General features: G+C 45.2%; 1 protein-coding gene across 1 annotated transcript; it reads right to left on the bottom strand.

Moving 5' to 3' along the window:
* Window positions 1–979: 979 nt before the first annotated feature.
* On the bottom strand, window positions 980–6,994 carry CRYBA1 (crystallin beta A1). Its single transcript, XM_077749795.1, has 6 exons — window positions 6,964–6,994; window positions 5,309–5,373; window positions 4,016–4,134; window positions 2,639–2,780; window positions 1,563–1,705; window positions 980–1,127 (listed from the first exon to the last, which is right to left on the bottom strand). Exons 1-6 carry the CDS (start codon window positions 6,992–6,994, stop codon window positions 980–982), a joined length of 648 nt encoding a protein of 215 aa, XP_077605921.1.
* Between the last annotated feature and the right edge of the window lie 53,237 nt (window positions 6,995–60,231).

The raw sequence follows: 60,231 nt of genomic DNA on the forward strand, positions 1-60,231 counted from the left end.
GTTTCTGATGTCATGGAATCTGAGGAAGTGTCAGTTACACTCTGATCTTCCTTTATTGATGTCTTACTCCATGTTCAGTGTTTTAAAAATATAAATTACAAACACTCTACATCCATACCCAGATTTACTTATTTTATCAGAAAAAAAAAAACTTGAGAAATTTGTAGATCAAATTAAGAGACAATAAGTGTACATTGTTGAATAAAAAATTTTAAAGTTTCAGAGGTGTTTGCGTTATCTTTTGTGTGCTTTAAGAATATTGCCTTGATGATGACATTTTTTCAAAGGGTCAGATGTACAAATTAAGTCTTAAGGGTACCATGGTCGTATATCATGGCCTTAAAACAAGTCCTACAGGTTATGAGAGTGCTTAGAATTGGCATATTTATTGAAAAAATCAGCTGTGAGAACAGCTATCCTGTCTTTTTACATGCCATTGAGCCATATGTTCTTCTAATTGAAATAAGCCAAAATTGAGCTAAGCAATTAAGCAACTAGAATAAGTTGCCAAGATTCTGGATTTATTTGTAACTTTATGTAGAAATATATGGCAATGCATACTTGAGAAACTTCCTAAGTTTGTTTAGCATTGATTTGTCACAAGTTGAAAAAGAATCAGTGCTAACACCAAAATATTAGAGTACGTAATGAGAAGAGATGTAAAAACATTTACCAGAAGTGTGTCTGTCACTATACAGACTGATAGATTTCATACACTTTTACGTTCTTTGAGTTAGGGAGTAATTGTATTGGCCTAGTGAGTGACTTGCAAGGATACAAAAGGGGATTTGGGTTTTATTGAAGCTTGTCTTTATAAATTCTCAGCCCCGTGAGTGTGATTTATATAGAAGTATGGTAGTTAATTCAGTCTACACAGTTGTTGTTTTTTTAATGACATTTATTATGGATTACAGCAGCTAACATAGACCTCATTCTAGATTGCTTAGCAAGGTTTCTCTTACTTGGGGCTTTTAATCCACTACTGTTGGATACGGCGAATCGATTGGATCTGGGAAGTCTGGGCGTGAGAACCCCATTCTCTCCAGTGTTTATAGTCTCCTCCATGATGGTCACATTCCAAAATATATTGATACCCACGGTATCCAGGATACTGGTAGCAGACCCAGCTAGAAAATCCAAAGCACATTAGGTTATTAAAATTAATTAGGAACTTGGTCAGGAGCCTCTTAACCCAATTGTTACGGAATGCTTTTAGGTTACAAAAACAATAACCATCCTAAATGTGCCAGGCACTGTTAATGAGCATAATATGGCTACAGTTAGTTGAAAATGAACCTGATGATGAAAAAACGTAAGCATAGTCAGCATAAACGCTTACACAGAGGAATATTTGAGAGGGGAAAAACCTTACGTTAAGTGGTAGTTTGGTACCAACAACATGGTATTTGAAAGTTAGTAACAATTACAATGTGCCAGCCATACCAATTATGATCTAATGTATGAAATCTGGTAAGATGTAACCATTGATGTATTAATATTCACAAGGCTTACACTTGCACGAGTTCCTTTGAAATGTGCCCCAACCCTGTTTTTGCACTTACGCCCCACATTGTATCTTCATGGAACCAACTTCGTTGTTGAGCCAACCCATGGCTTGCAAGGAGGGGTAGTCATCACAGATCTCCCATTGGCGTCCAATGAAGTTTTCCTTCTCAAAGATGGTAATCTTAGACTCCTTATGATTCTGTAACCCAGAAAATTTTAAAAACAATTTGGTATCAGTGCTAAGGCTGTAATCTTAATTCTTTAATCACCCTATTTTTCAAATTCAAAATACTTCTGGTTTACAGGAGGAAGTACATACATGATATTGACTGTAAAACTATTGCAGGCAATATGGTGGTAAGAATCCTGTCCCAATTTACTACCATAACATTTAAAAGGCACAAATAACGGGCACCTGGGTGGCTTAGTCGGTTGAGCTTCCAGCTTCGGCTTGGGTCATGATCTCAAGGTACCTGAGTTTGAGCCCGGTGTCAGGCTCTCTGCTGACAGCGTGGGGCCTGCTTCAGATTCTCTTGTCTCCCCCTCCCTCTGTCCCTCCCCTGCTCGCACTCTCTCAAAAGTAAACATTAAGAAAAAAGTGTACAAATAACTGATGCAATACTTTGGGACAATGAAAGAGGATGAAAATATAAAAGCAGGAAAAATACTTGCAACACACAGCCAACCAAGGGATTAATATTCACTAATGTGAGAAAAGATCACAGAAATTAATAGAACAAGTAAGCCCATGTGTGTATGGTATTGGAAATAACCTAAAGTCCAGTAGGGGATATGAATACTACAGAAACATTAAGGCCAAGACTAACCTGTATGAAGTACAAAAACAAGCAAAACTAACTCACTAGTTACCCTACTGCACTTTTGAAGATCTGGGCTTTTGAGTATCCACTTCCTGCCACTCTTAGCTTAATGAAAACCCCTCTTAGTGGGAAAAAACCAAAGGGCAAATTTAGAGGGACCAGTGTTTTTCTTTTCTCTTTTTTACTTTGCATTTCAGCATAACTGCATTCCAGCATAACTGATGGGAAGTAATGCTAAATGTCAGTCCATCTGCACCCTCTCTTACCATGTCCCCCCAGTATGCACAGAAGTGAACATTTCAGAGACTCACAGCTGAACAGATGGGGCGGAAGGACATGAGGCGCTCAATGTGGTAGGCATTACTCCCGCTCCAGGCATCCCAGCGAGGGTATTCTCCTCTCTCCAGGATAAACTGTTGCCCGCAGAAGCTGGTGTGCTCATAACCAACCCAGCTGCCAAAGACAAGCAGTGACATTTGTGGCGTTCAGAGCCTGCGTGGCCTCAGGGAGAAGGCATCTTTTTTTTTTTTTTTTTAAGATTTCAACGGTGGGGTAAACTATGAAGCCAATTTCAATAGAGCCATACAAAGCGATGACATTTTATCACAAGAGGCGGGGAAAGAGCTGGCAACTGCATTAAGCAGGTTTGCAGATGGAATATTTGTTTTGGGATTCTCCACTGAAAGGGTCTACTTCCCTGACCTGAGAAATGTGTATTAACAAAGTCAGTCTAAAGTTTTATTTCCTTTCTCTCCAAGTTACCTTATTCTCTACTTGGAGCTCCAGGTTCAGGATCTAGTGACTGACTATTGCTTTGGCTCCAGCCAAACCTATTGGCTTCTTCCTAAGGAAGCAAAGGGATGAACAGGTAGCTGATGGGTTACTAAGTCTCTTGTTTCCTTCTAACTTTGTGGGTTCTTTCTCCTAGCGCACACCTATACCTTATTTATTAAAACACCTCAGATCAATTTTTCACAACCAAGTCTCAGTTACCGATGATGCCTTAAAGTGTTTTAACTCTCTTTAAAGGGTTAACTCAGTTTGGTGGTGAGCAACTTGTGGAAGCCTATCCACTGCAAAGCCAGTTTTGCTTAGGCCAAAGGAGAGTCCTTTCCTTGTGTTTTCAGGCTTATGGTAAAGGCTTCAGCCTCCCTGCCAAGAGTCAGGAAATAAGAGTCTTACTTGCCAAAGAAATTAATCATCAATAAGAAACTCCTGAAAGGCTCACTGGGAACCGATATGGCTCTCAAGCCCTGGGGTTGAGTTCCTTTTTACATAGAGAAATTGGCTAGCAGTGTCTGCCCTGGGACATGCAGGAAGGGAGTTAGCTGTAAAGAGCTTGATAGTTTCCTCTCTATTTTCTGTAGACCAGAAAAACTAAAGGTGTTGTGGCTATTCTCAGAGAATCCTAGCTAGCAGCCTATGGGCTCTAGAAGCACAGATCTAATGACTGTCACTGCCCCACCACATGGTCTACATTTCTTTACCCCCCTCTCCAATCTAGTAGCAAGCCACCAGGAACCTCATGTTCCTTCTAGCTTTGAGTTACTAAATTACCTGTAGTGATTTCTTTTGAGACTACGTCCATATGGAGGCCTATCTCCCCGAAATGACTAGAGTCTGGGGGAACATCTTTCTACATCCCACCTACAGAGACAACAAATAAGGGCTCTGGGGTCCGTACTCACGCGCCACATTCCACCTTGAGAGACCGGACATTATCAAAACTGCGCTCAGAGACATTTGGGCAGGAGCTGGTGAACTCCATCCTCTTGCCCTGGAAATTCTCCTGGTCGTAGATGGTTATCTGAATGGAATTGAATGGAAAAACAGAGGTAGAACATGGTACCTCAGGAAGAACAGAGGCCCACGTCAAGAGCTTAACTTCCCATCACTAGTTGTAGCCCAGGATGCCTGATAAGGTCTCTTCTGGTATAGACAGGATAGGAAGGGGGTTGAGTTGTTATCACTGGTTGGTGGTGTTTACATGCTCAGGGATGTACTGTGGGGCTTGGTTTATGATAGGAATGGTTTTCCAGGAACAATAGCCAGTCCGGTGGACAGACCGAGGACACGCTTCCTGCAAAAGTGTGGCCCAGAGGCAAGGATTCTGGGTCCCAGGCCTTCATGTGGATTATTCATCTTCCCTGGACACAATCTCTACAGAAACGGAAAGTATAAAGGGAGAGTTGTGATAAACCCCTTTTGTACCTTGAACTAGAACTCTGCTCCTGAACCTTGACTAGAGGACAACTCCCAAAGCTGTGAGCTGTCCTCAGAGTTGACCCCGTTTAAGGGATGTTACAGAAAACACTGAAAAGCTGAGATTCAGCCACTTCAGGAAATGGTTACAATGAACCTCAGGTTGGGAGCCAGGAGAACTGGTTTGGGATCTGGTGGGATCTCTTCATTTCTGGATCCCTGGTTTCTCCATGGCAGCATACTCCACTCTGGGCTGCTCCGTTTTAAGATGGCTTTAGTAGCGTGGTGGAGAGGTGATCTAGAAAACTAGGAATCATTTGGACTTCCAGGATCTTCCTTCTGTCCGAATGGGGCATTCCGAAAGATCCTTCCTGAGAAGCATTTCGATGTTGGGTAGACCCTTCCTCTAAAACTGGCATTTTATTGGTTGGTCATTGGGGCGCCTGGGTGGCTTAGTCAGTTAAGCGTCCGACCTCGGCTCAGGTCATGATCTCACAGTTCGTGGGTTTGAGCCCCGTGTCAGGCTCTGTGCTGACAGCTAGCTCAGAGCCTGGAGCCTGCTTCGGATTCTGTATCTCCCTCTCTCTGTGACCCTCCCGTGCTCACACACACACACTCTCTCTCTCTGTCTCTCACAAATAAATAAAAAACATTTAAAAAATTTATTGGTCAGTCATAGTCGCATGGAAAAACACAGCCCTGGGGCCTGCTCAGTGGCAGGATCTCATGCCCTGTCCTGTGTAACTACTCAATATTCCATGTGATGGAGGTGAGCTTACCTTCCATGGCCCCACGGACCCCGGCATGGGGTTGGTTTGAGCCATCTTGGTGGTTGGAAGGGTTTCTGGAAGGCAAAACACACATCACATGGCCTCTTGGGGAGTGGATGAGATGGTAGCGCACAGGAGAAAGTAAAGAAGAGGTCAAGTCCAACAGATAGACTCTGGGTGGGATCTCGGCTCTGCTTCTCACTAGTTGTTTTCCATCAGTAAAGCTTCTGCACGCAGTTAGAGGATTAGAAGAATAACACAGGGGGAAGCACCGCACAGGCGACATGACCTCTTGATTAGCGTAGCTGTCGGCCTCTTGCCCGCCTCCAGGTACCCCCTAGGGGTGGCAGCATTGCCTCAGTCGCAAGTACCCCAGTATCAAGTCCTTGGCAAGCGTCTAGACCAGACCCTCATATTACCCACGTGTGGTCCCCTCCCACCTGGCTCCTCACAGCCTCAAGCCAACCAGCTGTGCGTGACCACGCCACCATTCGCTCCGCTGCCTCTGTCCCTTCCTCCCTGGCCTTGGCCTGGCCTCCTCAGAGAGATGTCGCTACTTTTCCAGACTGTGGTGACTTGCTTTCTTTCCTGATTTCTGGCACTCATAAGAGTACCGAGCTTTCTAGCCAATGTGTCCTGGGTGAACATCTCAGTGGCAGGGTCTGGGCCTCCTGACTGATGGATGTGGCACCGTGCTGAGCTCCGGTCTGGGCAGTAGGGGGTTGAGGGGGAGGATGGGTGGCATTGGATAAGACGTAATGAGGGGCGCCTGGGTGGCTCAGTCATTTGAGCGTCTGACTTCAGTTCAGGTCATGATCTCAGGGTTTGTGAGTTCGAGCCCCACGTCGGGCTGTCTGCTCTCAGTGCAGAGCCTGCTACGGATCCTCTGTCTCCCTCCTCACTGCCCCTCCCCCGCTCATGCTCTCTTTCTCTCTCTCACACTCAAAAATACATAAATACTTAAAACAAAGAAAAAAGAAAAAGACTTATTGAAGGCAAGTGAGCAAGAAACGGGGGTAATAATAGCTAACAGGGGGCTCACTCTCTTCCAGGCTCTGTTCTAAATGCTTGGTATGCACGAATACATTTAAGCTTTATACCAGGCCTATGAGGTAAGTACTATCATTATCCCCATTTTACAGATGAGGATACTGAAGCTCATAGAGGTTCGGTAGACAGAAAAGATGGTAGGAAGTGTAAAAGGAAGGAAAGATAGGAGCGGGGGGCGGGGGGTGCGGGGACAAGACAGGCAGTTTTCATGGCTCGGAACAGCCATTCGTGGCCCTTCTTTCGGGCCAGTATCAGGCCCAGGGACTGATGCCTGTAAACCGTATGGTCTGTCTTTCCGTTCCGAACCTCCGAATAAGCATTTCCCAGCTCCTGCCCCGCACAGCTTCTCCTGGTGCCTCAGGAGCCTGCTCATTTCTTGCAGCCCCGTGCCCCCTACTAGCCATAATTGCCAGGCCAGTGGTTATTGCCGTGGAAATGATGCCTCTTGGGGTGAGGGAAGAGGGCTGCCTCCCTGCTCCCCGAGTTCCCTACTTTTCTCTAGCCCTCCTCGGAGGCTCTGAGCACAGGGCAGAAAGGCAGGCCCCCTCCTGGGCACGTCTCTGCAGGGGAAGGACCGGAAGGAAGGGCCAGGGCACCTGCAGGGCCTTACTCACCCAGCTCCTGCTGCACAGTCTGGGTCTCCATCTGGTGCCACTTCCTCTGCGGCCCTGCCTTTTATAGCCCCGTGGCCGATGGCCTCCGGCCCTGTCAGCACTCTGCTTTCCCTCTGCTTTTGTTCGCCCTGATCCCCAGAGCTTTGGCGGTTCAGCCTGCTGGCCAGGCATCCCTCGGGCTTTTGTTTAAACCGGGGAAACAGAAATCCAGAGAGGCCCTGCTGCTGAGGGCAAGCCTGGGGGCTGCGGTGGTCTCGATCTCGGAACAGCTGCGAGGTGAGGACAGGCGCCTGGGCGAGTGCTTGTCCCCTCCCCTTCTCCAGGCTCCTCGCGCTACCCTGGGACCTTCCTAAGACCCCATGTCGACCCTACACATCAAAACGCACCTCCCTTCCCATACCGGCTACATACATTTTTGATGTTAAAAACGAGGAAAGGACTATAACGACTCTGAACTTTATTCAGACGAAGAAAAGAAGGTTCACTGCGTTCTCAGGAATCTTTCTTATACTATATATGTAACTACGTAAGAGTCGAATTCAGTTATGGTTGACCAGTAGACATGAATCTCTCCGTAACTATGTTATTAAATATTCATTTTAATTTTGCAGCTTTGTTTCAGAATTTGGTGATGCAGTACATCTTTCTGGGCTGTGATTATATTGTTTCGGGACCCTGGAAATCTCACAGGCCCAAGGTACTTTGCCTATAATACCCTAAAGATTAAAATGATTTCTCCCTGGAAGTTCAGGGCATTTGGTGAGATTGATGGAGGGGAATCATTGGCTTCCCCAGGAGCCCTGAGGGGAGGATGTGTTGCTCAGATATCGCAGCTGCTGTGAGGAGCAGAGGCTTGAGAAGGGCTTTGAGGCAGGCGGACACAGGTTCAAATCCCAGCATTGCTGACTAGGTGATCCTGGGCAAGTCACTCAGTCATTCTCAGTCCCCAAAAGGAGAGAGCACCTACCTGACTCATTATGGGTTTATTATTGCTTATTACCCTACCCTCTTTCTGGTGACAGACACTGTAGAAAATTCCATAGCAGCTTGGAGAGAGGAAGAACCTCTTCCCAGTAAAGTTCGCCCAATCCCTCTGCCAATCTCTCTAGTCTGGGACTCAAGGTTCGTTGGAGCCCTCTTTCCTTAGAACCAAAAGCCAAGGGGGCAGGTTCTGATATGTACACAAGCATGTGCAGATTTAGCAGAACATTCCAAATATACAGGTCTGATATGCTAAGCACCATGTGCTGCCCTGAACGTTTCTGCTGCTTGATTAATCGGTGATGTCTGGATCAATGGCTGGCAAGGGACAGCGTTGACTTGGGGATCATGGTGGGCTCTGGCCGGCCAGTGGCTACGCAAGGGCTTAGGGGACCCACTGTCCATGACTAGTGGTCTTTGTAACCTCTCCTTCCCTTCCTCCACAGACCTGGGGTCTTAAGGAAACACCTATCTGGTCGTTTGTTCATTCATTCATTCATTCCCTATCCCCTGGACTGGCTTAGGGACCCTGCAATGGTCCCTCACGGCACTCTGTACTTCTCCCAGGATTGCACTGATAAGACTATAGAAATTACTTCAGAAACTGGACACCTTGGGCTCCCAGGAGGGGACCTGAAGCACTTGGGGCTCAAGTAGAGGACAAACCTTGTCACAGTATATTTTTCTGTACTTCCTGGGTTTTGAACAACGTGAACACAATGTCCATCAACATAATTAAAGCTATTTTTGAAAATAAAAAAAGTTGGGGCGCCTGGGTGGCTTAGTCGGTTAAGCGTCCGACTTTCGCTTAGGTCATGATCTCGCGGTTCGTGGGTTCGAGCCCCGCGTCGGGCTCTGTGCTGACTGCCAGCTCAGAGCCTGGAGCCTGTTTCAGTCTGTGACTCCCTCTCTCTCTGACCCTCCCCTGCTCACGCTGTCTCTCTCTCCTAGAAATAAATAAAAATATTAAAAAAAAAAGAAAATAAAAAAAGCTGATTGTTTAATGATCTGCTTCTTCTTTGTGACTTCATCCTCTGTGAGGGCAGGGGCTTCGTCTGTCTTGTTAGTCATTATATCTCCAGTTCTGGGCATAACGCTGGCCCAATGAATACATTTTGAGTGAAAAGACAAATAAATGAATGCCATCCTCTGATGAGGTTTAGTGACTCTGGAGGCACAGAGGTAACTGTGATATAGTCCTTACTTGCTTATATTGTCTTTGTGCTTCAGATGCTCTCAGCATCTTAAGGTGGGAGCTTTACACCCTATTTAAGTGTTAGTATAATGAAGACCGATTGAGCCCATTTTAAATTTTTACAGAAAAGTGGGCTTTTATGTTTGATTGAGAAGCTCAAACACACATGCACAAAACTATTGTGTGTGTGTGTGTGTGTGTGTGTGTGTGTGTGTGTGTGTGTATGGAGGGGGGATCGGGGTTATTGTGCAAACAGTTTACAAATATCCATCTGAGGGGCACCTGGGTGGCTCAATCAGTTCAGCGTCCGACTTCGGCTCAGGCCATGATCTCACAGTTCGTGGGTTCGAGCCCCGCATCAGGCTCTGTGCTGACAGCTAGCTCGGAGCCTAGAGCGTTTCGGATTCTGTGCCTCCCCTCTCTCTCTGACCCTCCCCTGTTCACGCTGTCTCTCTCTCTCTCAAAAATAGATAAAAAACCTTTAAGAACCCCCCCCCAAATATCCATCTGATATTCCTGGAGTCATGAGCAGCCCTAGCCTGTCCTCTCAAAGTCCGAGAAAGCTGGAGAAGAATCACCATGTCTCCAGCTAACCATAATGCTTTCCAAATATCACCTCAGTATGATTTTCAACCATGTTCTAGAGAATTCTCCCTCTGGCATTATTTGGCACTGCTGCTTCGCATGCCTCATGATGGTTACAGCATGAGCACTTTGGATACCACCACCATCTCTTTGCAGGAAAGTCAGGACAGAGCCACTCCAGGAGTGGAAATCAAGAGAGCAATTCATTTGTAATTCCTTCTTTAAGCTGGGTTTGGGTCCCTCCAGTTCATCCTTTTTTTTTTTTAAGTCTATTTATTTATTTTGAGAGAGAGAGTGTGTGAGCAGGGGAGGAGCAGAGAGAGAGGGAGAGAGAGAATCCCAAGCAGGCTGCATGCTGTCAGCACAGAGCCCGACATGGGGTTTGATCCCATGAACTGTGAGATCATGACCTGAGCCGAGGTCAGAGTTGGACATTGGGCATCAAGAGTTGGACGTTGAACGGACAGAACCACCCAGGCGCCCTTCTCCTGCCCATCCTTAATAACAACTACAGCTTACCGAGCATCTACTGTGAACCAGATAGTACTTTCCTTATCCTCACAATAAATAACCCATTAAACAGATAATTATAATACCCATTTTACCGATGAGTTTACTGAGGTTCTGAGGGGCCATGTTCTGGCCCACGGAACCCAGCAGTGATTTGAATGCATGTCTGTCTGACTCCAAAGACCAGATTCCTTCCTCTGGGGGGCCCTGCATCTCTGCAGAGAGTAGGATGATACTACTTACCTGACTCACTGTTGTCAGATGGAGGGAGGTGAAAGTTTAAGGGCAGTGTTATGGACTCAGCTCCACAAATGGCATCTACGTCATTGATTGTCCCAATTCAGATGCCATCTTGTGCCAGATTCTCATACAGACAAGTGGGAGCAGAGCAGCAAAGATCTTAGAATAATTCATCAGAAAAAAAAAAAAAGGCTTTCTTTGAATGTGGAAAAGACAACATTCATTGGGTGTTTCTCCCCCCTCCCCATTTGTCTTTATTCGATTTTAGCAGTACATTCTGTCAAATTCCCCGAGGGCATTGATCTACTGGGGACGTGGATTGTGAACTATGTTCTCAACACACATACTCCTTGCATGAGCTGGTGGGGCAATGGAGGAACAGGCCGTCGACGGCGAGGTGATGACGGCCGTTGCGGGGAACGAGGCAGCCCCCGCTCCCCACCGCGTGTAACCTGGTCAGTTTTAACTTGGGGCTCCTCAAGACTAGGGCTGCAGGCCAAGCACTGTAGGTGCTCAGGAGAATCTTATGGGTGGCTTGGCCCCCTGGCCTTGCCTCTAGGGAAGCCTCACAGGATGAGGCCCAGTACAGGAGGGGTGAGGTCATGGGGCCAGGGCAGCCCCTGGACTCAGCACTTTGTGGCCAGAGCGTAATGGGGCTGACCATGCAGCTGAGCAGCAGTTCTGTTGTTTGGGAATAAGCAGGACGGGTACAAAGCAAAGGGCCCAGTCAGCGTTCAGCCACAAGGGGCTGCTTCTGGGGGACCTGTTTTACCCCAGCCCTAGCAGGGGAGCCGGGGCCTGGCTGGGCCCCGGGAAGGCCCAAGGGCTGGGAGAGAACTTGGGGCCATCCTGAGCCTCGGATTCTTCCCGAGCCCTAGCTTCGGGCATCCGTTCCTCCGTGGCCGGGAGTCGAGGACACCCAGCCCGCTCAGGANCAAGCTCTGAGCTGGCAGTCAGCACAGAGCCCGACGCGGGGCTCGAACCCACGAACCGCGAGATCATGACCTAAGCAAAAGTCGGACGCTTAACCGACTAAGCCACCCAGGCGCCCCTGGATGCTGTTGTCCTGATGGCCGGGGCACGGGGCTGGCTCAAGGCCATCTCAGTTCAGTTCAGTCTCAATGAAGTTCTAGAGGTGGCTGCGGCTTAAGTCATTTCCTCTCAACTGAAACCCGACAAAACTTAGAAAATACGTACGAGGATGGGCCTCATCCTGCTGGGTGACACCTAGCCACNAACAGTGTCTCACTGAGGGTGGCCAGGTTTAGCAAATCAAAGTGCAGGACACCCAGTTAAATATGAATGCCAGATAAACCATGAATATTTTGGAGTATAAATAGGTTCCGAATATTTATTTATTTATTTATCTATTTATTTATTTAATTTCCTAAGAGAGAGAGACAGTGTGAGCAGGGGAGGTCAGAGAGAGAGGGAGATACGGAATCTGAAGCAGGCTCCAGGCTCTGAGCTAGCTGTCAGCACAGAGCCCGACGCGGGGCTCGAACCCACGAACTGTGAGATGATGACCTGAGTGGAAGTTGAACGCTGAACTGACTGAGCCACCCAGGCGCCCCGGAATATTTTTTTAAATGTTTGTTTATTTCTGAGAGAGACAGAGAAACATGCGCACGCACACGCGTGCACACACACACACACACACACACACACACACCATGAGCAGGGATGGACAGAGAGAGGGAGACACAGAATCTGAAGCAGGCTCCAGGCTCTGAGCTGTCAGCACAGAGCCCAGTGCAGAGCTTGAACCCACAACTGTGAGATCATGACTTGAGCCCAAGGCACCAACTTGAGGCTTTACCAACTGAGCCACCTAGGGGTCCCGATCATTTTTTTTTTATACTAACAGTTATGTGTTGTTTATCTGAAATTCAAATTTATCTGCCAAACCTAGTCTCCTTCCACCTTTGTCTGGAGCACCCCTCTGCCTCTCTGCTTCTCTTTCGTTCTCTGGAGAAGATAGTCAGTGCAAAATCTCACTGTCTTCAGGGAGCCTTCCTGGCATACCCAGACTTGCATCCCATAACAAAGAGGAGAATGTTATCTTTTTTTTAAGTTTATTTATCTTGAGAGAGAAAGAGCATTAGCGGGGAGGAGCAGAGAGAGAGGCGAGAGAGAGAATCCCAAGCAGGCTCTGTGCTGTCGACACGGGGCTCGATCCCAGGAACCATGAGATCATGACCTGAGCCGAAATCAAGAGTGGGACGCTCAACTGACTGAGGCACCCCGGCACTTCTTCCCAAATGTTACCTTATTTAATCATCCCAAATAACCCTGTGAGATATGCCTAACTATTTTTACAGTAGAAAAAACAGACTCAGAGAAGTCATGTTGCTTACCCACGGTCACAGAGCTAGGGAGTGGCACAGCCAGATTCAAACTCAATTCTCTTTGGTACCAAAGTCTATATTCTTTGCCATGTTGCTCTTACCATGTTACCTTTCACTTGTGTGAACAAGCACGGCTGGGGGGAAGGGCCATAAAAACGACTTTATTTCCATCTTCTCTGCTCGTACTTCCTTCAGCGGCACCAGTTTCTCTCCCTTGTCCTGGGTATGAACTCGGGCAGTCTCATGAATTCTCTGGTCTCTTGTAGGTCATGAAAACTTGGGTGGTTACTTTCAATCGCAAAAGACAGTCTTGATTTTCAAGTAGAATATTCAGTCCACCACAGTAACCAAAACTTCAGTCTCCTTTCAGAGGGAAGTCTTCTCCCTGCCCCACTGGCTAGGACCTGCTTGGGGCAGAGAGTCTGCAACCAGGGAAAGTACACCCTTTTTTTTCTTCTTCCACTTGCTCACTGGTTTCTGATCTTTTCAGGAATAGAGGGAATGGGAGAGGAGGGAGAACAGGACCTTTCTTTTTTTTAAATTTTTTTTTTCTGAGAGAGAGAGAGAGAGAGACAGCATGAGCAGGGGAGGGTCAGAAAGAGAGGGAGACAGAGAATCTGAAGCAGGCTCCGGGCTCCGAGCCGTCAGCACAGAGCCCGACGCGGGGCTCGAACCCGCGAACCGTGAGATCATGGCCTGAGCCAAAGTCGGACGCTTAACTGACCGAGCCACCCAGGTGCCCCAGGACATTTCTTCCTTGATGGTCCTGGGGTAAGACGGCTTCACATTCTATACGTGGCAACTCTTCAAAACTATGTCTTGTGGACACATAGTGGTTCTCGGGAGAGCCCCCACCTGTACTAGCCTTGACCTAGGTCTATGCATCGCCACTATGGCCCTAGACCCACTCTGACAAGGACCCATCGATCCTCCAGGACATTTATTGGACTAAATCTGCCCTGGCCTCGTGCCAGCTCCTTGTGAGGCACAGCCCACCTTTAGTCCACGCCAAACACGCATGCGTACTCTGCCAGAGCAAATTCTGGGGTATGGGTGGATTTGAACTCAGCATGCCCTGCCTGCCTCATCTCTCGGCGGTCGTCCAGCCCAACGTCTAACCGTTGGATTTCGAACTGGAGAGACACAGAGCAAGCTTTCCAAGTGGGTCTTGGAGACTTCTCCTTTTCTTGAGATGAAACTCTTTCAGCCCTTCCCCCGAAGGGTGGTGGGGTTCACAGCACAGCTTTCTCCAAACACTGTCTCCAAGTTCTGTCTCTAATCTCTCCGACTCTGTATACCCTTGGGGTAAGAAAGGAGGGTTAAGAGCCATCAAATCGTTCTCAAACACCTCCTTTGAAATTTCTGCAGGGAGGTCTGTCCCATAACTGTCACATATGACTACTACTTTAACGTCTCAGCCAAAATGTCCACGTCTGTGCATCCTGTTCTGTGCTGTTCGCCCACCTATACTCCTTTCCTCGCAGCGGGACACCGTACAGCCTTTTTCATCAGCCGTGACCTTTCTCCACTTCCTGCCCCTGGAACCTTAGAGTACCTGCAGCCCCTCTATTTCTACAGCTACCCTCACCTCTTCACCCCCCGCCCCGGATGCTCACGGCTTCCTGTCCTGGGTAACATACCTTCATCCTTCTTAAGGACTTCATGTAATCAGTTAGCCCCCTCTTGTCCATAGTAGTTTTTTTTTTATGTTTTTTAAATTTATCTTTTTTTTAAAAGTTTATTTATTTTGAGAGAGAGAGCATGAGTGGGAGAGAGGGGCAGAGCAAGAAAGAGAGAGAGAGAGTGAGAGTGAGAGAGAGAGAGAGAGAGAGAGAGAGAGAATCCCAAGCAGGCTCTGCGCTGTCAGCACAGAGCCCCACAACGGGGCTCGAACTCAGAAACCGTGAGATCATGACCTGAGCCGAAATCAAGAGTTGGATGCTTAACCAACTGAGCCACCCAGGTGTCCNCTTTTTTTTTTTTTTTTTTACAAACCCAGAAGCCCTGCTTCCTAGAGGCTCTCTCATTGTCAACTCTTTTAGTTTTTCTTTTGGTGTTCACTTGTTTTTAGATGTTATATACAGATTTCCTACGTTGGCAGATAGGATTTTAGTGCTTTTTCCCTCCCCATCGTCCTATAGATATATTACAAATTTTGCTTGAATCCATATTCTGTGAATCTGTTTCTGTGACTTTGTAAATGTTATTACTGGACCAAGTAACTAACGCATGATAACATTTTCTCTTTTAAAAAAATTTTTTAATGTTTGTTTATTTTTGAGAGAGAGAGAGCGGGCATGAGTGGGGGAGGGGCAGAGAGAGAAGGAGATAACAGAATCCGAAGCAGGATCCAGACTCTGAGCTGTCAGCATAGAGACCAAAGCGGGGCTCAAACCCACGAGCTGTGAGATCATGACCTGAGCCAAAGTCGGACGCTCAAGCAACTGAGCCACCCAGGTGCCCCGTTTTCTTTTTTGAACCATGTTTTGCTTTTCTGGGTTTTCCTAGATTCAATCTTCCAGCATCTTCATTAAATAACTCTTAATGCAATATTCTGCATGCTCAGCCCTGTCAGATAATCCCCCTGGAAATCTCTGTCTGAAGCCTGTTGTCCTGCTCCAGTACCGAGTCCGATGTGGGGCTTGAACTCACAAACCAGGAGATCATGACTTGAGCTGAAGTCGGATGCTCAACTGACTAAGCCACCCAGGCACCCCAAGAAATTTCTTTCTATGCTACTGCACGGGTACTGCCCAGAGACTTCTCTTGGCAAACATCCTGCGAATTTCTTGTGCTATGTTTTGGGATTGAATTCTGCATCTTTCTCTCTCATAGGTTACCTTTTGTTTTTATTTTTTTGTTTTCTTTCTTTTTTTTTTTTTTTAGAGTAAGCTCCACACCCAACTCGAACTCATGACCCCAGATCAAGAATCTCATGCTCTACCAACTGAGCCAGATGGGCACCCCTCATGGTTCACCTTTTTGATTGGGTAAAGCACATTCACTAAGAGCAACCTGAGAAATGGTGGGTGGAGATGAATGTTTTAAGATCAAAATGTCTAAAACTGTATTTGTGTACAGTCACATTTGGTTGGAGGTTTGGCTGAATGTTAGAGTGCTAGTTCTCTACAAATTGAAAGGGCATTTCATTTCCCCTTTGTCTTTTATGTATGATGCCATTTTTTAAAGTGTATTTATTTATTTTGAAAGAGAGAGAGACAGCACAAGTGGGAGTGGGGCAGAGAGAGAGGGAGACAAGAATCCCAAGCAGCCTCTGCACTGTCAACGTGGAGCCTGGCACTTGAACGCATGAAACCCTGGGATCACAACTTGAGCCAAAACCAAGAGTCGGACGGGTAATCGACTGAGCCACCCAGGTGCCCCATATGTGATGCCATTTTGATTCTGGATCTTTGTATGAGAATTTTTAATTTCTATCTAGAAGCTTTTGGAGTCTTTTTTTTTTTAACCCAGTAATCTGAATTTCTTGAGGCTGTGCCTTGATGAAAATCTTTCTCCTTTTTTTCCCCATTTGGTAGATTCCGCCTTCAGGAAATGTATGTCCTTTACCTATTAGAAATGCTCCTGTATTATTTCTTTGATCATTTTCTCACCTCTGTTTAAGATGTCCCTTTGTCTTCTATTGTTTGGATGTTGGACCTCTTGAACTGATACTCCAGTTTTCTGAAAGATCTATTCTATTTTTATGTCCCTTTCCGTTTTGGTTCTGACATCTAAGAGATTTCCTTGATTTTAGCTTTTAATCCTGTATTAGTTTCCCATCACTGTTGGAGCAAATTACCACAAACACAGTGGCTTCAAAGGAGAGAACTGAGGATCTCACAGTTCTGTGGACGGGGCTGCATTCCTTCCGTAAAGAAGGGAGAATGTGTCTTTGCCTCTTCCATCAACCAAAGCCCGCCTGAGTTTCTTGGCTCAGGGCTCCTTCCTCTAACTTCAGAGCCAATAGCATAGCATCTTCAAATCTCTCTCTCCTCGCTCTGTCTCTGCCTGTGATGTTACTGCCTGCCTCTCTCACAAGGACGCTGTGACTACAGACCCAGACAATCCAGCCCGCTCTCCCCATCTCAAGTTCCTTTATCACATGTGCAAAGTCCCTCTGCCCTGTAGGATCACTGAGGGCTAGAGGATGAACCTCTTTGGAGGGCTATCATTTTGTCTACTACAAACTCTTTTACCAAATCTATTATTTTCACTATCACGTTTTTATTTATATATTTTTTTGTTTTGTTAAAAAACGTTTAATGTTTATTTATTTTTAAGAGAGAGACAGAGACAGAATGCGAGTGGGGGAGGGGCAGAGAGAGAGAGGGAGACACAGAATGGGAAGCAGGCTCCAGGCTCCCAGCTGTCAGCACAGAGCCAACGCGGGGCTTGAACTCACGAACTGGAAGATCGTGCCCTGATCTGCAAAGTCTGATGCTTAACTGACTGAGCCATCCGGGTGCCCCTCACTATCCCATTTTTAATGTCCAGGAGCCAATTTTGTTATTTCTGATAGTTTCATTTTATAAGCATTCCATTCTTGGGGCTCCTGGGTGCCTCAGTTGGCGGAGCGTATGACTCTTGGTCTGGGGGTTGTGAGTTCTTGCCTCACACTGGGTGTAGAGATTACTTAAAAATAAAGTCTTAGGGGTGCCTGGGGTGGCTCAGTTGATTAAGTGTCCAACTTCGGCTCAGGTCATGATCTGAGAGTTTGTGAGTTCAAGCCCCATATCAGGCTCTCTGCTGTCAGTGTGGAGCCCACTTGATCCTCTGTCCCCCTCTCCCATGGCCTCTCCCCTGCTCATGCTCTCTCTCTCTCAAAAATAAACCTAAAAGAAATAAAATCTTAAAAAAAGTAAATAAAAGCAAGCAGGGGTGCCTGGGTGGCTTAGTTAGCTAAGCATCTGACTCTTGATTTCAGCTCAGGTCATGATCTCACGTTCATGAGTTCAAACCCCTCTGTGCTGACAGTGTAGAGCCTGCTTGGGATTCTCTCTCTCTCTCTCTCTCTCTCTGCCCTGCCCTTATGCGTGCTCTCTCTCTCTCAAAATAGATTTAAAAAAATAAAATAAAAGCATTCTATTCTTGCTTCATAGATGCAATATGTTCATTTATCTCTCTGAGGACATTGCTCCTTCTTTGAAGGTTTCTTCTTCTCCTTACATTATCTCTATTCTTTTTGGGTTCCTTTCCTTCTGTTTGTTTGTTTTGATTTTTCTTTATGTTGGAGATTTTTCTCAACTGTGTTATGATCTATGGATGTCCTTTCTTATGAAAGAAAAAGCTGGCTGGAAGCAGATTGGGGAAACACAGATTCAAAGTGCTGGATGCCTGAGTGAAGATTGCCAGCTGGTGGGTTTCATTATAGGGCAAGAGGTGGTCAACCGGCTTTTTTGCTGAGGATCAGTATCTGTAGGTATTTTCCTTGGGTTGTTTCTGTTTCTGCTGAGAATGATGATCTCTCTCTGGCTGTTAGTTTTCTGGAGCTGGTGCAAGGGGTCAAGTGTAGCATAGACTTTCACTTCCTCTTCCTTCAGCTCAGAGGCTCACCTCCACCTTCTGTGCCCAGTGCGCTGTCTCCTGAAGCCCCCCGGATTCAAAGTCCAGACGGTCTTATCTACTGAAAGGTTTTAACCGGCGGGAAGGTGGGGGAACTGAAAGCCAGCTACTCTTTCTATAGATCTTCACAAAGTCCTGCTTTGAGGCTCCTTGTTTAACCCAGCGTCCTGTGGGTATTTGGTGCCTCCAAGTCCAGGCCCTTTCCAGAGCTGCTGCTCACTGCCCTTGCTTAGGTTTGACTGCCTTTTTGTTGTGATATTTACCATTCCCCATTCACTTTTTTGTTTAAGTAGGCTCCACACCCAATATGAGGCTCACACTCATGACCTTGAGATCAAGAGTCGCATGCTCTACAGAGTGAGCCAGCCAAGCACCCCCAATCCCTTTTTTTTAAAGTAAAGTTTTTAGGGGGCGCCTGGGTGGCTTAGTCGGTTAAGCGTCCGACTTTCACTTCGGTCATGATCTCGCGGTTCGTGGGTTCGAGCCCCGCGTCGGGCTCTGTGCTGACTGCCAGCTCAGAGCCTGGAGCCTATTTCAGAGTCTGTATCTCTCTCTCTCTCTGACCCTCCCCTGCTCACGCTGTCTCTCTCTCTCTCTCTCTCCTAGAAATAAATAAAAAAAAATGTTAAAAAAAAAAAAAAAATAAAGTTTTTAGGGGCACCTGGGTGGCTCAGTCGGTTAAGCATCTGATTTCAGCTCGGGTCATGATCTCTCAGGCTGTGGGTTTGAGCCCGGCCTCCGACTGTGTGCTGAGAGCTCAGAGCTTGGAGCCTGCTTTGGATTCTATTTCCCTCTCTGTCCCTCCCCCACTCACACTCTGTCTCTCTCTCAAAAGTAAATAAACATTTGAAAAGAAAAAAGTAAACATTTTAGGGGCACCTGGGTGGCTCAGTCAGTTGAGCATCTGGCTCTTGATTTCAATTTAGATAATGATCCCAGAATCATGGGATTGAGCCCTGTGCTGGAGCATGGAGACTGCTTAAATTCTCTCTCTCTCTCTCTCTCTCTCTCTCTCTCTCTCCCTCTGCCCTTCTCCCCCACTCTCACTCACTCTCTCTTTAAAAAAAATATATAAGTATACAGCAAAGAATAGAATAAAGTTCCTGCTTTTAAAAAATAATAAAGTAGGGGCACCTAGGTGGCTCAGTCAGTTCGGTGTCTGACTCCAGCTCAGGTCATGATTTCACAGTTCGTGAGTTTGACAGCTCTGAGCCTCAAGCCCACTTTAGATTCTGTGTCTCCCTCTGTCTGCCCCTCTCTTGCTCTCTTTCTGTCTTGAAAATAAATAAATATTTTTTTAAAAAAAGTAGGGGGCGCCTGGGTGGCTCAGTCGGTTGAGCATCTGACTTCGGCTCAGGTCATGATCTCACAGTTCGTGAGTTCTAGCCCTGTGTCAGGCTCCATGCTGACAGTGGGGAGCCTGCTTGGGATTCTCTTTCTCTCCCTCTCTCTCTGACCCTCCCCTGCTCACGCTGTCTCTCTCAGAAATAAATAAAACATTTAAAAAATAAATAAAACATTTAAAAAATTTAAAAAAAAAAAGTAGGGGCGCCTGGGTGGTTCAGTTGGTTCAGTGTCTGACTTGATTTTGACTCAGGTCATGATCTCACAGTTCGTGAGTTCTAGCCCTGTGTCAGGCTCCATGCTGACAGTGGGGAGCCTGCTTGGGATTCTCTTTCTCTCCCTCTCTCTCTGCCCTTCCCCTGCTTGAGTGGGCTTTCTTTCTCTCTCTCAAAATAAATACATAAGTTTAAAAAATAAACTTTTAAAAACTATCAGAATAGTTTTAGGTTTACAGAATTATTGTGAGGATAGTAGAGAGAATTCTCACATGCCCTGAACCCAGCTTTCCCTATTATTATCAACTTAATTGGTATAGTCCATTTGTCACAATTAATGAGCCAGTCATAATTATTAACTAAAGTCTATACTTACATAGGTTTCCTGGTTTTTCCTTAATGTCCCTTTTCTGTTCCAAGATTGCAGCATGGATACCTCATTATGTTTAGTTGCCATGTCTCCTTAGGCTACTTTTGTTTGTTTGTGCCAGTTCCTCAGACATCCCTTATTTTTGATGACCTTGACAGTTTTGAGGAGTAAGTACAGATCAGGTATCTTTTTTTTTAATCAAAAAAATGTTTATTTATTTTTGTAAGAGAGAGAGACAGAGCGCAAGCGGGGTAGAGGCAGACACAGAATCCGAAGCAGGCTCCAGGCTCCGAGCTGCCAGCACAGAGCCCGATGCGGGGCTCGAACCCATGAACCGTGAGATCATGACCTGAGCTGAAGTTGCATGCTCAACCGACTGCGCCACCCAGGTGCCCCTTTTTGCTTCTCCTTCTATGGCAGTCTTCTTTATGGTCTATTCTTGACCCTCATTCCACACTCCCCTTGGGTAATCTCATCCATTCCCAAGACTTCAACAACCACTTTATGTTGATGACTCCCAAATTTATATTTGAAATTCAGATGTTTCTCCTGGTAATAGTTTGCTAGGGCTACTATACAAGTTCCCACAAACTTGGCTTAAAAAAACAGAAACTTACTCTCTCTCTGTTCTGTAGGTTAGAAGTCTTTTTTTTTAAATTAATTAATTTATTTTGAGAGAGAGAGAGCTGGGGAGGGGTGGGGAGGGGAAGAGAGAGAATCCCAAACAGGGTCCGCACTGTCAGTGCAGAGCCCGACATAGGGCTCCAACTCACAAACCATGAGATGGTGACCTGAGTCGCAATCAAGAGTCAGATCTTAATCAGCTGAGCCACCCAGACACCCCTGTAGTCTAGAAGTCTTAAATCAAGGCGTCAAGGGGCACCTGGGTGGCTCAGTTGATTAAGCGTCTGGCTTCAGCTCAGATCATGACCTCATGGTTCATGAGTTTGAGCCCCTCGTCGGGCCCTCTGCTGACAGCTCAGAGCCTGGAGCCTGCCTCAGGTTCTGTGTCTCCCTCTCTCTCTCTCTCTCTCTGCTCCTTCCCCACGCGTGCTCTGTTTCTCTCTGTCTCTCAAAAATAAAATGTTAAAAAAAATCAAGGTGTCAATATGGTTGGTTCCTTCCAGAGCCTCTGAAGCAGAAACTGTCCTATGCTTGTCTCATAGCTTCTGGTAATTGCCAGCAATTTGTAGCAATCCTTGCTTGGTCTGTAGGTGAATCTCTCCAGGCTCTGCCTCTGTCTTCACATGGTGTTCTCTACGTGTCTCTCTGGGTCTTCACATGACGTTCTGATAAGGATGCCAATCACTGGATTTGGGCTCCACTCTAATCCAATATGATCTCATCTTAATTTATGTAATTCCATCTGTAGTGACTATTTCCAAATCTCACAATTCTGAGATTCCAGGTGGACAGGAATTCTGGAAAGACGCCCTTTGTTACTCAACTCCCATTTTGAGTATTTGGCTACTTCCTGGACATCTCCAGTTAGATGGCTTCCAGCCAATTTCTCAAACCCAATGTAACCAAGCTGTACAGATGATCTCTGCTGTCGCCCCTACCCTCAACCTGATCTTCCTCTGATTTTCTCTGTCTCAGAGATGGCACCAACATCCACACTTGTCCACGTCAAAAATTCGGTAATCGATCTTGTCTTCTCTCTCGTTCTCACCCTCATATCCAGCCTTCGGCTGAATCTCACAAATTCTACCTCCCTAATAGTTCTCTAAATCCCTGCTTCTCCATCCCCATTGTATCAGTTACTCTACGTTTGTCTGCAAGTAATGGAAAACCCTAATAATGCAAACTGTCTTGCACAATAAAAAAATTATTTCGTTTCCTTAGCAGACAATAATGCAGTAAAGTAATCTTCAGGCTTGGTTAACCCAGGGATGTTTCAATGGCCTGGGTTTTTTCCATCTCTGACCTACTGATTTTCAGTGTTGGCTTCATTCTAAGCCTGGTTGCTTTCATGATTGCTGGATGTTTTCCAGGAGCAACTGGGGCTGTGTGCTTCATTGTTCACATCCATCAGGAGAGAGAGAGACAGAGTGGCTTCCTGCGGCTTTCTAAAAGGCAAGGAAGAATTTTTCCAGTAGCCTCCAATTAGCCAAACCTCATGACTTACTAGCCAGAATTTACAAGAGTTCACATTTTTCGTATTTACTTTAGATCTTTTTTCACTGTGAAGTAACCTTACAGATAAAATGGAAGATTTCCTCGTACCTCTCCTCAGTTTTATTCTCCCTTCCCCTCCTCAGAGGCAGCAACTATCCTGAAGCTGGTATGTATGCCTCCCATCTATGTTTGTGTATTTTTACTACATACTTATAAAACATATGTATTGTTTTTGTGTTTTGTAAAAAAAAATATATGCAAATCATGTACATGTAAATTATATACCTGTAATTGTACATGACAAATTCTACAAATCACCTTCTTTTTAAAATTTTATTTATTTTGAGGGGCTCCTGGGTGGCCCAGTCGGTTAAGCGTCCAACTTCGGCTCAGGTCATGATCTCACGGTTCGTGGGTTCGAGCCCCGCGTCGGGCTCTGTGCTGACAGCCAGCTCAGGGCCTGGAAGCCTGCTTCAGATTCTGTATCTCTCTCTCTCTCTGACCTTCCCCTGCTCATCCTGTTTCTCTCTCTCTCTCTCAGAAATAAATAAAACATTAAATTTTTATTTTATTTTATTTATTTTGAAAGAGACAGAGATGGAATGAAAGGGGGAGGGGCAGAGAGAGAGAGTGAGAGAGAGAATCCCAAGCAGGCTCTGCACTGCCAGCCCAGAGCCCAATGAGGGGCTCGAACCCATGAACTCTGAGATCATGACCTGAGCTGAAACCAAGAATCAGACACTTAACCAACTGAGCCACCCAGGTGCCCCTGCAAATCACCTTCTCCTTTGGACATTATATTCTTGAAATCTGTCCAAGTTGATACATGTAAATCCTGTTCACTCATTTTATGCACTGTATAATATTCCATAGTATGAATGTACAAGAACTTAAAATTTTACTTTGTGATATTTACTTATGTTTACTTTGTGTCTTTGTGTTTTCTATTTATCATGATTTTCTGTGCTTCTCCCTGACACCCTCACTCCTACCTTCTGACTGGGTTTTTCAACTTATCTTCTTTTCTCTCCACTGGTTTGAAAAGTATGCATTCTAGGGGCGCCTGGGTGGCTTAGTCGGTTAAGCGTCCGACTTTCGCTTAGGTCATGATCTCGCGGTTCGTGGGTGCGAGCCCCGCGTGGGGCTCTGTGCTGACTGCCAGCTCAGAGCCTGGAACCTGTTTCAGAGTCTGTGTCTCCCTCTCTCTCTGACCCTCCCCTGCTCACGCTGTCTCTCTCTCTCTCTCTCTCTCCTAGAAATAAATAAAAATATTTAAAAAAAAAATAAAAAGAAGTATGCATTCTATTTTTAGTATTTTTATAATAACACTTTTTCAAGTTTTATTTTTATGTAAGTAATCCCTAAACCCAATGGTGCCCTTATGGTGGTGCCCCTATAATTATACTTTAATCTTAAATGTATCCAGCTTCTCTGTCCTTCGGAATAAGATAAAGATCTTCATTCTAAACTTTCCATTCCCATCTTCTGTGTTACTGTTTAGTTCCTTACTTTATTTTACTGTTTTAGTAATTGATGCTCATTTAGATTTATCAGTTTATTTACTACCGTGCCTTCCTGCATTTTATTCTTTCTGGATTTTTCTTCCTTGTTACTAAATTGATCCTTTAATTGTTCTGTCAGCAAATTTCTATAAGTAACAAACTTTAAAAATCTTCGTATGTCTAAAAACAGCTTAAAAATTGTTTTTGAATGTTTACTTATTTATTTTTAAAGAAGAGAGAGACAGAGCATGAGCAGGAGAGGAGCAGAGTGAAAGGGAGACACAGAATCCAGAGTGGGCTCCAGGCTCTGAGCTGTCAGCACAGAGCCTGATGTGAGGCTCAAACTCACAAACCATGAGACCATTGAATGAAGTTGGACACTTAACTGACTGAACCACCCAGGTGCCCCAAAGACAGCTTTTTTTTTTTTTTTTTACTTTTTTTCTTTATGCTATTACTTTTTTTGTTTGTTTGTTAGATTTTATTTTTAAGGAATCTCTTCACCCAATGTGGGGCTCGAACTCACGACCCCAAGATCAAGATTTGCGTGCCCCACCAACTGGAACAACCAGGCACACCATCACCCTTACTTTTGAATGTAAGGATAGCTGGGAATAAAATTCTTGATTGACAGTTATTTCCCTCAGTATTTTGATAATTTTATGTCATTGTCTAATGGAAACATCAGCAATGATGAGAAATCCACCATCTGATTCTTGTTCCTATGTGAGTAGTCTGTTCCCTTTTGTATTTTTAAAGATTTTCTGTTCATCTTTGATGCTCTGCAATTCCAGGCTGTATTAGGTATGGACTTAAAACATCTGTTCCGGACTTACGCTTCTTCAATTTCTGTGAACTCAGGTCTTTCTTCAGTTCATGAAATTTCTCCACCGTTACTGGTCTGTGTACTCTCTCTTCCACTATTGTCTATTTTTCTCCTTTGAACTCCTACTTAGAGTCTCTCGTTCTATACCCAATGTATTTTATTTTTATTTTATTTATTTTACATATTTTATTTTTAAGTAATCTCCACACCCAAAATGGGCTTGAACTCACAACCTTGAGAACAAGAGTTGCACACTCCACTGATTGAACCAGCCAGGCACCCCTATACCCCATGTCTGTCTGTCTGTCTTTCTTTCTTTCTTTTTTTCTTTCTTTCTTTCATAAGCTCCACAAATGTGGGGCTCAAACTCATGATCTTGCGATCCAAAGTCACATCCTCTACCAACTGTACCAGCCAGATGCTCCATCTTATTTTTGATCTCCATATCTCTTTGTACCACATCCTCAATGACTTCCTCACATTTGTCTTCCAATTCATTCATTCACTCTCTAGCAGGATCTAGTTAATTGCTTAATCTATTAAATTCTTTTTAAAGCCAAATGTCTACACGATTTTCATTTCTAGAATTTCTGTTTGGTTCTTTTTTTGACCTACCTTTCCCTCTCTAATATCTCACTTATCATATGGATTCTACTCCTTCATTTACATATTTGAACATTTTAACATTTATTTTAAGTTAGCTTTCATGTTTCATGAATTGAAACATTTTTTTCAGATTGTTCTTTTACCTGTAAATCCTGGGTTACAAATGTTCTCTTTCACTGCATCTCCCATCTCTCTATCATGACATTTACTTTTTAATTTGTTTCTTCAGGGGGCAGGGTCTTGTTCATTCTCCAGGCTTTGGGGGAATTCCAGTAGAGGTTATTTTGTGTTTCTCAATGCTAGTACTCTATGAGTTTCATTACTTCCAGACTAATTTTTCTTCACTTCCTGGACTGGGGTTCTCACACAGTAAGCATGCAGCGTGTCCTCAGGTGCTAGCTCTGACAGTGGCAGTGTTAGAGCTCTGATTTTCCACTCACACAGTCCAGGCAGATTCTAAGTGCTCTTGCTGTGTTCCATGGCCCTGTGGTACAGTGTTCTGAGAAATAGTTTTATCTGGCGGGCACCTGGGGGGCTTAAGTCGGTTAAGCATCCGACTTTGGCTCAGGTCATGATCTCGCAGTCTGTGAGTTCGAGTCCTGCATTGGGATCTATGCTGACAGCTCAGAGCCTGCGGCTGGCTTCAGATTCTGGTTCTCCCTCTCTCTCTGCCCCTCCCCCACTCGTGCTTTGTCTCTGTCTCAAAAATAAATAAACATTTTTTAAAAAAGAAAGAGGGGCGCCTGGGTGGCTTAGTCGGTTAAGCGTCCGACTTTCGCTTGGGTCTTGATCTCGCGGTTCGTGGGTTCGAGCCCCGCGTCGGGCTCTGTGCGGACTGCCAACTCAGAGCCTGGAGCCCGTTTCAGTCTGTGACTCCCTCTCTCTCTGACCCTCCCCTGCTCACGCTGTCTCTCTCTCTCTCCTAGAAATAAATAAAACATTTTTTAAAAAGTCTTTAAAATTTTTTAAAAAAATAAAAAAGAAGGAAACAGTTTTATCTGTAAGACAGCTCTTTTGTTCTCAGCTGTGAGCAAGGATGGTTCCAGCTCATGGGACTAAGACTACATCTCCCATCCCCCGTGGAACATTCTATTCCTGATTCTGATACCCTGTAGAACACTGGGCTTCAAATCGTGATAAGGGAGGGCTGCGTGTATTCTGCGACAGGTCATGAGGGACCATCAAGAGTTTTTCAGGTAAACTTTCATTGAAGTCTCACATACTTATAGAAAAGTACACAAATCATGAGTGAACTGCCTAATGAGTCTTTATAGACTGTGCACACATGTCTGATTGCCACACAGATCAAGATATAGAACGTACTGGAAGACCCCACCAAAGCCTCATCATAACCACTCTGGGCACAACACTACTTGCCTCTGAAAGGTGACTACGATTCCACTTTCTAACAGCATTAGGTTCATTCTGACCACTTTGTACTCCATATACACGGAATCTTATGGTATGTATTCCTCGTGTCTGGCTTTGTCTCTCATCATTATGTTTGAGATTCTCCTATGTCATTGCATGTATTTGTAGTTCTCGTTGTTGTATGACAGTCTATTCTATGAAAATATCACGTTTTTAAAATTCATTCTAGTATTGGGGCACCTGGGTGGCTCCGTCGGTTGAGCATCCGACTTCCGCTCAGGTCATGATTTCATGGTTCATGGGTTCAAGCCCCTTGTCGGGCTCTGTGCTGACAGCTCAGAGCCCGGAGCCTGCTTCAGATTCTGTGTCTCCCTCTCTCTCTGACCCTCCCCTGCTCATGCCGCCTCTCTCTCTCTCTCTCTCTCAGCAATAAATAAAACATTAAAAAAAAATAAAATTCATTCTAGTATTAAAATTTTTTTAATGTTTATTATTTTTGAAAGAGAGAGAGAGAGACAGAGATAGAGACAGAACCCGAGTGAGGGAGGGGCATAGAGAGAAGGAGGCAGAATTCCAAACAGGCTCCAGCCTCTGAGCAATCAACACAGCGATCCGTGACATCATGACCTGAGCCAAAGTTGGGCTTAACCGACTGAGCCACCCAGGCGCCCCTAATTCATTCTAGTATTAATAGACACTTATGTAGTTTCCACTTTAGGGTTATTATAAATAGGATTGCTATGGCCATTCTTACATAGGTGTTTGGTTAAGGTATATACTCATTTCTTTATTTTTTTATTTTTAAAATTTTATTTTTAATTTTAGTTTTTGAAATTTATTTATTTAGTTTTGAGAGGGGTGGGGGGGGAGAGAGAGAGAGAGAGAGAGAATCCCAAACAGACTCCATGCTGTCAGTGCAGAGCCTGATGCAGGACTTGATCTCCCAAACCATGAGATCAGGACCCAAGTGAGATCCAGAGTCAGGCGCTTAACCTACTGAGCCCCTCTTTTTTAAAGTTTATTTATTTATTTCAAGAGAGAGAGAAAGCCTGAGTGGGGGAGAAGCAGAGAGAGAAGGGGAGAGAGAAGATCTCAAGCAGGCTCCATGCTCAGCACAGAGTTCAACACAAACTGAACCAGGAAATCACAACCTGAACCGACATCAAGAGCTGACGCTTAACCGACAGAGCCACGCAGGCGCTCCAAGGTATATGTGCATTTCTTTGGGGAAATTGACTCAGGGGTGGAAGTGCTGTGTCATACTATGCTCAGTGCTGGCAGTCACCATCAAACAGTTTCCCAAAGTTGTCGTCCTAATTTATACTCCCACCAGGTCTGGAGTGACCTTTATGCCTTCACGTCTACACACACAGTAGAGAATTCAGAACGAGAGATCTTGTCCCTCAACTATACAGGATTGAGAATTATCACTGTTTCCTTTCAAAGAATAAAGCAAGGTTGATATCAAGACTCCTGGTTTGTATCTTTTATACTTCGTGATCTATAACTGCTAAGTATATCAAACATGCTTCAATTTTTGTGGGTTTTTTAATAGTTTATTGTCAAGTTGGTTTACATTTTTTGTGTGTGAGCTTTTGCCACGTGCCAGGCACTGTTCTCAGAGGCCATTTCATCCTCATTACAAGCCTGTGAGGGAGGTATTAGCATTGTTTCAGGCTTCAGGTGAGGCACCTGCTGCTCCGAAAGGCGAAATAACTGTCCCCGGGCCCCAGAGCCTGAAGCCAGAGCTCCAGCAGCCCGACTAGAAAGCCTGGGCTCTCCACGCTGCGCTGCAAATACATGCCTGTGTTCTCGATCCACAGTGTGGGCTCAGCCTTTTTCCAAAAACTCTTTTGCACCCTTTCTAAAGACCTAAACCACAGAGCCGTGTATCGTCAAATATGACCGCTCGGACCAGATACAACTCGTCCAACTGTAGCTTGAAAGGAATGCCTTTGTATCAGTCACCTTGAAGAATTCTGCTCCAGAAAGTCCTGTTTCTTTCCAGTCCTCCCTGTGCTCCACTGGCTCAGTGCTGGTGCGTAGCGGGGCCCCCGTAACACCCGGCTCAACAGAATTGTAGAAAAATTCACATCTGTGCTTTTTGACCAGGGGCGTCTGGAGTGCGACTCCGGGCCTCTAATGTCTGACCACCAGGGGGCACATGCCTGTCCCTAGAGCACCCTCACTCCTAGTCTCCCAAAGCCGGTTCCTGGGGGACAGTTCCTAGGGTCCCAGGGAAGGGACGGGCTCTGCCAGAAACCTTTGAATTTAGAAAAAAGATGCAAGAGAATTGGGTTTTGGGGGATGTAGTCCGACGACCACCAAAACAAAATCCCCTACCGTGTGTGGTTAAAATATAGGCTCGAGGTTGTTTACCGTAGACCTAGAGAATGAAGCTTTCTGGGCGCAGAGTCTGGGAATTATATGTTAAACAAGGTTGCAAGGTGATTTCTTTTCCTTTTCCTTTCTTCCCCCCAAGCACATAGCTCTCTATTCAGACTACCTGTGTTCAAATATTGACTTTCTCACATGTTATCTGGGTGACCTTGAGCAAGTCAGGTAATCTAAGACTCAATATTATCATAATAGGAGATCATAAAAGCACACTTCACTCTCAGAACGGCTGTAAGTAATAAATGAGACAATCCACATAGTGAGCTCAGCATGGCGCCGGCCACTATCTCGGCATTTGTGAAGCTTAATAGACCGTGATTATTGAATCGTCAGGAGGGAGTATGATGAGGTGGCAAGAACATGATGGATGAGAACCAGAGGAAGTATGGCATAGGATCGCAGGCTAGGCTTTGCTACTCCCGCCAGCGATGTGTCGTTGGGCAAGTCACTTAACTTCCCTGGGCCTCCGTGTCTATGCAGATATTATAAAGGAGTGGAGCTCACTGGCCTGTGAGACTCCTTCCAGGGCTGATGCTTCACGAAAACTTTGCAACATCTGAAGATCCTCCCGAACACACAGACACACACGGTCACACAGACACACACACACTCCGCCTCTACAGCCCCGGGCCTGCAGAGCCTGGACCACTGGCCTCCACAAGGTTCCTATGCAATAGATGGCGTTTATCCTGGAGAAAGTAGAAATGTAAAGTGTGACACTTTACATGTCAGGAATGAAGATGATTTTTATTCCTGGCTGGTCTTTAAGAAAATGGCTGCTGGGGATAGAGCAGCGGTAGGTGAGGAATGGCTGAAGGAGCCTGGAGATGAAAGGTGGGCCCGCTGGACAGAGACGTGGGTGTGGGGAATGAGGAAAAGGAAGAACAGGCAGGAATCAAAGGTGAGGGGCTTACAGTGAGCTGCACCTACCAGCCTCCCCCTGTAGCTGACCTTTTTCCTCCCCCCAGTTTATTTATTTAAGTAATCTCTACACACCCAACACAGGACTCGAACCCATGATCAACAGTCACCTGCTCTACCAACTGAGCCAGCCAGGTGCTCCTGACCTCCTTTTGATTGTTGTAGGTGATTCGTTTTTGTTTGTTTGTTTGTTTTTATGAGAAGCAGGAATGGGGTCAGGGTCTAGCACAGTGATGTGCCCAGCGTAGACCTTCAAATATTTCAAATATTTAATGAAGAAGCACGGCATGTGAGAGCCGGCAGGAAGCAGGTCCGAGGCACCCCTTTCATCTTTACAACAAAAGCAGAAAATTATAAGCCGGAAAGGCAGAGTCCCTTGCTCAAGATGACAATCAGGTGGGGGGCGCCTGGGTGGCTTAGTCGGTTAAGCGTCCGACTTTCGCTTAGGTCATGATCTCGCGGTTCGTGGGTTCGAGCCCCGCATCGCGCTCTGTGCTGACTGCCAGCTCGGAGCCTGGAGCCTGTTTCAGAGTCTGTGACTCCCTCTCTCTCTGACCCTCCCCTGCTCACACTGTCTCTCTCTCTCTCTCCTAGAAATAAATTTAGAAAAAAATGACAATCAGGTGGTAGCAGAGGTGGCAGAGCAGTCTGCCAGGTTCCATCCCGGCGCCCCCACCTTGGGCCCTGCTTCTTCCAACATTTTTTAAGAGAACCATGACTGTCCACAGGTGCCAATGTTTCTGAACATGCGCTTGTGTCCTTGTGACCGGTCTTTTGGTCTGTCCAGCTCTGTGTGTCCAGCTACCTCCTGCCCAACTGGATGTCCCGCAGGCATTTGGAATGCAGACAGCCAACACTGGGCTCCTTACCCTCTTCCCGGATGTCCGCTTTCCTTTGCTGTTGCCTCTCTCAGCAAATGGTGCCACTATGTACTGATTTAATTAATTAACTAATTAATTATTATTTTTGGTGCCGCTATTAATTATTCCATTACTCAGATTGGAAATCTGGGTGCCAATCTTGACTCTGGCCTCCCTCTCACCCATCATCACCAAGGGTGATGCCAATCTCACCTCCTGCTCTCTCTCCATTCCATCCGTGTCCCATTACTGACACTTCAGTCCAGGGACCCACCTTGTTCAGGTGCCTCACAGCCTCACTGCTCTCCACTCAATCTTGTCCCCACCAGTCCTAAGCGTCACCTGCGGGCTGTAAAATGCAAGCTGGTTAAATGTTCACTGAGGTCCTCTGCTCAGTTGTAAGTACATAGTGGTGAACGAGACAGACGTGGTCTAAGAGATGAGCAGAGCCAGAGGGATATGGACAGGTAAGTGGGTAATTACAATAGATCATGGTAAATGCTATAATGGGGAAGAGCGGAGAGAGGCAAGAGCTTCGGGGAAAGACAGCCATGAACTTGGTGCATTAAATGAGTGCCTCTGAGGGAGGACCCCTAATCCTGTGTGATTTCAATATCTTCCCACCCCCTGTGTCTTGTGGGCTATATGTGCATATCGTGAGTGTGTCTGTACATGTGTGTGTCCGTTAGGATTGGATGCAGCTGCGAGCGACAGATAACCAATATAGCTGTGGTTTAAATAAGATAGAAGCTTCTTTTTTCTTGGACTTCAAGTGCAGACCTAAGTGGCCCAGGACTGGTGCTGTGTTTATAAAACAAGTCTGCAGGTTCTTCGACCCTCCTTCCATTGAGAAGATCTCCTTCAGTCTGAGTGGGCTTGTGACTGCTCTCACCAATGGGGCAGGCAGAAACGATGTCGAGTGACTTCTGAGGCTCAGATGCAAAAGGCCATAGAGTGTCTGTCTTGACCACCGGAACAGTGGTTCTTGGAGCCCTGAGCTGTCACATAAGAAATCCAGCTCTCCTGCAGCATCATGCTGGTGAGGCCACAAGGCTGGCCACATGAGTGCTCCACTGGACAGTCCCAGATGAGCCTTTCAGCTGTTCCTACCAAAATGCCAGGCATGTGAGTGGAGCTGTCTTAGACCCTCCAAGTCAACCCATGCACTGGCTGAAAACCACCGGTGACCTTGGTCAATGGCACAAGGGGAAAACATTGCCCACCTGAGCCCTGCTTGGAAGTTGCTTCATACACATGCATCCATTAACCAGAACGTAGTTACGCCTCCTGAAAAGAAGGCTGGGAAAGAGGTCTTTATTCTGGGAGGAAGTTGCCCAACTGTAAAGAAAAACTACTGATATAGGAAAAATGGCATCTCATAGTAGGAGAAGGTTAGCAGTCTCTGTCATTCTGTGTGTGTGCGCGCACACACACACGCCCATATCCAGGAAACAGCTGGGCTTGGAATGTTCAGCTTCGGTCCCACCTGACCTGTTGCCTTCTAGGCCCAGACTGCTGGCACCTACTTCCCCTAACACCTATTTCCTGGTACCTAATTTTAATCATAGGTGGCTGAGGGGACCCTGAATGGGGCAGTGATTTCCCAGCATCCTCCAGACAAGAGGGAAGACAGGCAGGAGGTGGCTTCACTGGGCAGTGCTTCTGAGCCTGGCCTGGGGGAGCCCATGGCAGGTGGGCCAAGACCCACAGTCCGGTCTTCTGGTGCTTGGGAGTAACCTCCCTCCAAGCCAACTTCCTGCTTGTGCATGATGAAACCCGTTTATACCAATGTTCCATCATATCCACTCCTGGGAGGTGCCCGTCAGACTTGTTCATATACAGTATTTCTCAGTGCTGGTGAATGGGCAGTCCTGGTGATACTGAGCCGCCTCCTAACCAGTCTTTACGGTACATCTGGACCATGTGTCTCAGTGATTGCTGCGTGGGCTTTGGAGTCAGAAAACTGGGCTAGAATCAGGCTCTGATTCACCTATGAGTTATGTGATCTTGGGGGCAAGGCTCTCTGAGGGTCAATTTCCTCGTGTGTAAAATGGGCATAATAAGAAGTGCTTCATAGGATTTTTATGATAATTAAGTGAAATAAGGATAGCACTGTTCATAGTGCATTACTCATAATAAGCGCTCTACATAGAGTAGCTATTATTGTTATTGGTTTTGTTTTTTTTTTTGAGTTTCTTTCTTTTCTTTTCTTTCTTTTTTTTTTTTTTTTTTTTTTCTTTTTTTTTNCAAGCCCTGCAAGACTGTGTAACACCTCTGCCCCCAAGGAAAGAGGAATTGGGAAAAAGAATAGTAATAAGTTTGTACATGATTACTGATGTAAACATTTTTTAAGTTTTTATTTATTTGAGAGAGGGTGTGTGCGTGCGCGCATCAGTGGGGGAGGGGCAGGGAGAGGAGGACAGAGGATTCAAAGCAGGCTTTGTGCTGACAGCAGACAACACGACATGGGGCTTGAACTCGCGAACCTCGAGATCATGACCTGAGCCGAAGTTGGACGCTTAACCGAGTGAGCCACCCAGGTGGCCCTTGATGTAAATTTTTTTAAAGCTCTTAACCATTTTTTTTCTTCTAACACCTCATTCCCACCACTACCCTCTTTTCTTTTCTTTTCTTTTTAATGTTTTATTTTTATTTATTTCTAGGAGAGAGAGAGACAGCGTGAGCAGGGAGGGTCAGAGAGAGAGGGAGTCACAGACTCTGAAACAGGCTCCGGGCTCTGAGCTGGCAGTCAGCACAGAGCCCGACGCGGGGTCCGAACCCACGAACCGCGAGATCATGACCTAAGCGAAAGTCGGACGCTTAACCGACTAAGCCACGCAGGCGCCCCTCCACTACCCTCTTTTCAAGGAGCTAGGTGGCCTGTGCTCGTTGCCTCAGGGGATGATGCCTCAGAAATCAAGTTGCTTTCTGGTCTGACTCTCCAGAAACCTAGGCTTCAGGAGACTAGAAAGGGCTCTTGAGCAGAGACTGGCAATTCGAGGAAAATGTCATAAGTGATAGCTGAGTAGGGTAAGTGTGTTTATTTTTAAAGTTTGTTCACTTATTTTGAGAGTGAGGGATAGAGCAAGCAAGTGGGAGAGGGGCAGAGAGAGAGGGAGTGAGAGAGAGAATCCCAGGCAGGCTCTGCACTGCCTCTACATCTCGGTGACAAGTATTCCCTTCCAGATTAAAGAGCGGTGGTCCTGGCTCTGGGTGGGGGCGGGGGGTTTCCAGAACCCAGAGCCGTGATAAGAGGGGTTTCAAATAGACTGAAGGAATCCCTTGTTGATAGGGAGGAGGAGAAGGCTCCAGAACATGTGTTTTCTTTCTTTCTTTCTTTTTAAAATATATTTATTTAAACTCAAGTTAGTTAACATACAAGTAATATTGGTTTCAGAAGTAGAACCCAGTGACTCATCACTTACATATAACACTCAGTGCTCATCCCAACGAGTGCCCTCCTTAATGCCCATCCCCACCCACCTCCCTCCGTCAGCCCTGTTTGTTCTCTGTATTTAAGAGTGTCTTATGGTTTGCCTCCCTCTCTACTTAAAAAAACTTTTTTTAAATGTTTATTCAGTTTTGAGAGACAGAGAGACAGAGCATGAGCAGGGGAAGGGCAGAGAGAGAGAGGGAGACACAGCATCTGAAGCAGGCTCCAGGCTCTGAGCTGTCAGCACAGAGCCCGAAGCGGGGCTCGAACCCATGAACCGTGAGATCATGACCTGAGCCGAAGTCGGATGCTTAATCAACTGAGCCACCCAGGCGCCCCATCTCCTTCTCTATTTTTATCTTATTTTTCCTTCCCTTCCCCTATGTTCACCTGTTTTGTTTCTTAAATTCCAAATATGAGTGAAATCATATGATATTTGTCTTTCTTTTACTTATTTTGCTTAGCATAATACACTCTAGTTCCATCCACATCGGTGAAAATGGCAAGATTTCATTCATTTTGATTGCCAAGTAACATTCCATTGTATACATATATACCATTTCTTCTTTATCCATTCATCAGTCGATGGACAGTTGGGCTCTTTCCATAAGTTGGCTATTGTTGGTAGCACTGCTGTAAATATTGGGGTGCAGGTGCCTCTTTGAATCAGCATTTTCGTACCCTTTACATAAATACCTAGGAGTGCAGTTGCTGGGTTGTAAGGCAGCTCTTTTTTCCAACTTTCTGAAGAAATTCCATACTGTTTTCCAGAGTGGCTGCACCAGTATGCATTCTCACCAACGGTGCAAAAGTATTCCCCTTCTTCTGCATCCTTGCCAACATCTGTTGTTTCTGGAGTTGTTAATTTTTACTTTTTTTTTTTAATTTATTTTTGAGAGAGAGAGAGAGAGACAGAAAGCATAAGTGGAGGGGGGACGGGGAGAGGGGGAACAGAAGATCCAAAGCAGGCTCCACACTGATAGCAGAGAGCCTGACACGGTGCTTGAACTCTCAAACCTGGAGATCATGCCCTGAGCCGAAGTCAGAAGCTCAACCAACTGAGCCACCCAGGCACCCCTCCTGAGTTATTAATTTCAGCTATTCTGACAGGTATGAGGTGGTATCTCATGGTTTTGATTTATATTTCTCTGGTGATGAGTGATATTGAGCATTTTTTCATGTGTCTGTTAACCATTTGGATGTCTTCTTTAGAAAAGTGTCTATTTATGTCTTCTGCCCACTTCTTCACTGGATTATTTGGTTATTTGAGTGTTGACGATGTTTGAAAAGATTTTTATAGATTTTGGATACTAACCCTTCATCTGATATGTCATTTGCAAATATCTTCTCCCATTCCGTTGGTTGCCTTTTAGTTTTGTTCATTGTTTTCTTCACTCTGCAGAAGCTTTTTGATGAAGTCCCAATAGTTCTTTTTTGCTTTAATTTCCCTTGCCTCTGAAGACATGTCTAGTAAGAAGTTGCTCCAGCCTAGGTCAAAGAGGTTGCTGCCTTTTTGTAAGATTTTGATGGTTTCCTGTCTCACATGTAGGTCTTTCATCCATTTTGAACTTATTTTTGTGTATGGTGTAAGAAAGTGGTCCAGGTTCATTCTTCTGAATGTCTCTGTCCATTCTTCCCAACACCATTTGCTGAGGAGATTGTCTTTTTTCCATTGGTTATTCTTTACGGCTTTGTCAAAGATTAGTTGGCCATACATTTGTGGATCCATTTCTGGGTTCTCTACTCTGTTCCATTGATCTGTCTGGTTTTTGTTTCTGTTTTTGTTTTTGCTTTTGCTTTTTGTGCCAGCACCATACTGTCTTGATGACTACAGTTTTGTGATACAGCTTAAAGTCCAGAATTGTGATGCCTCCACCTTTATTTGGTCTTCCTTTTCAACATTACTTTGGCTATTCAGGGTCTTTTCTGCTTCCATACAAATTTTAGAATTGTTCGTTCTCTTCTGTGAAGAATTCTGGTGTTATTTTGATAAGGATTACATTGAACGTGTAGATTGCTTTGGGTAGTATAGACATTTTAACAATATTTGTTCTTCCAATCCATGAGCATGGAATGTTTTTCCATTTCTTTGTGGCTTCTTTAATTTCTTCATAAGCTTTCTATAGTTTTCAGCATATAGATCTTTTACCTCCTTGGTTAGGTTTATTCCTTAGGTATCTTATAGTTTTTGTTGCAATTATAAATGGGAATGATTCCTTGATTTCTCTTTCTGCTGCTTTATTGTTGATATATAGAAATGCAACAGATTTTATATCTATGACTTTGCTGAATTCATGGATCAGTTCTAGCACTTCTTTTATTATTTTTATTTTAAAAAATTTTTAATGTGTTTAGTTATTTCTGAGAGAGAGAGACAGCATGAGCAGGAGAGGGTCAGAGAGAGAGGGAAACACATATTCCAAAACAGGCTCCAGGCCCTGAGCTAGTTATCAGCAAAGAGCCTGATGCGGGAACATGAGATCACGACCTGAGCCGAAGTCGAACGCCTAACCAACTGAGCCACCCAGGCGCCCCAGTTCTAGCACTTTTTTGGTGGAGTCTTTTGGGTTTTCCATGTAGAGTATCATGTCATTTGCAAAGAATGAAAGTTTGACTTTCTTCTTGCTGACTTGTATGCCTTTTATTTCTTTTTGTTGTCTGATTGCTGAGGCTAGATCTTCCACTTCCCTCAGCTGAACACTGATGTTCAACATCAGTGGTGAGAGTGGACATCCCTGTTGTGTTCCTGACCTTAGGGGTAAAGCTCTCAGTTTCTCCCCATTGAAGATGATATTATCTGTGGATCTTTCATTTATGGCTTCTATGATGTTGAAGTAAATTCCTTCTATCCTTCTATCCCTACTTTCTTAAGGGTTTCTATCAAGAAAGGATGCTGTATTTTGTCAAATGATTTTTCTGCATCTATTGAGAGGATTGTATGGTTCGTATCTTTTCTTTTATTAATGTGGTGAATCACATTGATTGATTTGTGAATATTGAACCAGCCCTGCATTCCAGGGATGAATCCCACTTGATTATGGTGAATAATTCTTCTAATGTACTGTTGAATTTGATTTGCTAGTATCTTGTTGAGAATTTTTGCATCCAGTTTCATCAGGGATATTGGCCTGTAATTCTTCTTTTTAGTTGGGTCTTTGGTTTTGGAATCAAGGTAATGCTGGCTTCATAAAATGAGTTTGGAAGCTTTCCTTCCATTTACATATTTTTAATATTAAAATTTTTTAAATGTTTATTTATTTTTGAGAGAGAGAGAGAGAGTGTGAGTGGGAAAAGAACAGAGAGAAAATGGGGACAGAGGATCCCAAGCGGTCTCTGCACTGACAACAGTGAGCCTGATACGAGGCTCAAACTCATGAACCATGAGATCACGACCTAAGCTGATGTTGGATGTTCAACTGACTGAGTCACCCAGGTGCCCCTCCATTTCTATTTTTTGGAACAGTTTGAGAAGAATAGGTATTAATTCTTCTTTAAATGTCTGGTAGAATTCTCCTGGGAAGCCATCTGGCCCAGGAATCTTGTTTGTTGGGAGATTTTTGATAACTGATTCCATTTCTTTGCTGGTTATGGGACTGTTCAAATTTTCTATTTTTTCCTATTTCAATTTTGGTAGTGTGTGAGTTTCTAGGAATTTATCCATTTCTTCCAAATTGCTCAGTGTGGTGGCGTATAATTTTTCATAGTACTCTCTTATAATTGTTTGTATTTCCGTGGTATTGATTGCGATCTCTCCTCTTTCATTTGTGATTTTTATCGATTTGGGTCCTCTCTCTTTTCTTTTTGATAAGTCTGGCTAGAGGTTTATCAACTTTGTTTATTCTTTCAAAGAACCAGAATTTAACTTCATTGATCTGTTCTATTGTTTTTGTTTGTTTGTTTCTATATCATTTATTGTTGCTCTAATCTTTATTACTTCTCTTCTTCTGCTAGCCTTCGGCTTTATTTGCTGCTCCTTTGCTAGCTCCTTTAGGTATAAGGTTGGACTATGTGTTTTATTTGGGACCTTTCTTCCTTCTTGAGATAGGCCTGAATTGCAATGCTCTTTCCTCTCAGGACTGCCTTTGCTGCATCTCAAAGGGTTTGGACTGTCATGTTTTCATTTTCATTTGCTTCCATGTATTTTTTAATTTATTTTTTAATTTCCTGGTTAACCCATTCATTCTTTAGTAGGATTTTTACAATGTTTTATTTTGAGAGAGAGAGAGAGAGAGAGAGCAGAGGAGGAGCAGAAAGAGAGGGAGACACAGAATCCGAAGCAGGCTCTAGACTCTGAGCTGTCAGCACAGAACCCGATATGGGGCTCGAACTCATGAACTGTGGGATCATGACCTGAGCCGAAGTCAAATGCTTAAATGACTGAGCCATCCAGGTGCCCCATAGTAGGATGTTTTTTAACCTCTGTGTATTTGAGGGCTTTCCAAATTTCTCTTGTGATTGATTTCAAGTTTCATAGCGCTGTGATCTGAAAATATGCATGATAGGATCTCCATCGTTTTGTACCTGTTGAGAGTTGATTTGTGACCCAGTATGCGATCTATTCTGGAGAATGTTCCATGTGTACTCAGGAAGAATGTGTATTCTGTTGCTTTAGGATGAAATGTTCTGAATATATCTGTTAAGTCCACCTGGTCCAGTGTGTCATTTAAGGCCATTGTTTTCATGTTGATTTTCAGCTTAGATGATCTGTCCATTGCTATAAATGTGATATTAAAGTCTCCTACTATTATCAATGAGTTTCTTTATGTTTGTGATTAATTGATTTATATATTTGGGTTCTCTCAAGTTGGGGCATAAATGTTTATAGTTGTTAGATCTTCTTGATAGATAGACACCTTAATTATGATATAATGTCTTTCTTCATCTCTTACTACAGTTTTTGTTTTAAAATCGAGTTTGTCTCAGGGGCACCTGGGTGGCTCAGTTGGTTGAGCATCCAGCATCAGCTCGAGTCATGATCTCACGGTTTGTGGGTTCAAGCCCTGTGTCGGGCTTTGCACAGATAGTGCTGAGCCTGCTTCAAATTCTCTGCCTCCCTTTCTTTCTGCTTCTTCCCTGCTCATGCTCTCTCTCAAAAACAAATAAGCATTAAAAGAATTTTTTAATTGAGTTTGTCTAAGTATGGCTACTCTGACTTTCTTTTGACATCTATTAGCATGATAGATTGTTCTCCATCCCCTCACTTTTAAGCCACAGGTGTGTTTCGGTCTGAAATAAGTCTTGTATAGACAGAATATAGATGGATCTTTTTCTTTTTAAATCAATTTTGATACCCTATATCTTTTGATTGGAGTACTTAGTTCATTTACATTCAGAGTGATTATTGAAAGATATGAATTTAGTGCCATTGTGTTACCTGTAGAGTGATGTTTCTGGCGATGTTCTCTGGTCCTTTGTAGTCTTCGTTGCTTTGATCTTTTTTTTTTTCCCCCCCCTCCACTCAGAGAGTCCTCCTTAAAATTTCTTGCAAGCTGGTTTTGGTCACAGACTCTTTTAGTTTTTGTTTGTCTGGGAAATTCTTTATCTCTGTTTCTATTCTGAATGACAGCCTTGCTGGATAAAGAATTCTTGGCAGCATATTTTCCCATTCAGCACATTGAATATTTCCTGCCACTCCCTTCTGGCCTGCCAACTTACAGTGGACAGGTCACTGCTGCTAACCTTAAGTGTCTACCCCTGTAGGTTAAGGACCTTTTGTTCCAAGCTGCTTTCAGATTCCTTCTTTATCTTTGTATTTTGCAAGTTTCACTATGATATATCATGGTTTTAACCTGTTTTTGTTGATTTTGAAGGGGAGTTCTCGGTGCCTCTTGGACTTGAATGCATTTCCTGCCCCAGATTAGGGAAGTTCTAGCTATAATTGGTTCAAATAAACCTTCTGCCCCTTTTTCCCACAGAGCAGGCCTTTTCTATAGGACTGATTCAATGGTATTTTTTTCCCCTGGAATCAGAGAGATGTATGGGCTTTTCTTCTGTGTTTGTTCACCCCTAAATCATGCTCGTGTCTCCTTCGGGGCAGCACAGCAAAAAAAGCACAAGCTTTGGGGGCAGCAGACCTAGACTGACATCCTGGCTCTACGGTTCAGTCTTCTCATCTGCAGAATGGGGATAATCACGTCTCCCTCGATGAGCTGTTGGGAAGAAGGACTTCAGTATGAATGTGCGTGAGGAGCCTGGCATGGGGCAGGTGGTTGCTGCCCCTCCTTCCCAGGAAAGAGGGTAGATTCAGAGAGATTTTCTGTTGGCTGAGGGACTCCTGGGGGCCCATCCTGGAACTATGTGGCACAGGAATTTGGGGAGACACAGAAAAGAAACTCACTGCCTTTTTATTATTTATTTTTGAGCGAGCAAGAGAGATTGAGCACAAGCGGGGTAGGGGCAGAGAGAGAGAGAGAGGGAGACACAGAATCTGAAACAGGCTCCAGGCTCTGAGCTGTTACTGCGTTTTTATTCCAGGAGCTTTAGAGAAGGAGGGCCAACATGGATGCAAACAGGCAGTGGTGTGCTGGTAAATGTTCGAAAACTAGCTCTCTCTGGAAAGACGTATACATACATAGTTTATTAAACTTTTTTATTTGTATAAAGAATGTGTAGCACATAACTTACAGCTAATAATAAAAATATAATAATCTTTAACATAAATTCCATAGAGCCAATTAATGTCTATAAAATGCTTGCATTGATTTTTTAGGACCCATGCATCAGAAACCAACTTTAGAGGCACCTGGGTGATTCAGTTGGTTAAGCATCCAACTTCAGGTCAAATCATGAACTCATGGTCTGTGGGTTCGAGCCCCGCATCGGGCTCTGTGCTGACAGCTCAGAGCCTGAAGCCTGCTTCAGATTCTTTGTCTCCCTCTCTCTCTGCTCCTGTCTCTCTGTGCTCTGTCTCTCTCTCTCTCTCTCAAAAACAAATAACATTTAAAAAATTAAAAAAAAAAAAAGAAACCAACCTTAGGTCACAGATGATAAGTTTAGTTTTGACATGAAAGTTGGTTAATTTTTTTTTAAAAGATTTGATTTTTAAGTAGCCTCCACACCCAGTGTGGTGCTCAAACTCACGGCCCCGTGATCAAGATTGCGCATGCTCCACTGACTGAGCCAGCCGGGTGACCCCGATTGATGTTTTTAAGTTAAGGCATAAGATGAACGTGGAACAATGAAGATTCTTGTCTGAGCTTCAGTCGTTAATCAGTGATTTCATCAGTTAGTCAATTTCTTTGCTGAATTGCGTAGTAGTTGTCAAATACTGGAAGACTATTTCCTCAAGTTGTCATGCTTTTCACAGTGTAACTGCTACAGACATGACGCACTGTCGAGTTGAATCTGCATTATTAACATTTTGTCCGTCGATAGCTCAAGTCTGTCTAGACCATCAACAAAACAACAGAGCAAGCCCTGTTTTGCTGGTTTCTTTTTCTTTTTTGTTAAATTTCTTTTTCTTTTATTTTATTAAAAATTTTTAAGATTTATTTATTTATTTGCGAGACAAAGAGAGACAGAGCGTGAGCAGGGGAGGGACAGAGAAAGACAGGGAGACACAGATCTAACACGGGCTCCAGGCTCAGAGCTGTCAGCATAGAACCCTACTGGGGTCTCGAACTCATGGAACGGGAGATCATGACCTGAGCTGAAGCCTGACGCTCAACTGATGAACCACTGAGGTGCCCTGTGTTTGCTGATTTCTGTGCTGGTACCAGTGTGACGTAATTGAACACAGAGTTGAAATGAGACATGCCACAGCACACCAATCCATATACGTGTTTCCACCATACACTGCAATGACTGTATGTAATCTTAAGAGCAAATAATAGTAAAATGTGGTAAAATAATTAGGAAATTGGGGGGTGCCTGGGTGGCTCAGTTGGTTGAGCGTTCAACTTTGGCTCAGGTCATGATCTCATGGTTTGTGAGTTAGAGCCCCACCCCCACCCCCACCTCGGGCTCTGTGCTGACGGCTCAAAGCCTGGAGCCTGCTTCAGATTCTGTATCTCCCCCTCTCTCTGCCCCTCCCCCTGGTCGTGCTCTTTGTCTCGGTCTCTTTCAAAAACGAATAAACATTTTAAAAATTGAATAAGCTTTAATTTTAAGCTTATATAATTTAATTTTTTATAATGGTTAACGCTCAACCACTCACTCTGGAAACTTAATAGTCGGCTCTTGTGGGCGAGAACCAGCCATGCCGGCTGCACAGGAAATCAGGGGGTCCTTGTAAGCAGCAGAAGTGGACTAGGTGTGGCTGAGGGACAGCACCCCTTCCCTGATTGGGAAGCCGCTCACCATATCCCGGCAGTTCTTGTGCATGGCATGGGGTGTTGCCAGATCGTCCAGTTTTTCAAAAGAAGCCAGAAATATGGACTGTTATGTGATTCTCTCCTTTTTAAAAAAATTTTTTTTAATGTTTTTATTTATTTCTGAGAGAGAGAGACAGCATGAGCAGGGGAGGGTCAGAGAGAGAGGGAGATACAGAATCCGAAGCAGGCTCCAGGGTCTGAGCTAGCTGTCAGCACAGAGTCCAATGCGGGGCTCGAACCCACAAACCGTGAGATCATGACCTGAGCCGGAGTTGGACGCTTAACCGACTGAGACACCCAGGCGCCCCTGTGATTCTCTTGACTTTAAAAAATTGGCAACAAATCAAGACACTTAAAAAATGCGAAGCTAGCCAAACAAAATACATTTATGTACAAATTCAGCCCATGGGCTTTCGTTTGTGACCTGTGCCTTCACAATGTGCCTCACGGGCTGTCCTATGGGGGACCCAGTGAGCAGCGCCAGGAAGAGAGTGAGATGAGGGAGGCACTAGCCTCAGGCACAACATTTAAGGGATGCTGAAACAGCCAGTAATCAAGATAAAGAATATTTAAATACAACGTTTTAAAATTAAAACTAATGCGGGGCGCCGGGGTGGCTTAGTCGGTTGAGCGTCCGACTTTCGCTTAGGTCATGATCTCGCGGTTCGTGGGTTCGAGCCCCGCGTCGGGCTCTGTGCTGACTGCCAGCTCAGAGCCTGGAGCCTGTTTCAGTCTGTGACTCCCTCTCTCTCTGACCCTCCCCTGCTCACGCTGTCTCTCTCTCTCTCTCCTAGAAATAAATAAAACATTAAAAAAATTTTTTTTAAATGTTTATTTATTTATTTTGAGAGAGAGGGAGACATTTTTGATGCTCATGACGAGGGGGGTTGGGTGCTCCCAGTATCTAGTGAATAGAGGCCAGAGACGTTGCTAAACCTCCCACAATGCACTGCACTGCCTCCTATAATGTAGAATTATCCCGTGCAAAATGTAACTGCTGAGGTTGAGAAACCCCAGCCTGCACAGAGAGATCTCTGTCCCGTTTTCAGGCTCTCCTGAGAGACTAGGTTTTCATCCATTGCCTTAAAGCCCTGGCAACCAGAAACATCTCACTTCATTCACTCATATTGTTATTGGGAAATGACTTTCCCCCTCTAGCTTCCAAGCTAGCAAATCTTGGCTGTGCTGTCAAGAGGAGAAGAAATTTCCAGACACTTCCATCTCCCAGGTGCCTCCTCCTGAGCGAGGAGGCAGACATTCGCCAGCTGCGTGGCAGCACCTACTTCCTAGAGGGAGTTTGAATAGCCTCACTGCTGAGTTTCCAGTATCTTCTTCCATTTATACTGAGCACCTACTAGGTGGCAGGTACTAAGTAAGGGTTTCTTAACTCCCTTTGTTTATCTAATTTTTTAAAGTTTATTTATTTATTTGAGAGAGAGAGAGAGCATGAGCAGGGGAGGGGCAGAGAAAGATAGAGGGAGAGAGAGAATCCCAAGCAGGCCCTGCATTGAGAGCTTGGAGCCCAATGAGGGGCTCGAACTCAGGAACTGCTAGATCATGACCTGAGCTGAAACCAAGAGTCAGATGCTTAACCAGCTGACTTACCCAAGCACCGGGTGATCTAAATATTTTTGTGGTAAAATATAACATACAGCTTACCATTTTAACCATTTTGAAGTTTACGTTCTCAGTGGCATTAAGTATATTCACAGTGTTGTACAAGCAGCACCACTGTCCATTTCCAGAACATTTTTTTTGATCCCAAACAGAAACTCTGTACCCATTAAACAAGATTTTCCCATTCATGCCTCCCCTAGGCCCTGGAATCCATTCTGATTTCTGCCTTTATGAGTTTTGGGCAAGCAACTTTTTATTTTTGTTTATTGAAAATTTTTCTTTACCTTATTTATTTTGAGAGAGAGGAGAGAGAGAGAGAGCATGAGCAGGGGAGGGGCAGAGAGGGAGGGAGACGAAAAATCCCAAGCAGGCTCTGAGCTGTCAGCAGAGAGCCTGCTTCGGGGCCCATACTCACGAACCATGAAATCATGACCTAAGCAGAAACCAAGAGTCAGACACTTAACCAACTGAGCCACCCAGGCACCCCATGCAGCTTTTTAAATACATAATCTAGGGGCGCCTGGGTGGCTCAGTCGGTTAAGCGTCCGACTTCGGCTCAGGTCATGATCTCACGGTTCGTGGGTTCGAGCCCCACGTCAGGCTCTGTGCTGACAGCTAGCTCAGAGCCTGGAGCCTGCTTCAGATTCTGTGTCTCCCTCTCTCTCTGACCCTCCCCTGCTCACACTGCCCCCCTCTCAGAAATAAATAAAACATTAAAAAAAATTAAATCCATAATCTACTAAACATCACTATGTCTTTGCAATTCCATATTAAATCTCTACTATCTCTACTTCACAGATGGGAGGAGAACCCCAGAAGGTAAGTAAGTAATCTGCACCACATTCATATAATTAGCAACTGACAGAGACAGGATTTGAACCCAGGCCTCTCTCTCATTCATCCAATAAACATATATGAAGCACCCTAATTCATGTTCAGCATTAAGAGTAGTGACAAATAAGATATTGTCCCTGTCATCAGCTGATTCCCATCTAGTAATTGAGACAAGTTTTTATGTAAATAAATGTGATTGTATGTAAATGAATAGAAATGACAGACATTATGTACACCAGACACTGCACCGAGCAGGAGACCGGAGGGTAGTCAGTCCTTCCTTCCTGCGATAAGGTCCGGTAAATTTCTTGGTGAAGGTACTGCTGGAGCTGAATGTTGGAAGATAAGAATTAGCTGGAAGGCCAGTTGGGCTGGAGAGGCAGAAGGAACAGTGTGAGTAATTGCTCAGAAGCATGAAGCTGCCTGGATGTGTTAGACTTCCAGGAATTCTGAGGGCTGAAGGGTAGGAAGGGCCCAGATGGGATTGGGGGTGCAGGCAAAGAACTTTTGAGGGAGGGTCTATCCCAGGGGAGATGGGCTCTATCCTGAGGGCAATGGGTGGCTTGTAGGGTTTTAAGCAAGGAAATGACCATTTAGAAATGCGGCCGTTGAGCAGGTAGACCAGAGGGCCAAAACTGGAGGCAGAATGGCTCCCTGGGACTGTAATGATTCTGGGGAGAGAAGATAAAGTTTGGACTAAGGCTGTGACATGGACTGATGAGAAGGCAATGGACATGGGAGATATTAAGGAGGTAGCATTTAGGGGATTCAGTCAGCAGTTAGCAGTGGATAGGAGGGGTGCCTGGGTGGCTCAGTTGGTTGAGCGTTTGACTCCTGATTTCAGCTCAGGTCACGATCCCAGAGTTGTGGGATCGAGCCCACCTCAGGCTCCACGCTTAGCGCAGGGCCTGCTTGAGATTCTCTCTCCTTCTTCCTCTGCCCCTCCCCAACTTGTGCTCTCTCTCTAAAGTAAAAAAGAAAAAAAATTAAGTGGCTAGGAAGCAAAAGGGAGGAATTATGGGTAACGACCAGGATTCCGACTTGGGTGATGGTGCTATTCACCAAGACAGGAAGAAGAGTAGGTTTGGGGGAAGATAAAGGTACCTAATATTCCCGGCCCCTGGCCAGCTCAGTAGGTAGAGCATGCAATTATTTATTGATCTCAGAGTGTGCGTTTGAACCTCACGTTGGGTGTAGAGATTACTCAAAAATAAAATCTTTTTAAAAACCCACAACCACCTAATACTCATGAAACACTTAGTATGCACCAAACACTTTTCTTAGTCCTTTGCATATATTAACTCAGATAACTATACAACTCTATGAGGTAAATACTGTGACTCTCTCCATTACACAGATGAAGAAACAGAAGCAGAGAGAGGTGAAGCAACTTGCCCAACCTCACACAGCTCTGGGCATCTAAATCCACCATGCCACTCCTTCCCGAGGGAATACGTTTAATCCAGACATGCTGGGTTGGCAATGCTTGTGGCTATTCTAAGACACCACGATCTCCATCCAGGATCAGCAAGAGGTTGAATTTTTTTATAATTATTTTTTTTAATGTTTTATTTATTTCTAGGAGAGAGAGAGAGAGAGACAGCGTGAGCAGGGGAGGGTCAGAGAGAGAGGGAGTCACAGACTGAAACAGGCTCCAGGCTCTGAGCTGGCAGTCAGCACAGAGCCCGACGCGGGGCTCGAACCCACGAACCGCGAGATCATGACCTAAGCGAAAGTCAGACGCTTAACCAACTAAGCCACCCAGGCGCCCCAGCAAGAGGTTGAATTTATTTCCAGGAGAGTTGATGAGCTGACAAGATGACCGGCCAGGGAGATAAGAATCAAGAGAGTCCGGGATTTTGAAAGTTAAAGGGAGGGGTTGGGGTTCTCATGGAAGCTCCAGGAATCTGTTTAGGAGGAGATTAGGGAAGTCAATCAAGTAAGTGGCAAAGGCTGGGGTCCTGGCTTGGCCCTGGGTTTATACCATAAGTATGCCACTGCAGTATTTATGTTGTATACGTATTTGGGAGGCTGAAAGAGAGTGCTCATGGAGTTAGTGGGTGTAAATGCCCCCCCAACTATGCCTTGGAAATATTAAATATTTGCAGTAATTTTCAAGATGAGAAGCAACAGAAATACAGGGGTGCCTGGGTGGTTCCGGGGTTAAGCACCCGACTCTTGATTTCAGCTCAGGTCAGGATCTCACAGCACATAGGTTTGAGCCCTACTTTGAGCTCTGTGCTGGCAGTGGGGAGCTTGCTTGGGATTCTTGCTCTCTCCTTCTTTCTCTGTTCCTCCCCACTTGTGCTCGCTCGCTCTCTCTCCCTCAAAATAAAGAAAGAAACTTGAAAAAATTAAAAGAAAAAAAAAGGAAGTAACAGAAATGTAAAATGAGATGAGATTTTTGCAACACGATGCCTTTAAGGAACACCCATTGGGCAAGGCCAGGGGCCGTAAGATCTCTCTTCCAAACGCTGGCATGGGGACCAAAAGTCACAGGACCAAACAGAAGTCACCCTGGAACCTTGAGGAAAGCAACCTAAGACCTAAGAATAGTCTGCTGTCGTGTCTTGGGGGAAACGTGCCTTGTGCTATGCAGGTCTGGATGGCTGAGAGGTTCAAAAACCCATTTAGCTAGGAGCATTTCAGCGGAAGCCGGATTGCAGCCTGAGCGAGCAGACGGTCTTGGTTAATGTGGGGTTGCGTCAGGGCTCCTCTGAGAGTCGCTGCTTCTTTCCTTTCTTCCTCAGTGTCCTTCTCTCTGCCAGCTCGTCTTCTCGTCCTTGTCAGACAGCGAGTGGCACGCCTGGGGTCAGGCACAGACGGAACTGGAGCTTTCCACTGTGATCGAGAACTAGTCCTCCAAAGATCTGGCTGCTGGGGCTTTAGGTCTTCACCCCTTTCTTTCCCTACTCCTACCCCCTTTTCAATGAATTCTTTAAGGTGGGTGATTGTTGTGTCCGCAGGGACCCAATCTGGGGCTCCTGGGGTCTTCTTTCTTCCTACAGGGACAGTTCTTGGAGGGAGAGAGGGATCTCCCCAGATGCCTTAGGGCTGCAGCCCAGACCCCAGTCGCTGAGGTCAGACAGGGCTATCTCCATCTCCATTGTCACAGTGTGCTGAGGACCGTTATGGGGCTGGCCCTCCTGGGGGGTCCAGGCTGTTTAGGTTTGATGTTCCTTGTTTGTTTCACTGACGTTCCTACCCCCGGCACACTAGTACTGACTCTTGTGTTTCCCGGGCCAAGGAGAAGATGATGTGCTTGAACTTCAAGTTCAGGGTGGGGGTGGGCTACTTCCGCCTGAACCTGGTGGAGCTGCACCACTTGGGCTCTTTCCCGTGTCTGTGGCACCAGCGGCTGCCACTCCTGGGGGTGGCCTGCCCGTCCTCCCCTGCTCTGCTCTGATGAGGACGGGACTGGGCTCCACGTTCCCTCCAGCCGGTCAGTGCCTGGACGGTTCAGGCCCCCGCACAGACCTCTGCCCACTGGTGAGAGACAGCTGGCTCAAGGTAGCAGCAGAGCCCTGAGATCCTACTGGGAAGTGCCACCTGGTGAAAAATCCTGCCATTGACATCATGCTCCTGCTTGATCCTTGAGGGTGGGGAACGTGGAGGGGAGTAGGGAATGCTGCCTCCTCCTGAACGCAGTACCTCAATAGACACAGCATAATGAAGTGATTCAGGAGCAAGGCGACTGGAGGCGGACTGCCCGAGTTCAAATCCCAGCTCTGCCATCTGCCAGCTGTGTTATTTTGGCTGAGTTGCTCGACCCTTCTGTGCCTCAGTTCCTTTACCCGGAAAATGGGAATAATAATAGATCTTACCTCACGAGAACGCTGTGAGGATGAGATGAATTTATGCACGTAAAGTGCTTACCGGTAGTAGCGAGTCACAGTGGCCCTCAGCCGCCGTGTTAACCTTAGCTGTCTAGGGCATTGCTTTGGCCTTGCCGCCCGGTCCACCCAGAACTGGATCAATTGGCAACTCCCCCTCACCTGCTCTTGGCTGTTGGTAGCTGTGTCCTTACACGAATCTTCCTTCTGTCTCTCTCCAATACCTGTCCCCTCCTGCCAGTCCCATCGGCATCCTTCTGACAGACTTCCATGCTCACAGCCCTGGTCTGCTACTACGGAATGTGCCCACCCTCCATCCCAACCCACACGTGATTACCACCTGGAGCTCTGGGCTTGGCATCCAGCACCTTCCATGAGCCGGCCCAGACCTCCCTTTTCAACCTGGTCATCCGCGCTTTCTCTGATCAGCCACACCAGGACCTGTGCCCCAGACCTGCACCAGATCCCTCCCACCCTCTGGCCTTCCTGGGGAGCTCCACCCTGCTAGGCTCCGAAGCCAAACTAATCCTGCTCAGCTGCGTGACCTTGGGCGAGCTGCTGGGTGTTTTGAAGTTCAATTTGCTTCTGTATCAACAAAAGGGACTAATAGGAGGCGCCTGGGTGGTTCAATTGGTTGATTTTGGCTCAGGTCATGATCCCAGGGCTGAGGGATGGAGCCCCATGTCAGGCTCCTTGCTGAGTGTGGAACCTGCTTAAGAGAGATTCTCTCTTAAGAGAGATTCTCTCTCTCTCTCTCTCTCTCTCTCTCTCTCCCTCTGCCCCCTCCCCTGCTCACATGCTTGCTCTCTCTCCTTCTTTCTCAAAACAAAAGGGACTAATAATACCTACTTCATGAGGTTGTTGTAAGGATTCAACAAGACAATGTAAATAAAGTGCTAAGCACACAATGTTCTTCAGCAAGCAGCGGATGCCGTGAGTATCATAAATTCTACAATTATGAACTCAAACCCTACCTTCTTTCTAGGAAGCCTTCCTTGACCCTGCCCCTGCCTCTGTTTTGTTTTGGTTTGGTTTTTTTTCCCCCCCTCCTCTGAGCCTCCAGGAAGATTCCATCTGATTCTTAGTCATGCACTGTTTTGTGACTTCCCTTTACTGCCGCCTGGAGCTGTTATTTAAATCCCTCCTGCTGCCGCTTTGCAAGTGTCTCCTGATGCTCTTTGCACCTCAGCGGCAGACAGGATAGCGATGGGGTGCTTCGTATGGAATGGGGTTCACACACATATGCCGATTTAATTTCGTTTTTTATATCTTTAGGCCAGAATTAGGAGTGGGTCCAGACAGGGTGTGTCAGAAACCCAGGAGAGATGGACCTTCCTCCACCTCCTTCCGCAACTTGGGCCAATCTTAACAATCCTTTGATAGCTAAGTTCTTCCCAAGGTCTGATTAGAGTCCTGCTTGCTGTAAAGGAAGCTGTTCTCCTTGGGCCTCGGGCTATTGATGTCTAGGTCCCGAGAAGAGAGGTAGCCAGTTGCCTCTGGGGTTACGCGAAGAAGCCTGGGTTCTATTCTGTAGGCCAGGGCCCAGCAAACTATAGCCCTCCGGCTTTGTATCTGAACACAGTCATACCTATTTGTTTATATATCGTCTGTGGCTACTTTTGTGCTAGAGTCGTGGAGTTGAGTAGTTGAGTGGAAAGCCTAAAATATTTGCTATCAGAACCTTCACAGAATATTCTGGTATCTGCTGGTCCCTGTGCTAGGCCATTATTGGGAGCCTTTGAAGCCAAGTCAGGGGATGACAGGGTCGTTTGTGTATTTTAGAAGGATCCCTCTGGCAGCCTGGCGTATGGAAGACAGGCTGGAATGAGAAAGCTGTTGCAATTGTCCAGACGACAGCTGACGAGGCCTGAACTAAGACGAAGGCAGTGAGATAAACAAATAGTGCAGATTGGAGAGATATTTGTGCAGTAGAATCAATAGATCCGGGTGCCTGAGTGGATAGGGGCGGAGGGAGGAGGAAGCAAGGGGAGTTCGCTGCTNAGGAAGGTTGTATATCTGGCTCTGGACACAATTCATTTGATTTTTTTTTTGTTTTAATTTTTTTAAAAAAATTTTTAAACGTTTTATTTACTTCTGAGAGAGAGAGAGAGAGAGAGATGGAGCGAGCAGGGGAGGGTCAGAGAGAGAGGGAGACACAGAATCTGAAGCAGGCTCCAGGCTCTGAGCTAGCTGTCAGCACAAAGCCCGACGCGGGGCTCGAACCCACAAACTGTGAGATCATGACCTGAGTCGAAGTCGGACGCTTAACCGACTGAACCACCCAGGCGCCCCACAATTCATTTGAGATATTTGCACGCGATGGCGAAAGCGCCAGGCTGGCCTCTAGAGTGAAAGGCCTGTAATCCTCCTCGCGTGGGAGTGTTTACTGTGGTAAAATATGCATAACATAATATTCACCATCTTAACCATTAAAAAATATTTTCCTTTAATGTTTATTTTGGAAAGAGAGACCGAGAGACAGAGCACGAGTGGGGGAGGGGCAGAGAGAGACAGACAGACAGATTCTGAAGTAGGCTCCAGGCTCTGCACTATCAGCACAGAGCCAGATGTGGGGCTCCAGCACAGAGCCAGATGTGGGGCTCGAGCTCACAAGTGAGATCAAGACCTGAGCTGAAGTCGGACACTCAACCGAGTGAGCTAACCAGGCACCACCATCCACCCATTTTAACCATTTTTAAGTGTATGATTCAGTGGCATTAAGTTCATTCACAATATTGTACAAACATCACCACTCTCCATTTCCAGAACTTTTTCATCATTCCCAACCAAAATACTGTACCCATTAAATAATTACTCCCCCTCCCCTCCGTCCCTCAGCCCCTGGTAATCTATATGCTACTCTCTGTCTCTATGAATTTGCATATTCTATGTACCTCATCTATAAGTGGAATGATACAGTATTTGTCCTCTGTGTGATTTCTTTCACTTAGCATAATGTCCTCAAATGTTCAATTACATATGGCTGAATAATATCCCATTGTATGTAAATGTCACATTTTGTTTATCCATTCATCTGTGGATGAGTAGATTCTTTTTATATTCTTATACTTCTAGTAAAGACAATCATATTTCTGATGACTTAAAGTGTCATTTCAGAGACAACGGGACACTATGTGCCTCCTGCGAAAAGAAGATTATACCACCTATGAGTATTCTTGCCAAAAAAATTAAATTCAAATCTGTCCAAGCCTCTAGATCTAGGAAAAACAGAGATCAGAGCACCATATTAAACTGGCATGAGGATTCAATCAGCAAAGTCCAGACTGTGAAAAATCTGTAGGATAAATGACCTAGTTTCTTCAACAAATAAATTGAAGCAGGAAAAAGAAAGAAAAGAGAAAAGTTTAGATTAAAAGATACTTAAAAGTTCTACTAGCTTACTGAAACATGTGGATCTTGATTCAAACAAATAAACAGTTTTTTAAAAAAGACGTTTATGGAGATAATTAGAAATTTGAACACTGTTTATTTGACGATACTAAGCAATTATTGTTTCTTTATCTTAAAAAAATTTTTTGTAGGGGACCCCTGGGTGGCTCAGTTGGTTGAGCATCTGATGCTTGACTCTGGCTCAGGTCATGAACTCGCGATTCATGGGTTCGAGTCCTGCGTCGGGCTCTGTGCTGACACCTCAGAGCCTGGAGCCTGCTTCGGGTTCTGTGTCTCCCTCTCTCCCTGCCCCTTCCCCGCTCATGCTCTATCTGCCTGTCTCTCTCTCTCTCTCTCAAAAATAAATAAACATTAAATTTTTTTAAAAATAGAGATTTAAAAATTTAAAAATAATTACTTAACGTTTATTTATTTTGAGGGAAAGAGAGTGCACATGCACAAGAGGCGTGGGAGGGGCAGAGGGAGGGAGACAGAGGTTCCTAAGTGGGCTCCACGCTGACAGGAGAGCCGATGTGGGACTTGAACTCACAAACTGCAAGATCATGACCTAAGCAGAAGTCAGTTGCTTAACCTCTGAGCCACCCAGGCGCCCTCTAAGTAATTATTGTTTAAAAATTGTAGGTGTGATAATGGTACTGCAGTTTTGTTTTTAAAATAATCCCTATCTTTTAGAGATTCACACTAAAATCTTTTCAGATGAAGTGATATAATATCTGGGAATTGCTTCAAAACTCTACGGGGTAGGGATGCCTGGGCTAAGGTCCTGATCTTGAGGCTCCTGAGTTCAAGCCCCACATCAGGCTGTCTGCTGTAAGCACAGAGCCTGCTTTGGATCCTCTGTCCCCCTCTCTGTCTGCCCCCCCACCCACTCTCTCTCTCTCTCTCTCAAAAGTAAAATAAACATTAAAAAACATCTCTAAGGGGGAGGATAGCTGAAACAAATTTTCCTTGGGTTGGTAGATATTGATGTTGTGTGATGGATACGGGGGGAAGGGAGGCTATTATTTGTTTAGTTTCGTATGTGTTTGAACTTGCCCCAAATGAAATTTTTTCATGTCATACCAGAGATGCACTCCTTTATTTTGGACTGACCTTCGACAAGCACTGTCTTCTAAAAATTTAGATTTAAGGGGCACCTGGGTGGCTCAGTTGTTAAGCATCTGACTTTGGCTCAGGTCATGATCTCACAGTTCATGAGTTCAAGCTCCGCTTTGGGTGAGGCCCCCTTCTGGTGAGCCCTGCTTAGGGTGAGCCCCACTTCAGGTGAACCTGGCTTTGGGTGAGGCCCATTTCCCTCTCTGTCTCTCGCTCACTTGTGCTCTCTGTCAAAAGAAAGAAAAAGAAAAAAAGAATTTAGATTTAAGTTTCCTGGAGAGTACTGTCCACCCACAATCCAAGCTTCTATGCAAAGAAATAAAGGATCGTAAGCTAATAAATGCATTTGGAGGAACAATATTCAAGGTGTGCTTTGTCATTGAACAGCACTTAAAAAGCTGGCTTGCTTATCTGAGACCCTTTTTGGACGGCCATGGTGTGCTAGCTCGCCGCCATGACAGTGTCATCTTACCTGTCGTTTGCCATTTCTCTTAAGCCTCACAATAACTCTGTGACCTACATACTATGATCAGCCCCCATTTTACAGATGGGGAACTAGAGGTTCAGAGAGATTAATAAGGGCTAACATCTGTTAACCACTTCCCATGTGTCAAGTACTGGATTAATTGCTTTAAATGAATTTGCTTGTTTTATCCCCTCATACCCTTGTGAGGTAGGCACTGTTATTATTCCCTTTTTATAGATGAGGAAATCGAGGCTTACAGAGGCTAAGGAATTTGCTAGCAGCTGCTAGACCAAGTGTCCTCTCGGGCTGTGTGGCCCCAAAGCCTGTGCACTTTCCACTCCACCCAGGACACAGCCCGGGACAGAGTGTGGATCAGAGCAAGCATTCCGGCCTCTGCTATTTGTTAGTCACGTGGCCTTGGGCAGATTATTTCATCTTCCTAAGCCTGGTTTCTAATTTGTAAAATGGGGATAATAACAGCACCTCCCTAATAGGATGAATATGAGGACGAAATGCGACAATGCCCGTCAAGGGTTTAGCATAGCGCCTGCCTGTATAGTAAAGGCTTAACTGATGTAAGCGATGGTTATCATCACCGGGTTTCTCTCCGAGGGGGATTCTTGATTAAAGTCAGATTGCTGTAGAAGCTCAGGAATCTTCTGGGGGAAAAAAACAAAACAAAACACAAACCTGGCCTTTCCACGGTCATCTGGCCTATTTTATGTGGACACCACTCTGACATTTTTCTACAGGGCGGAAGAGGTACTTTATTTTTATGCAGAACCCGGGCGGGGATTAGCCTGACCGGTGGGAAGTAAAAGACTAAAAACCACGTGACTATGAGCCCACCAGTCATTGTGGGTGTTATCTTGGTGTTTCAAACCTACCTGGTCTCTGAAACTGCTTCCTGGGTCAGGCTAGAGGAGCTCTTAAGAATACTCTATGCTAGGGGCGCCTGGGTGGCTCAGTAGGTCAGGTGTCCGTCTTCAGCTCAGGTTATGATCTCACAGCTTGTGGATTCAAGTCCCCAGTCGGGCTTTGTGCTGACAGCTCGGAGCCTGGAGCCTGCTTCGGATTCTGTGTCTCCTTCTCTCTGCCCCATCCCCTGCTCGTGCTCTGTCTCTCAAAAATAAATAAACATTTCTAAAAATTAAAAAAAAAGAGAGAATACTCTGTGCTACCCACCCCAAGTGCCTAGATGTAGACACACATAAATAAAACCTATTTTTTTTGTATTTTTTTAAGTTTATTTATTGGCGGGGGGAGGGGCAGCGAGAGAGGAAGAGAGAATCCCAATGCAGGGGTTAATCTCACAAACCTCGAGATCATGACCTGAGCCAAAATCAAGAGTCAGTCGCTCAACCGACTGAGACACCCAGGTGGCCCAAAAAGACATATGTTAATATGCCTATTCATTCGCTGTCATACTGTAGGGGGAAGAGCATGGGCTTTGGAGCCTTGGGGACCTCAGCTTGAATCCTGACTATGCCACTTGCAGGCTGTGTGCAAGTCACAAATCTGTCTGTGCTTCAGTTCCCATAGCTGTGAGTTAGGACAGATGTGATAGTAAAGCTAACGGTTATAGAATGCTTACTATGTGCTGAGCACTCTTCTTTTTATATATTAACTCATTTAATTATTTCAAACTTAAAATTTTTTATTTTTTTATTTGAGAGAGAAAGAGAGCAGGGTGGGGAAAGGGGCAGGGAGAGAGAGAGAGAGAGAGAGGAGAGAGAGAGGGGGAGAGAGAGAGAGAGAGAGAGAGAGAGAGAGAATCCTAAGCAGACTCCATGCCTAGCCCTGAGTCCAGTGTGGGGCTCCATTCCATGATCCTGGGATTATGACCTGAGCCAACATCAAGAGTTGGATACTTAACCGACTGAGACACCCAGGCGCCCCAAGAAACTCTATTTTTTAAAAGCAATTTTAGGTTTATAGCAAAATCGGGCTGAAGGTGCAGAGTTCCCATATACCTCCTGCCCTAACACACGCACAAGGCACCCTTAGCCCCCGCCATCAATGTCCTGCACCATAGCAGTACATTCGTTATAACTGATGAACTGATATTGGCACATCATCATCACCCAAAGTCTAGAGTTCACATTACGGTTCACCCTTGGTGTTGCACATTCTATAGGTTTGGACAAATGTGTAATGACATGTATCTGTATCATATAGTTTCACTGCCCTAAAATCCTCTGTGCACTGCCTACTCATCTCTCCCTTCCTCTAGCCCCTGACAACCATAGATCTTTTTATTATCTCCATAGTTTTGTCTTTTCCATTGAGTTGAAATCATACAGTAGGTAGCCTTTTCAGATTGGTTTCTTTCACTTAGTTCACAGTTATTTAAGGTTCCTCCTTGCCTTTTCATGGCTTGGTAGCTCATTTCTTTTTAGTGCTGAATACTATTCCGTTGTCTGGATCTACCACAGTTTATCCATTCAGGTACTGAAGGACATCTTGGTTGCTTATATACTGACAATTATATTAAAGCCGTTATAAGCATCTGTGTGCAGGTTTTTGTGTGGATAGAAGTTTTCAGTTCATTGGGGTGAGTAACAAAAAATGAAATCTCTGGATCGTATGGTAAGAGTATATTTAGTTTTGTAGGGAACTGCTAAACTGTCTTCCACAGTGATTGTACCATTTTGCACTCCTACCAGCAATGAATGAGCATTCCTGTCGCTCCATGTCCCTGGGAGCATTTTGCGTTGTCAATGTTCTGGATTTGGGCCATTCTAATAGGTGTGCAGTGATATTTCACTGTTGTTTTAATTTGCATTTCCCTACGACATATGATGTAGAGTGTCTTTTCAAATGCTTATTTGCCATCTGTATGTCTTCTTTGGTGAAGTGTCTGCTCAAGTCTTTGGACCGTTTTTAAATAGGATTGTTTGCTTTCTTATTGTTGGGATTTAAGAGTTCTTCATTTATTTCTGACAACAGTCCTTTATCATTGTGCCTTTTGCAAGTTTTCTCTCCTGTCTGTGGCTTGTGATCTCTTAGTATTGTCTTTTGCAGAGCAGATGTTTTTAATTTTTAAGAAATCCAGCTTATCAGTTTTTTCTTTCATGAATCATGCCTTTGATGTTGTATATAAAAAATCATCACCATGACATTGGTTGTAGCAACATTTTTCTCGATGTGTTTCCTGAGGCAAGGGAAACAAAAGCAAAAATAAACTATTGGAACTACATCAAAAGTTTTGCACAGCAATGGAAACAATCAGTGAAACTAAAAGCCAACCTAGTAAATGGGAGAAGATATTTACAAACGACATATCCAATAAAGGGTTAGTATCCAAAATACATAAAGTTGAATATACAGTTCAACACCAAAAAACCCCAAGTAATCTAATTCAAAAGTGGTCAGAAGACATGAACAGACATTTCTCCAAAGAAGACGTACAGATGGGCAACAGACACATGAAAAGATCCTCAACATCGCTCATCATCAGGGAAATGCAAATTAAAACCACAATGAGATATCACTTCACACGTGTCAGAATGGCTAAAATAGAAAACACAAGGAAACACAAGTGTTGGCAAGGACGTGGAGAAAAAGGAATCTTCACGCACTGTTGGTGGGAATGAAAACTGGTACAGCTGCTCTGGAAAACAGTATGGTGGTTCCTCAAAAAATTAAAGATAGAACTACCACATAATCCAGTAATTCCACTGTTGAGCATTTACCCAAAGAATATGAAAACGCTAATTTGAAAAGATGTATGGTCCCCTATGTTTATTGCAGCATTATTTACAGTAGCCCAATTATGGAAGCAGTCCAAGTATCCATCAATAGGTGAATGGATAAAGAAGAGGTGGTATATATATACAATGGAATATTACTCAGCCATAAGAAATTAAATGTTGCCATCTGCAACAACATGGATGGATCTAGGGGGGTATAACATAAGTAAAATAAGTCAGAGAAAGACAAATACCATATGAAGTCACTCATGGGTGACTCAGCAGAATTTAAGAAGCAAAGCAAACAAACAAAGCAAAAAAGAGACAAACCAAAACCCAGACTCTTCACTATAGAGAACAAACTGATGGTTACGAGAGGAGAGGTGGATGGGGGTGGGGGAAGTATGTGACAGGGATTGAAAGTACACTTACCATGTTGAATCACTATATTGTTTACCCAAAACTAATATAACAGTGTATGTTGACTATGCTGGGGTTAAAGTTTAAAAAAAAACAAAACTCATTACCATACGGAAGGGTTTCCACCTATGTTATCGTCTATCAGTTTTATAGTTTTGAGTTTTACATTTAGGCCTATGATCCATTTTAATTTTTGTAAAAGGTGTGATGTTTTTGTCTAAATTCGTTTTCTTGCCTGTGGATATCCGGTTGTTCCAGCATCACTTGTTGAAAAGGCTGAGCTCATGTTTTGTTTTTTGTTTTTGTTTTTAAAGATTTTATTTTATTTTTAATGTTTTATTTATTTCTAGGGGACAGAGAGAGAGAGAGAGAGAGACAGCGTGAGCAGGGGAGGGTCAGAGAGAGAGGGAGACACAGAATCCGAAGCAGGCTCCAGGCTCTGAGCTGGCAGTCAGCACAGAGCCCGACGCAGGGCTCGAACCCACGAATCGCGAGATCATAACCCAAGCGAAAGTCGGACGCTTAACCGACTAAGCCACCCAGGCGCCCCTAAAGATTTTATTTTTAAGCAATCTCTACATCCAACGTGGGACTCGAACTTACAACCCCCAGATCAAGATGTGCATACTCCACCAGCTGAGCCAGCCAGCCACCTCATGACTAAACTCATTTCATTTTCAAAATAAACTTTGAGGCAGGCACTGTTATTTATCCTCACTTTTCAGATAAGCAAACTGAGGCACAGAACGGTTTTGTAAATCGCCCAGGGTAACACACCTAGTACCTGACAGGGATTTGAACCCAGGTAACCTGCCTCCAGAGTCCGTGCACTCAGTCCCTAGCTATAATAATAGTCTCTTCGTCATAGGTTTGTTGTGAGATAGAGATAGTGTCTATCACATAGTAGGTGCTCAGGAAGCAGTAATGAGAACATTGTCCAACCCAGCCTCCAAGGTTTCACTCAATGCCACGTCCTCAGAGCAGCTTTCTTTTACTCCTGCAGCCAAACCAGCCATCCATCATAGTACTATCTCATCCTACGAATGACAGTGTGGTGTACCCTGCTGCAGTCACAGCTCACTTCTGTGGGAGTTCCCTGGAAACAGGCCCTATGTCTGATTTCTCAGTGTCCCCCAGAGTGCCTGGCGCTGCACCTGCCCCTCAGCAGCCTCTCAATAAAAACTTGTTTCATCGAGTTCGGGTGGCATGCTATTCCTTTATCCAAAATGGACATCCTGGTTGTGTGGTCCATTCCTCAGGATGTCCCAGCTCTTACTCAGCTCTTTGCTCCTGAGTCCCCTTGCTCCGACCTTCCCTGATCTGTCAGGCTCGGCCACCCCTGTCTGCAGAAATTCTGGGTTGGGCTAACTATGGAGGCAGCTGCCCTTGTCTCCTCCACCCTTCTTTCTGCAGGGTGCCCTCAGTTTCTTCTAGATTCCAGAGTACCCCACTCCAGTATGCACACCGCCTGTAGAAGCATCCACCTCTCCATCTCCAAACTCGAGATCTAGCACCTACCTTGGAAGCTGGGTCTCTAAACACCTCTGGCCTCTCCCAGGACATCTAAAATTCCTTCTTGGTGGGTAGAGCAGCTCACCGGCTGTTTACAGGACGTGAGGGATCTGTAAAGCAAAAAGCCTCTGATAGGTGTTAATCTTTGTCTGGTTAGACTCCCTTGGGGAGTGAGTGAGCACCGCCGAGGGCTGTGTCTCCTGGGCCCCTGTCCACCCCTCAGGCAGCTGCACTTGAGGCAGGGCTCTCTGAGACCAAGCTACCACCTTGGGGAGTACATTCTGCGAGGGCCACCTTGGACATGCGGGCAGCGTCGGCTTTAGACTGAGCCATCTGGCACCGTGGAGCAGCGCCCTATGTCGGCCTCTGCAGAGCCGCCCTAGGAAGATGTGACCAGCAAGGCTCGAAGGCTTCCTCTGCACAGCCCTGCCCCGGGCAGCACCTTCTTGGACACAGGCAGCGCGCAGGGTCCAGCGCCGGCCTTGGAAGGAACCTGACCTACACCGGCGGGCACGGCGCCTGCCCTGGGCGTGCCCAGCGGCCTCCGGCGCCCAGCGCAGACCGGGGCTCCGGGCGGGGCCTCTCGGACCCGGGCAAAGGCTCCCGGAGCGGCGCCCCGTGCCCGCATGGCCCGCGCTGGAGGCGCGCCCAGGCGCTGCCAGGAAGGCGGGCCGTTTATCCCCGGAGCC

This window comes from Crocuta crocuta, unplaced genomic scaffold, assembly GCF_008692635.1.
Source record: "Crocuta crocuta isolate KB4526 unplaced genomic scaffold, BGI_CrCroc_1.0 scaffold149, whole genome shotgun sequence".
In the NCBI taxonomy this organism is placed as follows: domain Eukaryota; kingdom Metazoa; phylum Chordata; class Mammalia; order Carnivora; family Hyaenidae; genus Crocuta; species Crocuta crocuta.

What these genes read in the sequence shown, in the direction of transcription:
- CRYBA1 (XM_077749795.1), bottom strand. Translation starts at nt 6,994, where the DNA reads ATGGAGACCCAGACTGTGCAGCAGGAGCTGG. An exon ending in CTCAAGGTGGAATGTGGCGC is followed by an intron (nt 2,781 to 4,015) that starts GTGAGTACGGAC and finishes TGTCTTTGGCAG; the next exon opens with CTGGGTTGGTTATGAGCACA. An exon ending in ATGAAGATACAATGTGGGGC is followed by an intron (nt 1,128 to 1,562) that starts GTAAGTGCAAAA and finishes TGGATTTTCTAG; the next exon opens with CTGGGTCTGCTACCAGTATC.